Genomic DNA, 70,706 nt, shown 5'->3' with positions numbered 1-70,706 from the left:
GCCCCTCCCGTGGCTCACAGTCGAGATGGCGATGGTTGTAATGTGACGAACGTGGGCTCGCTGCCCGCTAGTCGCGCACTGTCTTCACACCGACCCGAGCCTACGGGGTGCGCGTGTGTGTGGGTGTGTGTGCGTGTGTGTGTGTGTGCGTACCGGGGGAATTACCATTTGGTACAGATATAATGGGAGGCTGATCGACGCCCGGGTGCGATCAAGGGATGGCTCCCTATTGGTCAACCACGTTATGTATGCCGATGATTTGGTAATAGCTGCTCATTCAGAAGAGGAGTTGGAGACGCTGCTGCTGAGACTGGAGTGTGCCACTAAGAGGTGGGGCCTTACCATCAGCCCCACCAAAACTAAGCACCTGCCTGGGTATTTTGTACCATCGGGCACTCCGCCCCCACAACTCCCAATCGGTGATGGGGCAGTTGTGGAGAAAGTAGAGAGTTTCCCATACCTGGGCAGTGTGCTCATGACCAGCTCCAGTTTATCAGCAGAGGTCTCACTCCGAATCAGTCGAGCGGCAATATCTTTTCATCGGTTGCGTAACGTTGTGTGGAAGCTACCTGGTCTGTCGCTCCGCACGAAGCTTCAGGTCTTCTCGGCCACGGTCATTCCCTCCCTTCTCTACGCTTGCGAAACGTGGACCCCCCTAGTGGAGCATCTTCGCCGGTTGGAAACATTTAGGCTGGCCTGCCTACGATCCATCCTGGGTTTAACCAGGCTGAATTGTGTGAGGAGCTCACAAGTCCTTGAAAGATCTGGGCAAAGTCCCATCAGTGAGCTCCTCCGGCAGGCAAGGCTGCGTTGGCTGGGTCATGTAGCCCGCATGCCCAGCCACCGCATGCCGAAACAGCTTTTGTTCGGCCGGATCGAGGGGGCTAAACGGGCGCGGCACGGGCTAGAGAAGAGATGGAGTGATGTGGTACAGGAGGACGTGGAGCTGAGTGGACTTGCCGATGACTGGTACCAGCGGTGTCAAGATCGGCCTCAGTGGAGGAGGCTCGTGAAGGACGCTACTGGGCAGTTGGAGGCAGTCGCCCTCCAACAACAACGGAGGGCGGAGGAGCGACGCTCACAACAACGAGCGGAGCGCCGGGTGGCTAAAGCACAGCAAGTTGGCACAGTAGAGGGCACAGGTGGTGCATCAGCCAGTCATCTCGGTCATCTCGGTCAGTCGACCCGTGGCACCTGGGTCTGCCCCGTGACCTCCTGCCAGCGGGCGTTCGACACTTCACGTGGCCTCAAGGTGCACATGGCCTGGCACAAGCGTCGTGGTGACGTCACCGCCACTTAGTGGCGAATGGCGGTTGTTGTTGTGTGCGTGTGTGTGTGCGTGTGGGTGTGCGCGCATGTGTGTGTGTGCGCGCATGTGTGTGTGTGCGTGTGTGTGTGGGTGTGTGTGTGGGTGTGCGTGTGTGTGTGGGTGTGCGCGCATGTGTGTGTGTTCATGCGCGCATGTGTGTGTGGGTGTGCGGGGTGGAGTGGCTGCTGGGAAAAAGTCCTGGCAAGGATTATACTGGTCAACACACTTTTTCTGGCATAAGGTATTCCAACGGTTTTAAGGTGCTGATTCCAAATCTGGCATCAGTTTTTGTCCATCACATCAGGTTTTTGAGATATAAAATATAGCATTTTCAATAAAACCTGCAGAAGAAAAATATTAAATAAATGTGGATATCTACATAAAATGACATTATAAACACACTATCCTAAAAATACAGCACCATATTTTAACACTAAAGCAGTCACTGACTCGCAACAACTTGCAATCATAAGTGACAGTTCATTTCTGGTAAAATCAATGAAAATGGGGTATGCCGATAGCATAAAAATGAGATGTGATAGAGCAAATCTGAGATCAGATTTGGAATCAGCACCCTGAAATTAGTCTAAAACAGCTGCAAAAGTCCAGGCCAGAAAAAAATGTTTTTTTTTGTTGACCAGTGGTATTCGTGATCGCTACGCACCCGGAGATTCTCGTCCACGTCACCAACACCAGTGACGATATTCAAGCTTCATTTACTCGGTGTAGCCCTGTGACCAATGCGGCTCTTGAGTCGGGTGCAACCGCAACAAACAAAAACATTAACAGAGAACGTCTTAAAGCGACGACGCGCAACGGAAACATCCTGGGGATAAACCAGCAAATAGTCCAGGAAAAAAACCCACCGTCTTAAATCCCAATGTGATGCAAGTCAAACAATTACAACCATAAGACATCTTCTTGGTTCTTTCGGTAAAGTCACGTAGAAGGGAAATATTATTTCACGTAGAAGGGAAATAATACGTGATTTTACCGAAAGAACCAAGAAGATGAATCCCTGCAGTCACGAAAGCTTTAAATCGAAATTTAACCGTAAGACGATTGAGTATTACTCATCTGAACCGCTCATGGGCCTCCCCTAGGTCCACTCGAACTCAATGAGTACGGTACCTGCTGCGGTGTGTAAACATTTCCACTGGGGAGACAAAGGCGGTCGGTGATGACGCTGGCCACACCACCCCTTGGTGAGTCGCAGAGGTCGCAAACGAATTTTGATTCCTTACCCGTACCCGTACCCGCCGCACCAGGGTCGACAACGGGTACCCGTAACCTACCCGATACCCGGCTACCCGTACCCGGCCGGGTATCGGGTAGGGTATCGGGTACCCGATTGCGACCTCTGGGATGAAGCCATGTTGCAGGCGCGGGTGGGTTGATTCTAGGAACTTGAATTGTGAGAAGAGACAAGACGTTGGGAAATGAGTGACAAACGGTGACTCACCAGTGACTCACGGCCTACCCGTACCCGGCCGCACCAGGGTCGCAAACGGGTACCCGTACCTGGCCGGGTACGGGTAGCCGGGTATCGGGTAGGGTACGGGTATCGGGTACCCGGTTGCGACCTCTGCTGTGCCGTGCCGACCTTATTAGGTGCTCGCTCGAGCAGGATGCACGGGAGGGAGGGGGGGGTGTTCGTCTGTGTGGACAGGTGGCTGCGTGTGTTTTGTATCTAAATGTCCAAATCCATGTTTTCACATATTTATGTAGTTAGCGTTATTTAATTCCTCTGGGAATGTAGGCCGCTACATGCAGCAGCGTGTACGGTGCGTCCGTGTGTGTGTGGGGGGGAGCGGTGGCGCAGTGATTAGTGCACTGCGCTACGATCCCGGCGGCCTGAGTTCGATTTCCGCTCAGACCACTGCGGCGAATATTTGAACCGATCCTGTGCCCTCTCATAGGTCGGCTCAGCCTTAAATGAGTACGCGTACTGTACCTAGGGTGGTGTGTAAACATCAGCACTGGGAAGACAAAGGCGGCCGGGCATGGTACTGGCCTCCCACCCCTTCGTGTGCCGGCTTGGCCTTCATGGGGGCCTCGCTAACAGCACTTGCCCCTACAGTCTGTCAAGGCTATACGGGGGTGGTGGGGGGGGACTTTGTCTGTTGTGTGTCAGTGTCTCTGTGTGTCACGTGTCTCTGTGTGTTGCACGTGTCTCTGTGTGTGTCCGTGTTTCTGTGTGTCCGTGTCTCTGTGTGTGTGTCACGTGTCTCTGTGTGCGTGTCCGTGTCTCTGTGTGTGTGTCACGTGTCTCTGTGTGTGTGTCCGTGTCTCTGTGTGTGTGTCACGTGTCTCTGTGTGTGTGTCCGTGTCTCTGTGTGTGTCCGTGTCTCTGTGTGTGTCCGTGTCTCCGTGTGTGTGTCCGTGTCTCTGTGTGTCCCCGTGTCTCTGTGTGTGTGTCCGTGTCTCTGTGTGTGTCCGTGTCTCTGTGTGTGTCACGTGTCTGTGTGTGTGTGTCACGTGTCTCTTCTTGGCTTATTGTGCTTCGGGCAAGGGTTCGGGTGCGTGCTCAGGCTGCCCTCTGATTGGCTAGCGAGCCGAATCCCGTTATTTAAAATCAATAATAATCACATTTATATCGCGGATTTGCATCAATGATCTCAGACGCGCTGTGCAGGACACAGCAGCAGCAGACACTCAGCGTTAAAAAAAGAACATGATAAACGCATTTTAAGAATCAATTTACGAAATGAACTGAAAGTTTAATAAGCGGAAGCGTACACGTAGCTTTTAAGGCGCATTTAAAAAAAATGTCCACAGACTCAGAGATCCATCTGATACCTCGTGGATGCGCGTTCCATAGCCAGGGGGCTACACGGGAAAAGAGAAATCTCGGTTACCCACAGACCAAAACCTCGAGCTGGGAATAGAGAGAGAAGAAGAAGCTCTGCATCATGCCCAGATCTCAGGGACCTTGAGGGGACACGTGTGTGCGGTAGGGCTGAACGATTAATCGATTTCAAATCGATATCGCGATTTGGAACAATGCGATTAGCAAATCTTGCGTTTTTTTGCGATTTGAAAAGCCCGATAACTTTCTTATTGGAATTGTTTTATTTTTGTATTATTATAACTTTATTTATTTAACTTAACAATCGTTATATGTTTGATTGTTCTATTTCAATCAAAACATTTTAATAAAGACATCTTGGAAGCAATTCATATCTTTTAAGTTCCCATCCTTGCATTATAATATATAGAGCAGTTCTTATTTTGATGGTATCATGTGGTAATGCTCCATCACATGTTTTTAATCTATTACACAGTGAATATTGAACTGGAGCTTGACTTGAATTTTTTTTATCACATATCGCATTCGCAATAATTGTCAGAAAAATCGCAATTAGATATTTTCCCCAAATCGTTCAGCGCTCGTGTGCGGCATGTCAATGATGTCGGCTGGGGAAAACTGTGGTTCACTGCTTTGTAAGTTAACAAAAGGATTTTAAATTGTATTCTGCGTGAAACTGGAAGCCAGTGCAGGGAGGTCAAAACGGGTGTAATGTGATGTGAAGAATGCGTTCGGGTTAACACCGGGGCAGCCGCATGCTGAACATGCTGCAAATTGGTCAGCAATTTCTTAGCCACGCCGAGGAGTAAGCAATTACAATAGTCTATGGCGAGATTCCGTTTGCAGTGGTGCACAAACAGCAACACGGAACATTCGTCAATTACACCTCGCTGAATACATGTCATAGGGGACGTTTCAGGTCACTTACCGTCATAGCTTATAATTTAAGACCATACATGGACTCTTACTCCTCTCCACCTTCAATGAGTTGCGTCGTTATATTACCAGCATCAGGCCACGCACACGTACAGGCAGCACACACACATACAGGCCATACAGACCACACACACACAGACCACACACACACACATACAGGCAACACACATACAGCCCATGCAGACCACACACACACGTACAGGCAGCACACACACATATAAGCCATACAGACCACACACACACATACAGGCAACACACATACAGCCCATGCAGACCACACACACACACGTACAGGCAGCACAGACGTACAGCCCATAGAGACCACACGCATACACACAGGCAGCACACACACATACAGGCCATGCAGACCACACACACACAGACCACACACACACACATACAGGCAACACACATACAGCCCATGCAGACCACACACACACACGTACAGGCAGCACAGACGTACAGCCCACACAGACCACACACACACACAAACAGGTCACACACACACACACTGCAAGCAAGGAGTGCACCTAATTAGGCTGCCGATTATGACGCACGCCACTTTGCTGCTCGCAAATGAGCAGCAATTAATTACGTACCAATTAATTAATTACGCAGAGCCATGATGCGGAGGGGGGGGGGCTCCCTCACCCCCCTCCGCATTCCACCTTCCCCTCCCCTCTCGACTGGGGTGCACCCACAGAGCCCCTAACCCTGCACACAGCAGCAGGGACCGCCTGTAACCCCAGCCCCCTTAACCAGAGGCAGACATCCGAATTGTAAGCCTGAGGTCGAACAACGATTGAGATGGAAACAGCCGGTGAGTTGGGAGGTCATTTCTCTGCGGTTTCTGGTATCAGGCCAGAGGACACTGCCCAGTGCCGGATTATCGTAGTCGAAAAAGTAGCTGATACACATGTAGTAGCTACTACATGTGTAGTAGCTACTACTTGTACGTGTGTGTGTAGTAGTAGCTACTACATATGTAGTAGTAGCTACTACATATGTAGTAGCTACTACTACATATGTACGTGTGTGTGTAGTAGCTACTACATATGTAGTAGCTACGGGACCCGCACTTTCAAGGGCCCCGCGCTAAACGCTTTCAAGCTATCAATTCCGGTTCACTGATTCTGCACTTGCTCTATTACTATAGTACTATACCGCCTTCAACTTTTATGAACGACCGGGTTAAGGTTAGCGATTTGTCGTATTATCTGGCTGTATAGCAAAGGAATAAATACAATTACTTTACTATGCAAGTAAAAAAATTATGTTTTAATATTTATGTTTTCTTAGGGCCCCTTAATAGCGTATTGTACAGGCCCCGCACTAGCTTAGTCCGGCATTGTCTCAGCCCCTGGGGGGGAGGGGGGAGAGGAGGGTCTACTCAGCCCATCATACCTCGCGGGTCGATAAGATGACTGTCGGAACTCTCTACATTGAGAATGTTTGCCCCGTCATGAGAATGTGGAATTTCCACCACCGGCTCAGGGTTTGAGATGAGCGCCGCTCCCAAGTCACGTGGCCCACGTGAACGACTCAGGGAGAGCTCCGCGCACGATTCGACCTCTTGTCGTAGAGCACTTCCATCATTCCTGCAAAAGTTTTCATTATTATTGAATCTCGCCGGGGGGGGGGGTGGAGGAGGGGATCAAGTGCGTCTTGTAATCGTGAGAATTCGGTATCCTCTCTGATGGTGCATTGTCTTTGAGTTGTGCGCCTTTTGGCGTCATCTGGTCCAACACCATGTGAGACTAGGCTCTAAGGAAAGCTGTCTCGGGTGTGGACCAATCAACTTCAAGGACAGTGCATACATTATCAGAGTTATGTTTTTTGTTTGCATTATGACTGCAGGTATTGTGGTCTATGCAAACATGACTCCTTGTAAAAAGGTGTCAGTTTTGTTGCCAGATAGAAGGGTAAAAAAACCAATTATCAATTCGGTATCCTGTTCACAAAACACGAATCCCAGAAGTCACTAGAAGGAATGTTCGTGCCAGCTCTGTGATATCCACTTCCGCGGGGAGATAATGGTCTCGGTGGCAGCGGCGGCGACGACGATGATGATGATCTTCTTGGTTCTTTCGGTAAAGTCACGTAGAAGGGAAATAATAAAATAATAAAAATAAAACATAATAAAATAATTCTCACGACGTTTCGGCCACAACGCAAGCAGCCGTCCTCAGGTGAAGAACAGGTCTGTCGGAAAGACAGCGTCTGAATGGGCACCACCAAGCTTGGCAGCGTATATTTAAGCTGGGTTGGAGGGGGGTGGAAGGGGCGCCTTGACAAAGGAATTTGCATATCAAGAGGAATTTAGCATATTTATGGGAAATGCAGAGATGGGATTAGTCATTACTTGTGGTATGCGTAGGAGGTGGGGGGGGTTCAATGTCATATTATGCCCGTGCATTATGCAGTATGCAGGATTAGCAGCATCAAAGGGAGGGAGTAGGGTTAGCAGTAATAGAGGGAAGGAATTTTAATAGTAAGGAGCTGCAGCAGCTAAACCACCACGTCAATAAACTGAAATATAAACTACATCACGATGATGATGATGATGGTGGTGGTGCAAGGGCTCAGGAGGAGGTTTGAGTACAGACCGCAGCTGTCGCTCTGGTTCACGTAAACCAAGTTTGCACAACTTTGTTCAGCCACGGTTCATCCGCCCCAGAGCGGCCCAGCGGTAGAGCGAGGGTCTCTCAGCGGGTCGTGCACGCTCGCGAGTTAGGTGGGGGTGGGGCGGGTGAGTTAGCGGTGGCTGTCCTACGGAAATGCTTGCCCCTGTCACAGTAACGTGGAATTTCCGCCGCTGGTCGGGGCTGTAAATTTGAGATGCTTATCGATGTCTCATTGCAGGTGTCAGCAGTTGGCCAAGCGTTGTATTGCTATTTTAATTGCTCTCCCCTCACCATCGTCTAATGCTCGGACAAAGCCTCGCCCACTGATTCTAGATTTGAAGCTTTCGTGACTGCAAGGATTCATACTCTTAGTTCTTTCGGTAAACGCACGTAGGTAAAAAAATGAAATTAAAATTAATAAAATAAAACAATAATTAATAATATTGTTTTCTTTTATTACAAATTAATCACATTGTTTTATTTTATTAATTTTAATTTTATTATTATTTTATTAATAATTAATAATATAGTTTCATTTTATTAATTTTAATTTTTATTTCATTTGTATTTTCTTTTATTAATAATTAATAATATTGTTTTCTTTTATTAATTTTAATTTCAATTTCTTACCTACGTGACTTTACCGAAAGAACTAAGAGTATACCTCACCACTGAGCCACGCGGGGAAAACATTCAGGAGGGGTCCTGCCAAGTTTTCGCGATGCTGCTGCTGCTGCTGCTTGCTACTGCCGTGTGTGATCCAAATCGAATACTAATTTTCGGGAAATTGTTCAGCATTGTGGATGTTTGGCCAACATGCATGATAGCAGCAGGTGCTGTACGCCACTTGCAGCTTGGGGTTGTGAGCCTTCAGTTAAACAAATATATGTTGACATTTCATGCATCCGCAAGTGCTGAGCGTTGTGCTGGAGATGCATAAATGGTCGTGATTCACCCCTTCATCCACCCCCCTCCCCACCGCCCTCCATCTCGTGGGCACAAAAGCAATGAGTGCTCATTGCACATGCGGTGACGTCGGTAGCGAAATGCCCTAATGAGTGGAGCACTCTCTGGACGCGAACGCGCATTGTGAGCGCGCGCACGGTGCGAATAATGAATTGTCTGGGTCACGTAGTCCGCGTGTCCAGCCACCGCATGCCTACGCAGCTTCTGTTTGGCCGGATAGACGGGGCGAAACGAGCGCAACGCGAACTCGAGAAAAAGATGAACCCATGCGCCACAGGAGGATCTGAGTCAGTCGAGTTGCCGATGGCTGGTACTAGCGGTGGTCAAGATCGGCCTCTGTGAGATGGAGGCTCGTGAAGGACGCTACTGGGCATTTGCCAGGCTAGGTGCACTTTGTGGCCACTGATGGACAGGTTGGAGGCAGTCGCCCTCCGGGAACGAACGGAGGGCGGAGGGGCGATGCTCACAAACAACTACCAGCGGAGTGCCGTAGAGATCAAACACAGAACATTTTATTTACGCGATGTAACCCCCCCCCCAAAAAAAACTATATTATGGATGGTATTGGTCGCGAAAGCCTACGTGTTGAACAGAAAAGTTAATCAGTACATAATTCGCTTCCTTCCTAACCCATTAAAAAGAAAATCTAACATTTTTTACACATCTCATCAATTACGCTACCGTTTTACACATCTCATCAATAACGCTACCGTATTTCTTCTTTCAAAAGCAATATTTTTAACCCAAGAAAAACATCTGAACCACTTTCGACATTCGTTGCTCAGCCGCCAACGCAGCCCAGGATGTGCTGTGTGGACACGCGTTGGCTTTGTGTGTTCGTGCACCCTGAATGTGTGTGTGTGTCTCTGTGTGTGTCTGTGTGTGTCTCTGTGTGTGTCTGTGTGTGGGGAGCGGCAGTGTAGTGGTTAGCGCGCTGCGCTATGAACCCGGCGACCCGAGTTCGATTCCCGCTCACGGTCAACACCAGTGACGTTTATCTGAACCGGTGCTGGGCCTCCCCTAGGTCGACTCAGCCACAAATGAGTACCTGGTGCGGTGTGTAAACATCGCCACTGGGGAGACAAAGGCGGTCGGGCGTGGTGCTGGCCACCTACTCCCTCGTGTACCGTTCTGGCCTTCATAGGTGCTCGCTAACAGCACTTGCCCCTACAGTTTGTTAAGGCTATACGGGGGATCTTTATCTTTGTCTTTATCTTTATCTTTGTCTGTGTGTGTGTCTGGAGCCCCGGGCGGATAAAGCACAGCGAGTTGGCACAGTAGGGGGCACAGGTGGTGCATCGGCCCAGTCATCTGAGTCAATCGACCCGTGGCACCTGCTGGGTCTGCCCCGTGACCTCCTGCCAGCGGGCGTTCAACACTTCACGTGGCCTCAACGTGCACCTAGCCTGGCACGAGCGCCGTGGTGACGTCACCGCCACTTAGTGGCGAATGGTTGTTGTTGTTGTTGTAGCGGTTCGTGCTGCGCTACGCACCCGGCCAAGAACTGGCGAATATTTTAACCGGTCCAGGACCTCCCCTGGGTCAACTCAGCCTTAATTGAGTTGACGCACTACGCCCAGTGTGTTGTGTCAACATCACCGAAGCGGCAACGGCGATATTGACCACGCAACTCCCTCGCGGGCTGTGATGGCCTTCATAAGTGATTGCTCACAGGACTTGCCACAACGGTCTGTTAAAGATTTGAAGCTTTCGTGACTGCAAGGAATCATCTTCTTAGGTTTTTTCGGTAAAGTCACGTAGAAAGTAAAATAAAATAAAAACAAAAATCACGACGTTTCGGAGGCAACACAAGTCTCCGTCATCAGGTGGGAGATTATAAAGAGTATAAGGCGGTTCTTTGTGTTAATGTGGCCATCGTGAATGTGTGCGTTGTCCCCGTGTGTGTGTGTGTTATGGGGGAAAGGTAGTGCAGTGGTTAGCGCACACCTCTGGTACGGTGCGAAAAAAGTGCAACATACTTACGAGCCCTGCGACCGGAGTTCGATTCCCGCTTACGGCCAACACCGGTGACGAGCATCTGAACCGGTCCTGGGCCTCCCCTAGGTCGACTCAGCCGAAATCCAGTACCTGTGTACAAAGGCGACCGGGCGTGGTGCTGGCCACCCATCAACTCGTGTGCCATGCCGACCTTCATAGCTGCTCGTTAATAGTACTTGCCCTAACAGTCTGTTAAGGCTACAGGGGGGATCTTTGTGTTTGGCTTCATGCAATATGTAATGTGTATATACATCGCAATGGCATGTGCTGTATAACCATTCATATTACATGTATTTGTGTTTGATTTCAATGCTATATAAAGTAATGGAGTTTTCTCTCAATGTGCAATCAAGAGTTACACGTGTTGCGCTCTGTGTGTGCCGAGTTCGAGTGGATGTTGTTTACGTACCTGCATCAAATATGCATATCATCACCGGCAGAAACCATTCCCACCACACACTTGCAATGTACGCGATGCGCATGATGTTATTTGTATGTCAACGCGTCCGCTGTCAGCGCAGATAACATCAGCACGATGTATTTACTGGTACACACACCGAGACAATGACAAATGTCCCCTGGATAGCTCCTCAGCTGTGGAGGGGCAAGTGCTGCAAGGGATGTGAAATATTTTTTTTTCAAATGGTATTCTCACCAATGCCTTCAAATATGTTTTTCATTAGTTTTGAGTGTTTTACCCGATTGTTTACACACCACACAGGCTACGCATTTAAGGCCGAGTCGACCTAAAAGAGGTCCGCCCACGTAGGCAACAGATTTGATCGCAATCAGAATCGAAACATTATTTATTTATGCTGGAGGAATCCGATGCGCTATAAATCTCATTTTCACAAATGTCCAATCAAATACCCATCAATCACCGTACAGCCTTGAACAAACTCTTAGGGAAAGTGCTGTTAGCGAGCACCTATTAAAGCTGACACGGCACACAAGGCGGTGGGTGGATCAGCATCACGCCCGGCCGCCTTTGTCTCCCCAGTGCTCCATGTGTACACACCACACTCGGTACTCGTTTGAAGCTGAGTCGACCTAGGGGAGGCCCAGGATCAATCCGATTCAGATCTTCGTCATTGATGTTAGCCGTGAGTGGGAATCGAAATAACTCGGGTCGTGGGGTTCGTAGCGCAGTGCGCTCACCGCTGCGCCACCACTCCCCACATTCTCGCACGCGCACCCACCTTTGTACGCTGCTTAATAGCAAACCGGTTACATCCGGTGGGATGTGGGGCCCTGTGCGAGTCAAAGTGCACAGCTACCCCCTATCACCTCACGTCCCCTCGCCTCGTACCCCTCACCCCCCCCAATCTCCATCCAGTTGCAAGCACCACCGCTCACCATCAATGCAGCATCCTCCGTTCCCATGGAGACCCCATAGCGACTGCCTGAGGTGCAATGCAATGCCCGCTAGAAATCTGAGGCAGCTTTCCCATTGGGTTGATTGTAAGTCGGAAACAACCGTTGCTTCTGCTCAATGGAGAACACAAAGGCAAATATCTTCCTGGTTCTTTCGGTAAAGTCACGTAGAAGGGAAATAATAAAATAATAAAAATTAAACATAATAAAATACAATTCTCACGACGTTTCGGCCACAACGCAAGCAGCCGTCTTCAGGTGAAGAACAGGTCTGTCGGAAAGACAGCGTCTGAATGGGCACCACCAGGCTTGGCAGCGTATATTTAAGCTGGGTTAAAGGAGGAAGGGTGCCTTGACAAAGGAATTTGCATATCAACAGAGGAATTCAGCATATTTATGGTTACAGCAGCAGAGGTTAGTGTAAATGCGATTGGTATTACCTTAGAGTCGCGGCATCTCTTCAGAAAGGTGAGAGACTCGATTAGCTGAGCCTTCTTATTCTTCACCTGAGGACGGCTGCTTGCGTTGTGGCCGAAACGTCGTGACAATTATTTTATTATGTTTTATTTTTATCATTTTATTATTTCCCTTCTACGTGACTTTACCGAAAGAACCAAGAAGATGAATCCCTGCAGTCACGAAAGCTTTAAAACACAGGCAAATAGTTGCATGTGTTTGTATAATTGGCAATAGTGGTGGTAGCAGTCGTGGGATCTGTATTCGAGCCGGATGTTCACCCACGGTTTGCCTTCTGACTCGATGTGTTTTCGTGTCGCACGCGACTTAAATAGCCACGGTGAGAGGTGTGCTGGATGTGGTGTGCCGGGTGTGAACATATTCTCCGGCTCGCTGACCCGGGATGAAATGAAGCCCTGTCTGAATCTGATGAATGTTGCGCTGCCTGGAGTGGGAGCTTCCGCGGATGTCTATGGTACTCGCAACCCACCTGTCTAAATTAATGGATGAGTGCCCCAAAATGAAATAAAATTTGTCGGCCCTCTCCTGTTTTTTTAGGCACTCTCTCTCTCTCTTTCGTTCGATCCATTCCTCCTCTCTCTCTCGACTCTCCCATCTCTCTCTCTCTTTTTTTACGATCAGTGGAAACGAAAAGATGTTCGGTGTAGTCGGCACTTTGCTTCGTTCATCATTTCGTATTTTTTTTTTATAACTTTGCTTAATGTAACACCCCCCCCCTCTCGCTCACTCTCTCGCTCTCTCTCGTTCTGTACGCAGCCCTTCTCGCAGTCCAACGGCCTCCGACGGGTAGCTCACAACTGCATGCCATCTCTCTCTCTTTTTTTTCCTTTTATTGTAATTTATTCAGGCAATATTACCTGGGTACAACCATGTTACAGATGTTTACAAAATAGATAATACATCCACATGAATGTGATGCAATTTGACAGGTAAAATTCCACAAACAACCTTACAAACTTCACTGCAACTCGAGATGTTTGTCAAACGGTACAGGTGCACGTGTAGCAGATACGGTTTTCGGAATCCTCTGCATAAATGTGACTCTCTCTCTCTCCTCCCTCTACTCCATCTCTATGCTCACATCTCTCCGATGTTTCTACTCACCCAGTCTCTCTCTCTCTCCAATCTGTTCCCCCCCTCTCTCTCTCTCTCTGCTCTCCCCTCGATTCCCTCTCATCCTCTCGTGTCTCTCCCCTGTTGTACTCTTCTCCCCTCTCTCTCTCTTTTTTTTTACGATCAGTGGAAACAAGAAGATGATCGGTGTATTCGGCACTTTGCTTCGTTCATCATTTCGTAAAAAACATTTTTTTTTATAAATTTACATTTTTGAACTTTGCTTTATCTCCTCCCTCTACTCCATCTCTACGCTCACATCTCTCCGATGATTCTACTCACCCCGTCTCTCTCTCCAATCTCTACCCCCTTCCTCTCTCTCTGCTCTCCACTCGATTCCCTCTCCTCCTTTCGTGTCTTTCCCCTGTTGTACTCTTCTCCCCTCTCTCTCTCTCTTTGTCCTCTACGACCTGTTCTCCATCGTTTTGTTCTCTCTGCTACCCCCCACCCCCATTCTCTCTCCCACTATCCCCGTAATCATCTCGATCCCCCCCCGCCCCGCCCCCCAGGGGAGCTGGAATAAATAAATAAATAAACGAGCGCGAAGGCGCGCGCGGTGCCGCTGATGAGGAAGGCGAGGACCTGGACGCGCGCGTGCCACGGAGGAGGTCACGGAAACGGAAGATGGAAATTTAATTAGGGAGACGGAGAGAGGGGCAGAGGGGGATAGACGAAGGGGAAGAGGGGGTGTGCACGGCAAGAGAGCGAGCGAGAAAGCGAGCGAGAGGGCGAGCGAGAGGGCGAGCGAGAGGGCGAGCGAGAGGGCGAGCGAGAGAGCGACCGAGAGAGTGAGCGAGAGGGTGAGCGAGAGAGTGAGCGAGAGAGTGAGCGAGAGGGTGAGCGAGAGAGTGAGCGAGAGAGTGACCGAGAGAGTGAGCGAGAGAGTGAGCGAGAGGTGGGGGTTTACATAAAGCAAAGTTATAAAACAAAAATTACGAAATGATGAACGAAGCAAAGTGCCGACTACACCGAGCATCTTCTTGTTTCCACTGATCGTAAAAAAAAGAGACACCGAGAGGGGGGTGGGCACACACACAGAAGAGCGAGAGACACTGAGACGCAGAGCCAGTGAGAGCGAGAGAGACAAAGACAAAGATCCCCCGTGTAGCCTTAATTAATAGACTGTTGGTGCAAGTGCTGTGAGCGAACACCTATGAAGGCCGACACGGCACACTAGTGACAATATTTAACACACTGCATCAGGTGCTTATTTGAGGCTGAGTTTACCTAGGAGAGGCCCCCAGGACCGGTTCAAATAATCGTCACTGGTGTTGGCCGTGAGCGGGAATCGAACTCGGGAGGCTTGGGTTCGTAACGCAGCGCGCTAGCCTGTGCCACCGTTCCCCACATTACCATATCGAGAGAGACACACACACAGTGACACCGAGAGACACATATACCCCTATTGCCTTGAACAGATTTTTGGGGAAAGTGCACTTAGCAAGCACATACGAAGGCCGGTACGGCACACGGCATCACCGCAGGTGGTGCTGTTAATAGCTGCTCGCTCACAGCTCTGCACCCAAAAGTCGGTTCAGGCTATACGGGAGAAGCTTTGTGGTTTTTTGTTGTTGTTGCAGTGTTTGCTGGTGGTCGAACAAATTGAGATAGATGAGAGCCCAAATTGAGATGGATGAAACCAAACACTCAACTTTCGGGTCGCGGGTCCATTCGCACGTCGAACATTTACCAAAGGCGACGCATGTGCACATCACGGATGATTCCATCATCCCCGCCGCTAGAGGGCAATAATGCCTCCAGTTCTTAGGTGTTTTTGGTAAAGTCACGTAGGTAAAAAATTAAAATTAATAAAAAGTAAAATAAAATAAAAATAAAAAATCACGACGTTTCGGAGGCAACACAAGCTTCCGTCTTCAGGTGGAACCGTTACAGCCACGGAAGCTTGTGTTGCCTCCGAAACGTCGTGATTTTTTATTTTTATTTTATTTTACTTTTTATTAATTTAAATTTAAATTTTTTACCTACGTGACTTTATCGAAAAAACCTAAGAATATGAATCCTTGCAGTCACGAAAGCTTCAAATCTAAAATTAATGCCTCCAGTGTCCGCTTGGACGTGTGTGTCAATCCACCGCTGGATGATGCCCTACGGCAGGGGTGTCCAAACTTTTTGCAAAGAGGGCCACATTTGATAAAGTGAAGATGCCCAGGGGCCAATAGATCCTTCTGACATTGTTTTAACCACAAAAGTTACGTGGAAATACACACTGCTATAAAACAATTTTCATTGTCACAATTACCTTTATTTTTCAAATGACAATGTAACCAAATATAAGCCACTCAGGCAGACGTGAACAACCCTACAAACGCAATTCTGCCTTTCATTCAGTCTGATAACATTGAACAAACTGTATAGAATACCTTAAATTCCCATGAGTGTTATGATGTATTTCAGAGATAGCGAGCCATGAATAACACGTTATAAGACCGAAGCTGCGGGCCGTATGAAATCTGCCCGCAGGCCGTGATTTCCCCGCGGGCCGGACTTTGGACATGCCTGCCCTACGGCAACGCCGTTCGGGTCGTGGTGGGGTTATTTCACCATACTTCACCATGCGTGTCAATGCGGCTCGCTGTGTTTACGCCACCCGCAATATGCGCGACATGTGCCTCCGCAACCGGTGACACGGACGCGTGCAGGTGCAGCACTGAAAGTGCGAACTCGGGAAACCCGCTGGCGGAAGGGCCTCCACTAACAGGGAGCTCTGCAAAGCCCCGTGTAGAGCGTATTTGGCCTACTCTTCCACGTTGGCCAGACGTCTTGGAAGAAGAGGTCGGAGTATCCGAATTTTACCCCGCCACGTGATACCTGCTATTAATAGACGGTTTATCTTGTTGGTTATTTCGGTAAAGTCACGTAGAATGCAAATAATAAAGTAATAAAAATTAAACATGATAAAATAATTCTCACGACGTTTCGGCCACAACACAAGCAGCCGTCCTCAGGTGAAGAACAGGTCTGTCGAGACGACAGAGTCTGAATGACACACCCCAGGCTTGGAGCGTATATTTAAGCTGGGAGGGAGGAGGAAGAGCGCCTTGACAAAAGAATTTGCATATCAAGAGGAATTGTTTTATTTTTATTATTTTATTATTTCCATTCTACGTGACTTTACCGAAAGAACCAAGAAGATGAATCCATGCAGTCACGAAAGCTTTAAATCGAAAAATAGACGATTTCTTACTCAAGGTATCTATTTGATATTTAAATATCTTAACACCCTGTTTTATTGCCAGAAAGGGGTGAACCTATTATTATTTTTAATTCTTTGATACGAGCAAAAAGGTCCAACGATATAGGCGCTCCCCTCGAGCCACAAATGCTCTGATACGTGCCTTGTCTGGATTTCAAGCTTTCGTGACTGCAGGAACCCATACTCTTTGGTTCTTTCGGTAAAGTCACGTGGGTAGAAGATAAACTAAATCACGACATTTCGATCGCAACACAAGCGGACGTCCTTAGGCGGAAAAAAAATATATAATCCAGCAGTGGAACTGCTGAACAGTTCAGCAGAACCAAAGAGTACGTGCCATTGTCGATGTGCTGTTCGCCTTTTGGCGTTCTCTGGTCAGGCACTTCTAGATTTGAAACTTTCGCGACTGCAAGGATTCATATGCTTGGGTTTTGTCGGTAAAGTCACGTAGGTAAAAATTTAAATTAATAAAAGTAAAATAAAAATAAAATAAAAATCACGACGTTTCGGAGGCAACACGAGACGGAAGCTTGTGTTGCCTCCGAAACGTCGTGATTTTTATTTTTATTTTATTAATTTTACATTTTTTTACTTACGTGACTTTACCGAAAAACCCCAAGAATATGGTCTAGCACTGGTGAGAGGCAAGGCCTTATCTCTGGTGTATGCCAATCAGCTTCAAAGACAACGCGTGCATTATCAGAGCGTGTTTGTTTGCATGTTCACTACAAGTCCTGCGTGTTGTTAATGCAGATTTTATTCCTTGCAAGAGGCACATTGATTACCATATAAATAACCCAACCGGCAATGGATACCCATAGTCATTTATATTCCCTCCCCTACTTCGCACAACAAGATCTCACGAGCGATGCCATCACATCTACCCCTCTATTTAAGGAACGAAACAGGAGGATTTCTCCACAAATCTAGCTGTCGCCTGGTGAAGCTAGTCGTGATTACTGGCGAAACGTCGTACTCAGATTGTAAATGTTGTGGCTTTGCTCTCCAACACACCGGTGTGCCGTACTAGTGACGAATTGGCACGTTACGTTCACGTGACAAACCTTACTAATTGGCTGTGTCGGGTGGTGGCGGGTTTAACGACACGTTTATATATTTACGCGATCTAATAAAAAAAAACCTGTGTTATGTATCCATTTGGTGTTTGAACATCTTGACACCCATACTCTTAGACTTTTTCGGTAAAGTCACGTAGGTAAAAAAAAAATTAATAGAAGTAATAATAGAAATAAAATAATAAATCACGACGTTTCGGAGGCAACACAAGTAATGCAGTAATCTTCTTGGTTCTTTCGGTAAAGTCACGTAGAATGGAAATAATAAAATAATAATAAAACATAATAAAATAGTGAGAATTATTGTATTGTTTTATTTTTATTATTTTATTATTTCCATTCTACGTGACTTTACCGAAATAGTGAGAATTATTTTATTATGTTTAATTTTGATTATTTTATTATTTCCATTCTACGTGACTTTACCGAAAAAACCAAGAAGATAAATCCCTGCAGTCACGAAAGCTTTAAATCGAAATTTAATGCAGTAAATTTAGCTGTGACGGTCCGACCTGATGACGGAGACTTGTGTTGCCTCCGAAACGTCGTGATTTATTATTTTATTTCTATTATTACTTCTATTAATTTTATTTTTTATTTTTCACCTACGTGACTTTACCGAAAAAGCCTAAGAGTGTGAATCCTTGCAGTCACGAAAGCTTCAAATCTAGAAATCTTGACACCCGCTGTTATCAGGGGCGGCCCTAGGCTAGCTGCCAGCAACTCTTCGTCCTCGGCCCACCATTCCCTCGGCGTCGCCCACTCATACACCCCAAGGGCAAATCTCTTTTTTTCCCGTTTCATGTTTTTCAATTCGTCTTTTTTTTTTTAACAGAGGCACAATTATTCGGGTTGTCCGTCCGTCCGTCCGTCTGTCCAAACAATACATTCCCAGAAATGCTGAGAAATTAATGGGAATTCATTATTCCCTCGGCACGCGCACGGGAATTGAAATCATGACATCATTGTTATTGTATTAGTATTTCCATAATAGAGCGTTTTTTTGGGGGGAGGGGGTTAGATCGCGTAAATATATACAAGTGTCGTTAAAACCCACCACCACCCAACACAGCCAACTAGTAAGGATTGTCACGTAAACAGAACGTGGACAATTCGTCACTGGTACAGCACTAGTGTATAGTGTAGTGTATAGTGTAGTGTATAGTGTAGTGTACTAGTACAGCACTAACCGGTGTGTTGGAGAGCCAAGCCACAACATTTACAATCTGAGTACGACGTTTCGCTCATGAGTCAACGTACATGATGCGAGCCCTTTGATCTTGTCACCCACCCAACTTGGCGCCCAAGACGACCACCCTAGGTCGCCCTGTATGGACGGGCCGCCCTTGGCTGTTTTATTACCAGAAAGGATTAAAGCCTAAATTTCGATTGAAAGCTTTCGTGACTGCAGGGATTCATCTTCTTGGTTCTTTCGGTAAAGTCACGTAGAAGGGAAATAATAAAATAATAATAAAAAGTGTTTTATTATGTTTTCTTTTTATTATTTTATTATTTCCCTTCTACGTGACTTTACCGAAAGAACCAAGAAGATTAAAGCCTAATCTTATATTTCATACTTTTATCCTGGTAAAAACAACAACAAAAGGTCCCATGACCTAGACCAACTTCGGTGGCTATGCGGAATTGTCATAAACTCGTCCCCCATTATTCAACCGCTACACCAGGAGATGGAATCAAACTGGCTGGTTTGGAGTTGCAGGTTCCGTGCGCCGCTCACCGCTGCCCCATCACTGTGGCATCAGCAAGCGGCTCTCTCCTGCAAAGCGGATTGGATTGATATTCTTGGTTCTTTCGGTAAAGTCACGTAGAAGGGAAACAATAAAATAAAAAATATATAAAACAATACAATTCTCACGACGTTTCGATTGCAACACAAGCAATCATCATCAGGTGTGTAAATAAAGCAGGGAACTAATAAGGGGTTGATAGGTATGCACGATACATTACACACTACTTTACACTCAAATACCCATCTATACACTGCACTATACACTACACTATCCATACACTATACACTACACTATACACTACAAACTATACACTCAAATACCCATCTATACACTACACTATACACTACACTACCCATACACTACACTATACACTACACACTACTCTATACTCAAATACTCATCTATACACTACACTACCCATACACTAAACTATCATACCTGTCAACCCATATGCTCTACCCCGTATTCTTGTACAGGGAAATTGAGTTGTCAGGTTCATACGGCGTGCAGCCGTTTCAAGACGGACAACAACCAAAATGTCTTTGTTTGTGTCTCTCTCCTTGTGATGGGACTTTGTAGGATGAACGTTGAGATTTATAGGGGCACGGGGTGACCACTAAGGTCTGAATTGGTCTGTGATAAGGTAGGGCACTGGTCAGGGGTGACAGGTATGTAGTAGTGAAGTAGTATAGTGAGTGTTTAGTGTAGTGGATAGTCTAGTGCAGGGGTCCTCAAACTACGGCCCGCGGGCCACATGCGGCCCACCGAGGGCATTTATCCGGCCCATGGTCACTAATTGGGCTGCGCTTGTGAGCACTAATTGGGCTGCGCTTGTGAGCACTAATTGGGCTGCGCTGGTGAGCACTAATTGGGCTGCGCTGGTGAGCACTCATTGGGCTGCGATCTGTGAACAAAACTGCAGGTGTAATTAACTTTTTAATGGCACCCGCACCAGTGTGAGCCTGGGGTAAAAGCGGAGTTCCCCCAATCAGACTGCATTGATGGGCAGTGCAGTCTGTATGTCTCTGTGTGGGCAAAGTTATTGCTGGTATATTGTTTTTTGTAGCGCTGTATATATATTGGTATTTTACTAATATCAATTTTGACTCCCTAGGAAACAATGATGTCAAGAAAGAGAAAAATTTACTCGGAGTGTAGGATATTCAAAAAACAGTGGACTTATGATTACTTTTTCATGCAGTACAAGGAAAGAGCTGTGTGTCTGATATGCCAGAATATAGTGTCTGTGTTCAAAGAATACAATGTACGTCGACACTATGAAACTCAACATAAAGATAAATATGATTGTTTGGTCGGAGAAGTGAGAAAAGATAAAATATAAAAACTGAAAAATACATTAACAACTCAGCAAAATACTTTTGTGAAGCAGAAGCAGCTAAATATTTCATCACTGCGAGCAAGTTTGCAAGTTGCCAAGCTAATAGCGTGCACTGGCAGACCATTCGTTGAGGGAGAATTTGTTAAAGAATGCCTTCTTTCTGTTGCCAAAGAGATGTGTCCAGAGAAGGCCGATTTATTTAGTACAGTGAGTCTTTCAGGACCTACAATTACACGGAGGATTGAAGAAATGGGAGACAATTTCCATCAGCATTTGCAAAACTCCACAAAAAAACTTTCCTATTTTTCCTTGGCACTCGACGAAAGCAATGATGTTCGTGATTCTGCACAACTTCTAATTTTTATTCGTGGGACGAATGACTATTTCAAAGTCACAGAAGAGCTTGCTGCACTGCAAAGCATCAAAGGAACAACTACAGGAGAGGATATCTATGAAAAGGTTTGCCAAACTGTGAATGGTTTGGAGCTGAACTGGGCTAAACTAGCCAGTGTGACAACTGATGGTGCTCCTAGCATGGTGGGGTCTAAGAAAGGAGTAATTGCTCGCATTAACCAAGAGATGGACAAACATAACCATTCTCATCCAATAGCCATACACTGCCTCATCCACCAACAAGCGCTGTGTAGTAAATCACTGAAGTGGGACTCTGTTAACTTCATTAGAGCTCATGCACTAAACCACAGACAATTTCAGGAATTTCTGTCTGACCTAAATGTTGACTATGGAGATGTTCTGTACCACACAGAAGTCCGTTGCCTGAGTCGAGGGAGAGTTTTGAAACGTTTCTATGACTTACTTCCACAGATTACAGCTTTTCTGTTTTCAAAAAACAAAGAAGTACCAGAGCTCAATGATGCAGAATGGAAATGGCACCTTGCCTTTCTGACAAATGTAACAGAGCTACTCAACAATTTCAATGTGCAACTTCAAGGAAAGGGGAAGCTCATCTGTGATATGCAATCACATGTCAAAGCATTTGAAGTAAAATTAGGCCTCCTCATCAAACAAGTGAAGGAGGAAAACTTCTGCCATCTCCCCACAACTCAAAATCTGTTAGCGGAAAAACCATTGGTTGCATTCCCAAACAAAACATGTGTGGATTCACTGGAAAAATTGCAAAAGGAGTTCCAATTTAGATTTAAAGAGCTTCATCTCCATGAACAGGACATACAGCTTTTCCGTAACCCATTTTCTATTGACATTGAAAATGTGGATACAATTTACCAAATGGAAGTGGCTGAACTGCAGAATTGTGACTCTCTAAAAGACGCATTCAAGTCAAGCAGCCTTCATAATTTCTATGCATTTCTCTCCTCTAAGACATATCCTCATCTCAGGAACCATGCACTCAAAATGGCAACCATCTTTGGCAGCGCTTATGTCTGTGAACAAACTTTTTCCAGAATGAAACATTTGAAATCTCCAACCAGATCTAGACTAACGGATGCACACTTGCATCACTTGTTACGACTAGCAGTGACAAATATGGAACCGGACATTGACCATCTCATAAGCCAAAAGCAGGCCCATAGTTCCCATTGAAATACTGGCAAGTTTGTTGATTTAACTTTACTTGTTCTTCATTTTAAATATTGTATTTGTTCCCGTTTTGTTTCTTCACTTCAAAATAAGATATATGCAGTGTGCATAGGAATTTGTTCATAGTTTTTTTAACTATAGTCCGGCCCTCCAACGGTCTGAGGGACAGTGAACTGGCCCCCTGTTTAAAAAGTTTGAGGACCCCTGGTCTAGAGTATAGTAGTGTATAGTGTAGTGTATAGTAGTGTATAGTGTAGTGTATAGTAGCGTATAGTGTAGTGTATAGTAGTGTATAGTGTAGTGTATAGTGTAGTGTATAGTAGTGTATAGTGTAGTGTGTAGTGTAGTGTATAGTGTAGTGTATAGTGTAGTGTATAGTGGTGTATTGTAGTGTATGGTGCAGTGTATAGTAGTGTATAGTGCAGTGTATAGTAGTGTATAGTGTAGTGTATAGTGTAGAGTAGTGTATAGTGTAGTGTGTAGTGGTGTATAGTGTAGTGTATAGTGTAGTGTATAGTGTAGTGTATAGTAGTGTACAGTGTAGTATATAGTGTAGTATATAGTAGTGTATAGTGTAGTGTATAGTGGTGTATAGTAGTGTATAGTGTAGTGTATAGTCGTGTATAGTAGTGTATAGTAGTGTATAATGTAGCGTATAGTGTAATGTATAGTGTAGTATATAGTAGAGTATAATGTAGTGTATAGTAGTGTATAGTGTAGTGTATAGTAGTGTGTAGTGTAGTGTATAGTCGCGAATAGTAGTGTATAGTGTATTATATAGTAGTGTATCGTGTAGTGTATAGTGAAGTATATAGTAGTGTATAGTGCAGTGTATAGTAGTGTATAGTGTAGTATATAGTAGTGTATAGTGTAGTGTATAGTGGTGTATAGTAGTGTATAGTGTAGTGTATAGTAGTGTATAGTAGTGTATAGTGTAGTGTATAGTGTAGTGTATAGTAGTGTATAGTGTAGTGTATAGTAGTGTATAGTGTAGTGTATAGTAGTGTGTGGTGTATAGTCGCATATAGTAGTGTATAGTGTAGTGTATAGTCGTGTATAGTGTAGTGTATAGTCGTGTATAGTGTAGTGTATAGTCGTGTATAGTGTAGTGTATAGTAGTGTATAGTGTAGTGTATAGTCGTGTATAGTGTAGTGTATAGTAGTGTATAGAGTAGTGTATAGTGTAGTGTATAGTGTAGTGTATAGTAGTGTATAGTGTAGTGTATAGTAGTGTATAGTGTAGTGTATAGTAGTGTGTGGTGTATAATCGCATATAGTAGTGTATAGTGTAGTGTATAGTGTAGTGTATAGTCGTGTATAGTGTAGTGTATAGTAGTGTATAGAGTAGTGTATAGTGTAGTGTATAGTGTAGTGTATAGTGTAGTGTATAGTGTAGTGTATAGTGTAGTGTGTAGTGGTGTATAGAGTAGTGTATAGTGTAGTATATAGTGTAGTGTATAGTGTAGTGTATAGTGTAGTGTATAGAGTAGTGTATAGAGTAGTGTATAGAGTAGTGTATAGTGTAGTGTATAGTGTAGTGTATAGTGTAGCGTATAGGATGAACGTTGAGACTTATAAGGGGCACGGGATAATCAATAAGGTCTGAAATGGCCTGTAGCAAGGTAGGGCACTAATCAGCTTGTGTGCACCCTCGGTTATTTTAAAATTGTGTGCGTAGTTCAAGTTCATGTATTAGGTATAGCCCTGTGAGCCATTCGGCTCTTGAATCGGGTGCAACCGCAACAAACAAAAAACAAAAACATGAACAAGAAAACATCTTAAAGTGACTATGTGCAAACAGAAAATTCAAGAAAAGACAGCAAAATATTGCAGAAAAAGCACCGTACACCAACGCTGTGTGCAAAAATCCCAGTGGGATGCAAGTCAAACAACAACAACAACCACAAGACAACTTAGATTAAATCAATCAGTCTAACTCTGTACTACAACAAACAAACATGGCCAAACCAAAAAACTTTTCGAAAATCACCAAAAAGTTAAGATCGTACCTCGCCAAACGCTACCGTTTCGGTCTTTATGGGCTAATTGTTTTCGCCGAACGCGTTTTAAACTTAAAGGGGGCATTTATTTGGAACGCATCTACATCGTTCAACGAGGACTTGCTGCGCTGCAGCAATAATGACAACATAACGAGTTAATTATATCAGTATAGAAGTTTTCCCGTAGGGGTCACTAAAAACAAACGCAAGCGATTATCTCCTCCCTTAACTTGCTGAATCATAAATATCGTCGAGATGGCGGCGACTTGGGGAGGCCTTCATCCAGCAGTGGAACGACCGTGGCTCATTCACATTAAGTTAGTTCATCATCATCATCACCATTATCATTTATTCAACAACATAAGTGCGTTGTAAGGAACGCGTTACCGGTGAGCAAATTGCCGCGGTCCCTTGGTGTGTTGATTGGGGGGGAGGGGTGGGGGGGACTTCAAGGGACCGCGGTGAACTCGCCAAGGTCTCCCGCGTTCGCGTCCACTCGACACTTCACGCGCTGTTGTTGTTGTTGTTCTGGTGGTTGTTGTTCTGGTGGTTGTTGTTGTTGTTTTGGGGGTTTACGTTGACACGTGAAGACTCGTCTCCCTGTTGGGTTCATTTTGTTTTCTCTGACGGTCCCATGGAGGCGGGGGAGCGGAGAGCTGCTCGAGATGCCGCGAGCCCCCCACTCCTCTAATCCGCGAGCCCCCCCCCACTCCCGTAATCTGTGACCCCCCCCCCCCACTCCCCTAATCAGCGAGCCCCCCTCCCCCCACTCCCCTAATCCGCGAGCCCCCCCCACTCGTAATTCACGAGCCCCCCCCACTCCCGTAATCTGTGACCCCCCATTCCTGTAATCCGTGATCCCATTAACAACGACCTCCCGTAATCCGCGATCCCATTAACCGCAATCCCATTAACCGCAATCCCATTAACAGCGACCCCACTCCCCTAATCCGCGATCCCATTAACCGCGATCCCTTTGAAGATAACTAAATTCGTATTGTGGCCACGCGCATCCACGATGCCGACGTCTCTTTTCTTCCCACGATGAGTCCATCGTGACACTGGACTCCTCCATCAGGACGAACCATGACCCCCCATCACCAGCATTCCACGCATCTCGATTCCCTGCCACTCAGTCTCGATCCCGTTATCTGCACACCCATCATCTTCGCCGATTGGTGACCACCCCGTGTATCCGCTCTCCGTATCCGCACTCACCGCGTCTGCCCATGGAGCCTCTGTCTGTGCAACAGGAGATGCAGGAGAAGGGCGAGGCACCTGGTGCCGTGGAATTCGAGTCCCGGGGGTCTGCAGTGGTGGCTTCAGGCCCTTTGCCGTGCGATTTCGCGGTGGCGCGGTCCGAGCTGATGGCATGCGGCGAGTGCCGCAAGGAGTTTGCGAACAAGCGCTCGCTCCGTGCCCACGCCAAGCGAATGCACGCGACCCAGCGGCCCTACCCGTGCCAGGTGTGCGGCAAGGGCTTCATGAAGCCCTCCACGCTCAGGGTACGTCTGCACGCACTTGATCACGCACTCGTTCACACACACAAAGTGGTAGTAGGTTTTTAGCCTTTAAACCGGTACGAAAAAATGCCTTGTATGAAGGTGTCCGTTTTTGTACCAGTTTAAAGGGTCAAAACCTACTACTATGTTTTGCCACTGGTAAAGGAGATGTCTCATAGTGTAAATGCTTACCCCGAGCTCTCAATACTCTAATAGTACGCTGTTTTTGAGTTGTACGCCTTTTGGCGTCATCTGGTCCAACACCAATGGAGACTAGGCTCTAAGGAAAGCTGTCTCGGGTGTGGACCAATCAACTTCAAGGACAGTGCATATCATTATCATCATCAGAGTTGTTTCTTTTTGTTTGCATTTTTACTGCTTGTGTTGTGGTTATTGCAAACATGATGCCTTGTATAAAGGTGTCAGTTTTTGTACCAGTTTAAAGGGTAAAAACCTACTACTATATTTTGCCACTGGTAAAGGAGATGTCTCATAGTGTACACACACAGAGTGATTGCCACCAATGAACCACAGTGCCTTGACGATGGCGGCGAAGGAGCAGAAACCATCATCGCGCAAAAACTCGCAGCGACTTCTGGCTGGCCATCGAACAAAGACGGTCAACGCGTTCGCGCGCTTTCGGATGCGGTTCTACGGCCGTCTGGAACGCTCTTCCAATATTGGGCAGCCACTGGAGCAATGCACTTGTTTAAATCATCGTCTAGATTGAAAACTAATTAAATTAGAACAGCTTTTATTGAATTTTGATTTAAAGCTTTTGTGACTGCAGGGATTCATATTCTTGGTTCTTTCGGTAAAGTCACGTAGAAGGGAGATAATAAAATAAAAAATATATAAAACAATACAAATTCTCACGACGTTTCGACTACAACACAAGCAATCATCATCAGGTGATTTGATTGAGTTTGCTGTCCTTTCCCCGCACCTCCGCTTACCACGGTCGCTACGTACGGTGCGAATGAAGTTCGTCACTCACGTACACATTGGTGGAGACGAGTACACTGCAGTAATATTTACGGAACGTCATCTCGTCACCCCGGTTTGTGACCCCTTCCTCTCGTCCCGCCCAGGAGCACGAGCAGACGCACTCGGGCGTGCGCCCCTTCGCCTGCGAGCGCTGCGGCCTCCGCTTCCTGCTCAAGCACCACCTCGGGGCGCACGCGGCCACGCACGCCGCCGCCCGCCCGCACGTCTGCGCCGCCTGCGGCCTGGCCTTCGCGCTGGCCGCCGGCCTGCGCAAGCACCGGCGCGTGCACACGGGCGAGCGCCCGCACGCCTGCGAGCTGTGCGACCGGCGCTTCGCCCTCGCCGGCACCCTGCGCGCGCACCGGCGGACGCACGCCGACGGCGCCTCCGCCTCCGTTTCAGCGGAAAAACTCCACATGTGCGAGGAGTGCGGCAAGCTGTTCGCCGACGCGGGGCGCCTGCGGCAGCACCGGCGCGTGCACACCGGGGAGAAGCCGTTCGAGTGCGCCGAGTGCGGGCGCCGGTTTTCCCGACAGGCCTACCTCCGCAGGCACCGGCCTACGCACGCCGTCGCCGCCGCCCCCCCCACGCCGCCGCCGCCGCCGTGCGGGGCCTGCGCCGCTTTGCCTGACCCGCGCCCTCCCTGCCGGCACGGCCGCGCGAGCGAGCGCCGGCACGCCTGCGAGCGGTGCGGAGAGCGCTTCTTCCTGCCGCATCACCTGCGGGCGCACCGGCGCGTGCACACCGGGGAGAAGCCGCACGAGTGCGAACGCTGCGGGCGCCGCTTCTCCGGCCGCCACCACCTGGACGCTCACCGGCGCACGCACACCGGCGAGCGGCCCCACGTCTGCGCCGAGTGCGGTCGGGCGTTCGCGCAGCCCGCCGGTCTCGCCAAGCACCGGCGCGCGCACGCCGGGGAGAAGCCGTTCGAGTGCGCCGAGTGCCGGCGCCGGTTCGCCAGCCGGCACCACTTGGCGGAGCACGCGCTCACGCACGCCGGCGGGAAGCCGTTCGGGTGCGTCGACTGCGGCAACGTCTACGCACAGAGCAGCGGCCTCCGCAAACACCGGCGCCAGCACTTGGCCGGCGGTGTCGGCACGCGGCCGTTTCTGTGCGACGAGTGCGGCTTGGCGTTCGGCAGGCGCGCCGCCCTCCTGCGCCACCAACAGGGACACCGCCACGGAGACGCGGGGAAGGCACCGGCGGGCACGGTGGCGTTGGAGGCCGTGGGAGATGTTCTCGACGGCGGTCCCGGCGATACGCGGCCGTGAATCGGCGGACGTCGGGGTCGTGGAGAGAGTCGGGTTCTGGTGGGGTTGGTGAAGTTTGCAGAGATTGGGTTGTGTGGTGTGCGACTCTGAAGGTGCGTGGCTGTGCAGTAGCCCTTCGACGGCAAGTACCACGATGGGCTCACTGCTGTCATCGATCAAAACTTCGATTTAAAGCTTTCGTGACTGCGGGGATTCATATTCTTGGTTCTTTCGGTAAAGTCACGTAGAAGGGAAATAATAAAATAATGGAAATATAAAAACAATAAAAATTCTCACGACGTTTCGACTGCAACACAAGCAATCATCATCAGGTGTGAAATCCACAGCCACTTTTTTCAAATTTTCTTGCTGTGGATTTCACACCTGATGATGATTGCTTGTGTTGCAGTCGAAACGTGAGAATTTTAGTTGTGTTTATTTTATTTTATTATTTCCCTTCTACGTGACTTTACTGAAATAACCAATCAAAACTAGTTTTCCATATTCTTAGGTTTTTTCGGTAAAGTCACGTAGGTAAAAAATTTAAATTAATAAAAGTAAAATAAGAATAAAAGAAAAATCACGACGTTTCAGAGGCAACACAAGCTTCCGTCTTCAGGTGGAAGTCACCTACGTGACTTTACCGAAAAAACCTAAGAATATGAATCCTTGCAGTCACGAAAGCTTCAAATCTAGAATTGTTTTCCATACCCATCATTAACACTGCCTTGTATCATGAATGTGGGTGGAGGGGTCTGTGCCACAGTCGTTAGCGCAATGTTTTGTAAACACGGCGATCTGCATTAGATTCCCGGACACGGCTAACATCAAAGTACTGGGCAAACTCCTGCTTGTTTATACTGCAGCTGCTAGAGTTCTTACGCCACATACACCATTCCATGGGCACATTGCACCAGCCCTCTTATATCCATTGGCTACAAGTCAAAATCTGAGTGGATTTAAAGGTATTGCTATTAACCGACGAGGCTTTAAAAGGGCTCACCCCACATCACTTGCAGGAACTATTACATTTATATATTCTATTAAGGTCCTTAATCTCTTCTGATCTCCAGCTGATCAGCGTTCCCATGTCTACAGGTTGAGCTCTTTTGGCGATCGGTACTTTTGTTAGCGTGGCAGCCAAGCCATGGAACGCCTCGCCACTTGAAATCAGGGCTATCAGAGTCGGTAGATATATTTAAGTCTGCGTGAAAACCCCATCTCTTTCAAGTGGCCCTTCCCTCTTTAGTTTGGTCGGTTGCTCTGGATATCTTTTTTGTTTCCTGCCTTTCATACATTGCACGTTGAGATCCTAGGATGGAATGCGCATGAAACATTTTAATTCTTATTATCAGTGGCAAGTGATATCTGTACCGGTCCTGGCCGCCCCTTCACAACCCGCAATCGACTAGCGTGGCGAAATATATTTTTTAAATTGTATTCTCACCAATGCATTCAAAGATGTTTTTCATTACTTTTGAGTGTTCGAGCCACGGGCACGTTCCCTTCCTTGGCTGCCCTTTCCATGGGTCGTCTCGACCACCGGACATCGTCGGAGCCAGTGTGCAGCAGCTGGACGCTGGCAAGGCCATGAGAGATGACGCGGCTTTGGGGACGCCTTGATCCTACGGTGGATAAGATCATGGCTGATGATGGTGATAAACACATTCCTGCTGCGGAGGGAGCTGGTAGGAACGTTGGGTTGCACGGTCAATGGCCTGCAGGGTCAACGGCGGCGTGGTGTATTCCGCAAATATGGCCGACTGTGAGGGCGTGCACAAGCCGGCGTGAGTAGGTTAAACGTTGAGTTTTATAAGGGCACGACGGGGTGACCAGCCCCTCCCCACCCAGCCCCACCCTCCCCACCCAGCCCCTCCCCACCCTCCCCACCCAGCCCCACCCTCCCTACCCAGCCCTTCCCTCCCCACCCAGCCCCTCCCTGCAGGACGGACGGACACAAAAATCCCCTGTGGGCTAGTGGAACCAGTGGGTTCCTACCAGTATGAATCCCTTTGTAATAAAGATCAGTGTTGTTGTGTACATTCACACGCTGTGGTGGTAATGTATCGGTATAAGGTGGCACGCCATGCCGACGTTTCTCACAACACTAAATACCTGCGAATCATCTCAACCCATGGCACCGCCTGGGCTCTGTCCCTTGACCTGCCAGCGAGCCTTCGGCACTACACGTGGCCTCAAAGTGCACCTAACCTGGCACAAACGCCGCGGTGACGTCACAGCCACTGGGTGTCGATGGCGGCTCTTGAGTGAGTGTGTGTGGGTCTCTGTGTGAGTATATGGGTCTCCGTGTGAGTTTATGGGTCTCTGTGAGGCTATGGGTCTCTGTGTGTGAGTCTGGGTCTCTGAGTCTATGGGTCTCTGTGTGAGTCTATGGGTCTCTGTGTGAGTCTATGGGTATTTGTGTGAGTCTATTGGTCTCTGTGTGAGTCTATGGGTCTCTATGTGAGTCTATTGGTCTCTGTGTGTGAGTCTGGGTCTCTATGTGAGTCTATGGGTCTCTGTGTGAGTCTACGGGTCTCTGTGTGAGTCTATTGGCTCTGTGTGTGAGTCTATGGGTCGCTATGTGAGGCTATGGGTCTCTGTGTGTGAGTCTGGGTTTCTATGTGAGTCTATGGGTTTCTGTGTGAGTCTATGGGTCTCTGTGTGAGTCTGGGTCTCCGTGTGAGTCTATGGGTCTTTGTGTGAGTCTATGGGTCTCTGTGTGAGGCTATCGATCTCTGTGAGTCTATGGGTCTGTGTGTGTGAGTCTCTGAGTCAATGGGTTTGCGTGAGTATGGGTCTGTGTGTGAGTCTATGGGTCTCTGTGTGAGTCTATGGGTCTGTGTGAGTATTGGTCTCTGTGTGTGAGTCTGGGTCTCTATGTGAGTCTATGGGTCTGTGTGAGTCTATGGGTCTCCGTGTAAGTCTATGGGTCGTTGTGTGAGCCTATGGGTGTCTGTGTGAGTCTGGGTCTGTGCGAGTCTGGGTCTATGTGAGTCTATGGGTCTCTGTGTGAGTCTCTGGGTCTCTGTGTGTGTCTATTGGTCTCTCTGGCTACCCGGTTTAATCACAGCCGGGGTCGGCGGTGTCTCACTCGCCCTGCCATGGAAGAGTAACGCTCGTCGCAGGTTTCGCGCCCGTTTCGAATCGATGTCCACGGGCGAAGCAGATAACAATCCTCACTCCCACACTCGTCTGATGTGCTCGTTAAGGGAAGTGGTTTAATGATCGGTACCGAGGCGTGGTCACCGGGATCAATGTTGCTCTGCTCGGGGCTGCCCCACGTGTGGGTACAGGCGCAGCCCTGCAATGTCTCACACAACTGCTGACAAAAGGGCCTTCCTCCCCAGGGAGCTCGTCCCCCTCTCTTGAAGGTTTTTTGAGCGTTTCTTCCACGCTGACGTCTCGGAAGAGGTGTGAGTACCCACAATTCACCCCACCACACGTGACCTGCCAATCTTAGAGTGTGGTGAACCCACCTGGGTGGACAGAGGCAGTGGAGGGATTTGTGAAAACTTGCTCAAGACGATACGTCGTGTGATAATCACTGCGGGTAATACACCCGCAGTGATAACCAGGGCGGCCACTGTAATCGAACCGTGCACCGCTGCGTCCCGCTGCGCTCGTTTGTAAATATCGGGCAGTTCACCAGCATTGATTCAAGTAAGCCAGAGTCTGCTGATGAGACATTGAATATCGAAACCGGTCCAGATTGTTGCTTGCGTTGGACCAATTCTGCAAAATGTGTGCACTCCCACTTGGCCGCGTGGCTGATGAGATGTGTAATCCATGCTGTCAGGTACTTCTCATTAGTTGAGTGATTTGGCATCGGAATGTTTTACATCAGCCTGACATTTACATCTCGATAAGGCGACGGCGCAGTGCAAACACTGGTTGTTCAATTGCTCTGAGCTGCCATGTGTCTGGATGACCAATTACAATTAGCTCAGGGTAAACGATCTTTCTATTCGTTTCGATTTGAACAGACAACCTCCCCGCGCCGTGTCAATCACGGCGGTTTGTTTGACCATACTTCACCACGCTGGTCAGTGGAGGTTGATGGAAAGTGGTGGGGGGGGGGGGCTCAGAATCTGCTCGGGAGCGACGCGCCATTGACGTGAGCCGTGGCCGGGAATCGAACTCGGGCCGCCAGGTTCAGAGTGCGGTGCGCTAACCGCTGCGCCACCGCTCCCTGCACCCACAAGCAAAGCAAGTATGGCGCACCATCTGTTCACATCATGCTCTTCGGTTTTTTCGGTAAAGTCACGTTGGTAAAAATAAATAATAAAACATAAATAATAGAAATAAAAATTTGAAATCACGACGTTTCGGAGGCAACACAAGTCTCCGTCATCAGGTGGGACCGTCACAGCCAGATTTACTGTAACCAGGTTACATTGCGACTTCGTTGTGATTTAGAATTTTATTTCTACTATTATTTCTATTATTTTAAATTTAGCTGTGACGGTCCCACCTGATGACGGAGACTTGTGTTGCCTCCGAAACGTCGTGATTTATCAATTTTATTTCTATTATTATTTATATTATTTTTATTATTTATTTTTACCTACGTGACTTTACCGAAAAAACCTAACAGTATGAATCCTTGCAGTCACGAAAGCTTCAAATCTAGAATGTTCTTTGCACAGCCTCAACTATTCTCGCATGATTGTATCACTGTGCAATCGTCGTCCTCGTCAGCCATGGTCAATCCACCGCTGGATGAAGGCCTCCGCAAGCCACCGCCACCTCTCACGACCTGAGCCAAACGTTAAATAGCCCAAAGAAAGGTTGCAGGTCTCTGGGGTGAGCCTCCTGAATAATGGAACGGAATTTATTTAACAAAAAAAAGACGCGTGCTGGATTAATCGAGCCCCCGCAAGGTGTTCCACTTTGCCACCCAAATACAAACCTCACACAGACTCGCATGAAGAGTCATAGATTCACGTGGAGACCGATAAGTCGAGAGACCAATTTACGAGACTCACACCCAATAGCCTCACATGGAGTGGTGTGGCATGGTTTACGCGGGGCCTGGTACGCCTTGTCCATTTCTCCTCCACGTACCTCCTGCCATAGGAATGTGGAATTTCCACCACTGGCTCTGGACTGTAAAGCAATACATGAGCAGGACATATTTTTGACTTCCCTTCATATTTCCGAACTAGTGGTTGTAATTGAACCCGTTTTGGCTTTGCTGCTGTGCAGAGCGGGGGGGGGGGGCTTTGTGGAGGTCTAAGCCCTTTGGGCTCTCCGCTCGCCAATCTCGTTTACCAAATGTCTGAAAAACCTCAGTGAGTGATGTATTTGAGGCCAGTGCCCCGTTCCGAATTGGGGATAACGCCTCTAAGGGAGACAGTGAGCGAGTGGGCACCGATCAGGACAAACACCAAAACGCTCCTGTACCCGCTCACGGCGGCGGTGGGGTGGGGGGTGGGGGGGAGACAGAATTGGAATTGCAAATTAAAATCGACTTGAAAACAGAGAGAGAGAAATGAACACGCGTCCCGGTTCGCAGATGTGAAATCACTCTTTCCTCCTGAAATGTTAACGCGTTCCCATTGAATGAGATCTGGCACTGGGCCAGGTTATTTGCCACGAAGAAAGGCCGATGCCTGCAACGTCGCCTATTGTATATGTAGTGGTGATACGCGCTGGTAGTAAGGATCGTGGCGTAGCGCGTGGTGATTGGCTGTGTGTTGGTGACGCGCGCTGACGGTGAGGGATCGTAGGTCAGCGCGGGGTCATGGGTTATGTGATGGTGATTGGCTGTGTGTTGGTGACGCGCGCTGACAGTGATGGATCGTGTGGCAGCGCGTGATGATTGGTCGGTTAGGGTGGGTGCTCGCATCGCGGTCCGCATAGGCTCCGTCTCCTTGGAGCGGAGGGCTATATAAGGCGGTGCGCGCGGGCGCTGGAAGAGAAGTTGGTGACCAGTGAAGACGGAAGACGGAGGAGGAAGAGATAGGGCCCTGAGACACCTAGTCCCGCTGTCCTTGTAGGGACTGGGGCCCTGTGTGGCTCAGAGGCGGGACCTTGGGACCCGGGGGCCGGACGTCCGTGTGAGGACCGGGCCACGGGACCCAGTGGTCGTGATCCGTACCCAAGCTGGGGTGGGTCTAGAGGTGTCCCTGGATGCTACGGGGCTGGAATGCCCGTGTGTGTGTGGAACGTGTAGCGTGAGCAGTAGTTACCACCCGTGTCAGGTGGAACGTGTAGTGTGAGCAGTAGTTACCACCCGTGTCAGGTGGAACGTGTAGCGTGAGCTGTAGTGACGTGTTATTGTGACAACCCAAGTGTGAATAAAGTGTGCTACCCATCAAGTGGTTTCCCGCCGTAGTTTACTATACTTCATATATACGTTTCACTTGGTAAAGGCACGCTGATGTCATTGACGAATGTGTGGCATTGTTTTAGTTGTGGTTGCGCAACCGCTCTTTCAAAGGTCTGGTCAGCATGGAAGAGTAGGCCAAATGCCCTCTCGAGGGGCTCTCTAAAGCTCCCTCTAATTAAGCTCGCACTTGCAGGGTTTGCGCCTGTATCCTTTTAATCCACTGCTGGATGAGGGCCTCCTCACGCCGTTCGGGTCGTTGGGGAATGTTTCACCATACTTCACCATCCCTGGCTGATGCGGGTTGGTGAAGGCGGCGAGGGAGCATAGTCGTAGAGTCCAATAATTGATTGGGCTGCACCGCCCTCTGCTGACAGCTGTTACGTCACGCGTCTTGATTGGGCGATCCTCGGCGGTAAATTTGGCGTGAGCACGTGACCGGGCAGAGCCAGTCCGACAATGTCGGTGAACTCATTCAGACTGCAGAAGGAAATCCGATGAGCTATGAAGCTCTTTTCCACCCCCCTCCCCAGACTTTCTGACGATGGGACACGGGGTTAGAAGGTCAGAACGATACAAATAAAATATTTTAAAAACACTTAAAAAAAAAACACATTTTAATGAAATGTACTGCACGAGCTGCCCTTCCCCCTGCCCCCTTCCCCCATCGCCCCTCCTCTCCTTCCACATCCCCCGCCCCTCGGCGTGGTTTCCCGAGGCTTGCCGTGACGTCAGGGACCCCGTGGTTTATTTACAGGCAACGTGAGTTGAGCGTGGACAATTAGAGCCGTAATAAATTGTAAACAAATATTTATTTTAAATTTTCAATGATACAATATAGTATTGTCATCAGTGTGACATAGCTATACCAAGTTTGCAGTCGATAGGACATTGGGAATACGGTTGAAATTGAGTTACAAGATTTTGGGATACAACACATACAGTAAGTTAAATAAAAGCGTGTAAAAAGTTTTTAAATATATGATTTGGATTTTTTTTTATGATAGAATATCGTGTTGTCATCAGTATGACATACCTATACGAAGTTTGCAGTCGATAGCACATTGGGAAGTGTGTAAAAATTGAGTTACAAGATTTCTTTTTTTAGGATACAACAGACGAAGTGAGTTATACAATAATAATAACAAGTATAACCAGTAAAAACAAAGTTTTTCACTATAAATCCTTTATATGCGTAGCGGCTCGAGTCCTCTCGTCTTCTGGCTTGAGATGGCTGCCACCTATGGGTCAGACGATTGCATTGCACCATTAAGAAATTGGTAATTAAATATAATATTTTTGTCCTAAAAAGTGTAAAATTTTGGAAAAACATTTTCACGAACATTAATTGTCACGCACAACGAGTCTGTGTGGAAAATGTCAGCTCGATTGGATCACGGGAAGTGGGTTAAAAAACGACCGAAAGATTTGCACGGTCCTAAGCAAACAAGCGAACTTAATATAAAGGATTTAAAAAAGCGTTAAATCATAACAATAATAAAAACACTTCGGTCAAATGATCGGGGCATGACCATGGCTGTCAACCCATCCGGTTTACCCCGCGTTCTTGTGCAGAGGAATTGAGCATTCAGGGCCATGCGTCTTACAGCCGCCGTTACAATCCGGGAAAACATTAATCATATTTATTGTCGTATTTGTTTGTGTTTCTCCCTTGTGATGGGACTTTGTAGGATTAACGTTGAGATTTATAGGGGCACGGGGTGACCAATACGATCTGAATTGGTCTGTGATAAGCTAGGCAATGATAAGGGGTTGACAGGTTTGTAGTAGTGTAGTGTATAGTGTAGTGTATATTAGTGTATAACGTAGTGTATAGTGTAGTGTATAGTGTAGTGTATATAGTAGTGTATAGTGTAGTGTATATAGTAGTGTGTAGTGTATATAGTAGTGTATAGTGTAGTGTATAGTGTACTGTGTAGTGTATAGTAGTGTATAGTGTAGTGTATAGTGTAGTGTATAGGATGAACGTTGAGATTTATAGGGGCACGGGGTGACCAATAAGGTCTGAATTGATCAGTAATACGCTAGGCACTGATAAGAGGTTGTGACAGGTTTGGGTTCCTGAGCAGTGGCACGCACCAGCACGACGTTTCGGTCAACTGCCCTTCTGCATATAGCACGTGGGTAGAGTGGATTACATTTAAGGTTTAGATGTTGCGCCTGTTCACAGCACGTCGGCCTGTGAAATGTTTCCTAACGATTTAAAGCTTTCGTGACTGCAAGGATTCATCATCAAACATAATAAAATAAAATGTTTTATTTTTATTATTTTATTATTTCCCTTCTACTTGACTTTACCGAAAGAACCAAGATGTGTTTCCTAATGAGTCGTTTTAAAAAAAGAAATGGAAATATGAATGCAGAAGTTCGCCTAACTATTCATATGCAAATGAGTACCTGAAGTCGCCTATTCGATTGGTCAGTGGCTTCCGAATCGATTCGTCATTAAGTGTCAGCAATGATATCGATTTTAAAAGCACAACCATTTGGCCGCCGAATCATTTATAATCGATCTCGAGTTCGCTCGTCAAAATGCTCGATATCCTTTACGTTCATTTTGAAAAACAATGCGTTGCTTCTATTAATTATCGTGACGCGTGTTACTTAACGTTGTGGCTATTTAGACGCGTCACTTTCAATTTCCGGACAGTCATACAAATCAATGAATTACGTACATCGATTCCACATATATCGATTTCCACGTCTTTAGTTTCCACCTTGATAGATTCAATCTTCATCTATTCCACGTCTTTAGATTCAACCTTTATGGACAGATTCTATCTTCATCGATGCCATATTTTTCTAATTCCATCGTTATCGATTTCACCTCTTAGCGATTCCACCGCCCTCGTTACCCCCCCCCACCCCCCGCGCGGCCGCGCCTCACTCCGATTGGCCACTCTTCTCCGCCAATAGAACGCCGTCTTAGTCCGAGGCGCGCCGCCGTCTCCACCAATCGTGCGTCGTCTTGCTTGGCGGGGGTGAGGGGAGGGGTTTGGCGGGGATGGGGGGAGGGGTTTGGCGGGGATGGGGGGAGGGGTTTGGCGGGGATGGGGGGAGGGGTTTGGCGGGGATGGGGGGAGGGGTTTGGCGGGGTGGGGGGAGGGGTTTGGCGGGGTGGGGGGGAGGGGTTTGGCGGGGATGGGGGGAGGGGTTTGGCGGGGTGGGGGGAGGGGTTTGGCGGGGATGGGGGGAGGGGTTTGGCGGGGTGGGGTTTGGCGGGGATGGGGGGAGGGGTTTGGCGGGGTGGGGGGAGGGGTTTGGCGGGGTGGGGGGAGGGGTTTGGCGGGGATGGGGGGAGGGGTTTGGCGGGGTGGGGGGAGGGGTTTGGCGGGGTGGGGGGAGGGGTTTGGCGGGGATGGGGGGAGGGGTTTGGCGGGGTGGGGGGAGGGGTTTGGCAGGGATGGGGGGAGGGGTTTGGCGGGGATGGGGGAGGGGTTTGGCGGGGTGGGGGGAGGGGTTTGGCGGAGTGGGGGGAGGGGTTTGGCGGGGTGGGGGGAGGGGTTTGGCAGGGATGGGGGGAGGGGTTTGGCGGGGATGGGGGAGGGGTTTGGCGGGGTGGGGGGAGGGGTTTGGCAGGGATGGGGGGAGGGGTTTGGCAGGGTGGGGGGAGGGGTTTGGCGGGGTGGGGGGAGGGGTTTGGCAGGGATGGGGGGAGGGGTTTGGCGGGGATGGGGGAGGGGTTTGGCGGGGTGGGGGGAGGGGTTTGGCGGAGTGGGGGGAGGGGTTTGGCGGGGTGGGGGGAGGGGTTTGGCAGGGATGGGGGGAGGGGGTTTGGCGGGGATGGGGGAGGGGTTTGGCGGGGTGGGGGGAGGGGTTTGGCAGGGATGGGGGGAGGGGTTTGGCAGGGTGGGGGGAGGGGTTTGGCAGGGATGGGGGGAGGGGTTTGGCGGGGTGGGGGGAGGGGTTTGGCAGGGATGGGGGGAGGGGTTTGGCGGGGTGGGGTTTGGCGGGGATGGGGGGAGGGGTTTGGCGGGGTGGGGGGAGGGGTTTGGCGGGGTGGGGGGAGGGGTTTGGCGGGGATGGGGGGAGGGGTTTGGCGGGGTGGGGGGAGGGGTTTGGCGGGGTGGGGGGAGGGGTTTGGCGGGGATGGGGGGAGGGGTTTGGCGGGGTGGGGGGAGGGGTTTGGCAGGGATGGGGGGAGGGGTTTGGCGGGGTGGGGGGGTTTGGCAGGGATGGGGGGAGGGGTTTGGCGGGGATGGGGGGAGGGGTTTGGCGGGGTGGGGGGAAGGGTTTGGCGGGGTAGGGGGAGAGGTTTGGCGGGGTGGGGGGAGGGGTTTGGCGGGAGTGGGGGGAGGGGTTTGGCGGGGTGGGGGGAGGGGTTTGGCGGGAGTGGGGGGAGGGGTTTGGCGGGAGTGGGGGGAGGGGTTTGGCGGGGTGGGGGGAGGGGTTTGGCGGGGTGGGGGGAGGGGTTTGGCGGGGTGGGGGGAGGGGTTTGGCGGGAGTGGGGGGCGGGGCTACCCTGATGACGCGAAGACGCGTGTCACGTGAGCGGGTGAGCGCGGAGGTTACCCGCCGGATTCTTCCTCACCAACCCTCGGCCCCCTCAACCCCCTTCCCCCTTCGTCCACCATACAACTCCGACACTCGGGACCGGCGTCTGGCGGCGAGTGGCGGCGACGTCGTCGAGGGAGAGAAACTCTCTCGCACGCGGGGGGAGACGGCCACCCTCGCACCAACCGGGGAAACACGTGGCGTCGATTGGCGTACGCCGCTCTTGTGAGGCCTAGTCCAGGCTTCAGCGGCCCAGGCCGAGCCTGGGACTCCCCTCTCGACCCGTGCCCCGGGGCCGCCTCTCTCCACCCCCCTCCTCATCCTCCTCCCCACCCACTCGGGAGTTGGCGCCGTGGCTCGCGCAGTTCGTCGTCGTTCCGCCATCATTTGGAGCTTTGCTGCTGTGCTCCTCAGCGGGTTCTCTGTTCGCCGTGACCCCCACCGCCACCGCCTCCTCCTCCTCACCCGATAGGAGCCGTCCACCACCGGGTGGCTGGGCGCGTGGCTCCCCCCTCCCCCGTGTTTGCCTGCCAATTGGCGTCCGTGGTGTTCGGTTAGTAGCAGGAATTTATATTTTATTTTTTGGCCGAGATTTTTGTGCCGCTTTTGTGTTGAGCTATCGCCCTTTACTGCACAGTTTTCTTGGTTAAATAATAGACCTGGGCCGACTCGGAAATATGTCCGATTTTTGATCCTTTCTCCACTGGTTCTGTCCTCCTGATCCTCTTGCTCCACTGGTTCTGTCCTGGTCCCTTTGCTCCACTGGTTCTGCCCTGGTTCGCTCCACTGGTTCTGCCCTGGTTCCCTTCACTGGTTCTGTCCTGGTTCCCTTCCTCCACTGGTTCTCTCCTGGTTCCCTTCCTCCACTGGTTCTCTCCTGGTTCCCTTCCTCCACTGGTTCTGTCCTGGTCCCCTTGCTCCACTGGTTCTCTCCTGGTACTCTTCCTCCACTGGTTCTGTCTGGTCCTCTTGCTCCACTGGTTCTTTCCTGGTCCCCTTGCTCCACTGGTTCTCTCCTGGTACTCTTCCTCCACTGGTTCTCTCCTGGTACTCTTCCTCCACTGGTTCTCTCCTGGTACTCTTCCTCCACTGGTTCTGTCTGGTCCTCTTGCTCCACTGGTTCTTTCCTGGTCCCCTTGCTCCACTGGTTCTGTCCTGGTCCCCTTGCTCCACTGGTTCTCTCCTGGTCCTCTTCCTCCACTGGTTCTGTCTGGTCCTCTTGCTCCACTGGTTCTGTCTGGTCCTCTTGCTCCACTGGTTCTCTCCTGCTTATCTTCCTCCACTGGTTCTGTCTGGTCCTCTTGCTCCACTGGTTCTGTCTGGTCCTCTTGCTCCACTGGTTCTCTCCTGGTTCTCTTCCTCCACTGGTTCTGTCTGGTCCTCTTGCTCCACTGGTTCTGTCCTGGTCCCCTTGCTCCACTGGTTCTCTCCTGGTTATCTTCCTCCACTGGTTCTGTCTGGTCCTCTTGCTCCACTGGTTCTCTCCTGGTTCTCTTCCTCCACTGGTTCTGTCCTGGTCCCTTTGCTCCACTGGTTCTGCCCTGGTTCCCTTCCTCCACTGGTTCTGTCTGGTCCTCTTGCTCCACTGGTTCTCTTCTGGTTCTCTTCCTCCACTGGTTCTGTCCTCCTGATCCTCTTCCTCCACTGGTTCTCTCCTGGTTCCTTTGCTCCACTGGTTCTGCCCTGGTTCCCTTCCTCCACTGGTTCTGTCCTGGTCCTCTTGCTCCACTGGTTCTCTCCTGGTTCCCTTCCTCCACTGGTTCTGTCCTGGTCCTCTTGCTCCACTGGTTCTGTCCTGGTCCTCTTGCTCCACTGGTTCTCTCCTGGTTCCCTTCCTCCACTGGTTCTGTCCTGGTCCTCTTGCTCCACTGGTTCTGTCCTGGTCCTCTTCCTCCACTGGTTCTGTCCTGGTCCTCTTGCTCCACTGGTTCTCTCCTGGTTCCCTTCCTCCACTGGTTCTGTCCTGGTCCTCTTGCTCCACTGGTTCTGTCCTGGTCCTCTTGCTCCACTGGTTCTCTCCTGGTTCCCTTCCTCCACTGGTTCTGTCCTGGTCCTCTTGCTCCACTGGTTCTGTCCTGGTCCTCTTGCTCCACTGGTTCTCTCCTGGTACTCTTCCTCCACTGGTTCTGTCCTGGTCCTCTTCCTCCACTGGTTCTCTCCTGGTCCCCTTGCTCCACTGGTTCTGTCCTGGTCCTCTTGCTCCACTGGTTCTGTCTGGTCCCCTTCCTCCACTGGTTCTGCCCTGGTCCCCTTGCTCCACTGGTTCTGCCCTGGTTCCCTTGCTCCGCTGGTTCTGCGCTGGTTCCCTTGCTCCACTGGTTCTGTCCTGGTGCTCTTGCTCCACTGGTTCTGTCCTGGTCCCCTTGCTCCTGGTTCTCAATTTGGCAAAGTCGATATTCGCCCACATTACACAGCTCGGAACGATACAATGCAACCATCGCACACGACGGTGGGGTTTCTCTTGGAACTGTCGTCTCCTAGCAAGTTGGGCAGATCTCATTTACATCTGCCATATCGTCGATATTTTTAGAACTTGGGTTTCAGACCAATTATAAGACCACATTTAAGTTGATGGGTTTGTCTGTGCAGTGTCTGGTGACAAATCTGAGACTCGTCAAAACTAACCACACCTCAGAACAACTCGTTCAGTCAGTTTGTTGGTCTCCATATAAGTCTTAAATGTCACGTGAGTTAATTGTCACTGGGCTCAGAGCATCACCTGGTTTTGTTAGAGGTGGCTTAAACATGGATTTAATTCCAGGTTCTCGGCGGTGCTGTCTCTCTGATTATATACCCCTGAGCCAAGCAGACATCTCAACATTTCTGTATCAGATCCAGAAAATTCTGCCTGAATACATTATCTCAGGGCAGGATGTAACCTCGACCCCTGCAGCACGTGGTGCTGGTGAATTAGAAATGCTAATGTTAGTCTGTCTCACCACCTCCACCAACACTAGAAAATAAAATAAATCACATTTTTGGTCGATTTCCAGTATCATTTCGGTCACAATTGATTTTTGGGTTGGGCCACTTAATTATCTGTTCAACCTTTTGTTGTGTTAACCCTCCACCACCCGACAGCATCACCGCTGTGAAATGGGGTTCTCAAATGTGAGTGTAAAGGCATTTAATCTGCCAGTTATTGTTTCGGCTCGCCGATAAGTTAAACAATTGTCACAGCCGAATTTGGTAGTTGGATACGATGGATTGCTGGACACTGCGTGAAACATCGTAAGGTATTCTATAAAACTAATATAAAAGTATTGAAAGTGATTGTATCTTTATGTCACCACCTCCCATCCTACCATACCCCAGCAGTGCTGATTAGCGAGCGATGGCGGCGTGCGCGGTGGAGGTTAACCCGCGCGGGGACTTCCCGGCGTGGCTGGCGGCGCGCGGCATGAAGCCCACGTTCGCCGACGCCATGCAGCGCGAGCTGGGCATCAGCGACTACGAGGAGCTGCTGGCGTGCGCCGAGGACGCGCAGGTGACGGCCGAGCTGCTGGGCACCGCCCGCGACCGCCTGCCCTTCGCCTTGTACGCCGTGCTGCGCCGACTCGTGCTCGCCCTGGCGCCGACGCGGCGGCGAGGGCGGCGCCGGCGGGGGACAACCCCGGGCGCCGGCGGCGACAGCGACGACGAGGGAGAGGAGCGGCGAGGGTCCGTGGACGAAGATGACGAGGAGGCGGGGGCGTGCGGTCCCCGCTGCGAGGGGGCACTGGCGAGCCGCGCCGTTCTCGGCAGCCTCCTGGACGCCATCGTGGCCACGCTGAGCTCGCTGAGCCGCGAGCTGCTGCAGTCGGCACAGCGGTTCCGCTGCCTGGAGCCGGCGCTGGAGCCCGGATACTGTGGCTCCATTGGTGTGGCCGGGTCCAACTCTCCTGGAGAGAAGCTAATCGACACAGGTGACGCCGTCACGCCACCACTGCCGTTATAGGTTTCTGGTCTCGCAGACACGCGCTAAAACAACACGCACGCACGCCTACCGGATTACGTGACGCACCCCCGTTGCAAAGTTCACATGGGTTCACCAAGAGAGTTACATATATAATCAAAGACTCGCACAGACACCCAGAGCATCTTGCAGAGACCCATAGACTCGTACAAAGTGAATTCTACAAACTCAGATGGATGCGTGGAGTTCACTTTGTGTTGCTGAGTAAAGGTCTCTGTCTGAGTGGTGTGTTCTCTCTGGCTTTCCCTAGACATGGTGGACGATGATAACGTGGAGAGCCTGGCGGACTTGCAGCACGACGAGATAGGAATGAACGGACATGCCATTTCGAGTCAAAAACCCTGTGCAGGTGAGAGGAGGTTGGTGGGTGGGTGGCCACACTTTGGAGGCAAAGGTTGGTGGTTTACGTAGGACAGGGGTCCGGTAACTTAAGGCCTGTGGGTCAGATAAGGCCTACCGCTTGGAAATGATACACCGGCAATATATTTTTTCTCCGTCCGCAGCTTGTGTGACGAGCAGCACCCGAGCTGACAAAGTTCCGTGCTTGTTTTTGTGTTTTTAGACCGCCCCCAACGTGCCCAATGTGACCTCCACACCACCAGCACAGAGACGCCGTTTCTGAGCATCAAGGTCGAGCAAGAGGACGAGACGGAAGGTGAGATGCGTCTGTGTGTGGAGTGCTTGTGGGGCAGCCCGCCCTCCAGCAACAGTGGAGGGCAGAGGAGCGAGGCTCGCAACGAGCTGAGTGCAAGCAGCTAAAACGCATCAAGTTGGCATATTGGCGAGCACGGGTGGTGTATCTACCAGTCAACCCCATGGCCCCTGGGTCTGTACCGTGACCGCCTGCTGGCGAGCCTTCCACACTTTGCGCGATAGCCTGAAAGTGCATTTAACTTGGCACAAGCACTGATGGCATCATCATCGTGGGAGGTGAACGGCGGGTGTTGTTGCGAATACAAATAAAACACTCGGCCTCCTAGACCGAGTGTGTTGTTTCGTTCACACTCCGTTCAACGATGACACTGCAGATCACCTCACTTCTCTCTCTGCCTCTTCCATCGCACTGCTCCACTCTGGAATTTCCTCCCGTCGATTCTTTTCCCATTTCAATATTTGTGTAATTTTTTTTTAATCTATTCCAACTTTGGCAGTGCTGTTTGTTTGCTAGCCGATTGACATTTTAGACCTTTGGGCCTGTGCCCAGCAACCGTGTAAAAAAAAGACAGTACAACGAGACGCAGCAAAGTGAAGAATCTGTCCATGAATCAAAATGACGACAATTCATCCAGTCGCGTGGGAGGGGTCGGGGCAGATAGGGGGGGTGGGGGCGGTGGCAGTTGGGAGGGGACGAGGTGAATCGTTACACCGTGGCCCAGCACGGGGGACCAGCGCTGCCTCCTAGCATCTTCGTCTTTCTTCAGGAAGGTTTTGGCAAGTTGCTGGAGCTCAAAACATCTTTGCCTTCGCCCTGCAGGAGACACAGCAGCCGAAGCAGCAGGGTGCCGTTTGCACGCCGGCTATTCAAAGCCACCAGCCGCAGAGCCGCAGGCCGCTGACGCCAGTAGCTCGCAGCACAGCAGTTCCGACTCAAACTTCCGCGTCACACTTTTGCCGGAGAGAGACAAAAGCGGCAGCTCGCCTCTCGACTGCGACTACGATGAGGACAAGGAGGAGGAGGACGACCCGTGCGGTCGCTCTGCATCGGCAGACGAGGGACCGTGCCGGCCAGAATTCCTGGGCTACCTCGACGGCACCGCGCTGGCACTGGTAGACGGCGGCCTGGAAGGGCCGGGGCTCGGGGCGTTGTGCCGGGCCGGCGTCGCGCGGAGCGGCTCCACCAGCGGGGAGAAGAGCCGCTGCTGCGAGCAGTGCGGACGCTACTTCTCGTGCCGCAGCAAGCTTCTGGTGCACGTGCGGCGACACACGGGCGAGCGGCCCTACCGCTGCTCCTGCTGTGGCAAGACGTTCGCGCAGGCATGGAACCTGGTGCGGCACCGACGGATTCACGCGGGGCAAAAGCCGTACGAGTGCCAGAACTGCGGGCAGGCCTTCATTCAGCAGAGCGAGCTGCAGAAGCACAAGTGCCAATCGCCGTCACCGCCACCGGCAGCAGTGAAGGAGGAGAAGGGTGGGGGGTGTGCCAGATAGTGCTTGTGACGATCGGTCTGCCGAACAACGAGCTCGTCCCCCTCGCCGTCTCCGCCCCGTCGATGTTTCGTGCCATCGCGGTGGCCACCGCCTGCTGCTGTGCGCAAGTACAGCCGAATGTGATCCATACTTATTAGTAGGTGAGCAGTAGCTGGTTAGTAGGCCGAGCAGTCGTTGATTGATAAGTTGCCGTGTAACGATTCACTGCTAACCCCCCACCCCAAAGGTGTGCTTTGAGGGTGGGGAAAATACCAAATAATTATTTTAACTTTCTTTAGCGTCATCCATGCACATTCTATCTCAAAACACTGAAGATTGTGAACCACGAATAACGTCCAGAAAGGGATGAGGAATGCTATCAAGACAACACAAATACGGTCAAGGGTGTGTGGTAACCAAACGCAAACCAGGTGGGGTGACGGTAAACACTTGAGCCCCTCTCATTGCAGAACGTCTAGAGAATGACCACAGCACACCAACCATGGAGTCCCCTACATGGAGACAGCAATAAGACGAGGTTCCAACCGGCACCACAATGCTGGCAGATCGACACCAGAATGATTCATCAAAGCTGCGGACAGTGACCGCCACCCCTCACACACAATGTAATTTCTTAAGTTTCCACCGCCCTCGCCGTCTCTCCCAGGAGAGTCGATGCATCGTGAAGTTGTCAGGGTTGCAACCTGATTCATGAATCTGTTGCGTGCATCGTGCATCTCGTTTGGGTGCTCTCGTGTGCTCTGCCCGTTTCTGTGGTGTTTTCCGTCTCGCTTGTGTTTTCTGTCACTCTTTGTGTTGTCCTTCTCGTTTGGTACATTAGGCTACTTGAGCGTCGCACAGTAATTCCTCGTTCCCAAGAAGTGGCACGTTAACATGAAAGTCATGAAGCAAAAAAAAAATTCCCCACGAGATGAGGTTAGGAAAAAGTTTGGCCAGCTACGATGTACGCACACACCATAAGGTGGCGGGGCAGAGAATTGAAATTCGGGTACGTTACGCACTGTCATTCTGCGCGTAAGCATTCCCGTACCGCTCAGCCGTGCAGCTCAAGGAGAAGAGTAGTTCGTCGTCGGATGCTCAGAAATCGTGTTATGATGTGCAAAAAAAGTATTCCCTAATAGAAGAACCGTGTTATAGTGAAATTGCGTTAAGCAAAGACTTGCCGTACAGTTTACGCATGTTTTTTTTGCGAGTCATTGATTTTTGGGTTAAGCTGCAATGATCTGGCCAAAATCTTTTTTTTCCCTAAGATCCACCACTGTCAAACACGGTCACACCAATTCAGATTGTCACAAGGCATTTCGGGATCATTAAGGGCGGGCTCAGCAAGTCACAATGGCAAATAATTTCAAAACAACTATAGGAGTGCACAATAGGTAAGAAAGTCAGGCGATATAAACAACAATTATGTTTTGATTTAAAGCTTTTGTGACTGCAGGGATTCATATTCTTGGTTCTTTCGGTAAAGTCACGTAGAAGGGAAATAATAAAATAATAAAAATATAAAAACAATTTTCACGACGTTTCGACTGCAACACAAGCTGTGGATTTTACACCTGATGATGATTGCTTGTGTTGCAGTCGAAACGTGATAATTTTTATTCTTTTTATATTTTTATTATTTCTCTTCTACGTGACTTTACCGAAAGAACCAAGAAAACATATAATTCAACTATTTCAAGGCTTGGACAAGGTAGCAAAAACAACAACAACACTCCCAGACCAAACTTAGGGTAACACATTTAACGTACCAACTATTTTTGTTTCGGCTCACTCGCCACGTGGGTTCAGAAAATCTCTCAACCAAATATAAGCGTCCCTCGCATAGCGTGCGACATGCATTCCTGAGGGGGGTTACCGAATAAACAATTATCATTTCATTATTTTAGCCCTGGATTTGTAAAATACATCCAAATGATCGTACCTAATTATGATATTAACATTGCAAAAATTACTTTAATAACCACTTATTAACATAAAATAATTGCTCCTTGCAAAAATTTATATTTGATAAGGGTAACTTTGAGGGCTTCTTGAACCCTTTCCGTGCACGATGCAAACAAAGACGGCAAATCTACAACGGCTACGCCCAGCCTCGGTGACGCCATCAGAAATATTCGGGTTTTTTTATTATCGGAATTGTTATCGTTAAAGATTATTTTTTACTTGGAAAATGTTTTATACTCTTAGGTTTGTTTTCTGCTTTCTGAGCACGCAACTGTGAAACGCATAGTCTAAGTGTGACGTATGCCCCTTAAAGATGAACCTCTTGACCCCGAATTTGTGCTTCGGCAGTGGGGGGAGGGTTGGGGGGGGTGCGTTATGCGAGGGACGCCTGTTAGAAAATTTTGTTCAAATATTTCACCTGGAAAATCGCTTGGGACGGATTACCATCCCATTCGCAGGGGAGTCCAGGTTATCAATTGACACTTGCGTAGCGAACGCGTGATGGTGCCGCTTATGCGCGCACACACACACATTTGAAATCTATAACTTCCATCGTATTAATTTATAGACGTGCGCACCCTGTCAAATAAAAATTGCACGAGTCATCGAGCGGTGTACACCGCCTGGAGCCAGCGAGGAAACACAATTGTAAAGCAACGCTAACAGGTCGTTAAACGTGAGACTAAAAAGTAAATGGTGGGCTTCGGAGATCTCGTGGCGTCATTTAGAAAGATTAGTCAGTCATCGGTGGGTTTGCAGAGCCACATCACCCTCCACTGTGAAACTACTGCAGACCGTGAAAGCGTCGTGCTATACCAGTGTTCTTCACTCGCTTTCAAAGGCGGGGGGGGACAATTTCGCCGATAATTACACTGGTCAACAAAAAAAAATCTGGCCTGGACTTTTGCAGCTGTTTTAGACTAATTTCAGGGTGCTGATTCCAAATCTGATCTCAGATTTGCTCTATCACATCTCATTTTATGCTATCGGCATACCCCATTTTCATTGATTTTTACCCGAAATGAACTCTGTCACTTATGATTGCAAGTTGTTACGAGTCAGTGACTGCTTTAGTGTTAAAATATGGTGCTGTATTTTTAGGATAGTGTGTTGATAATATCATTTTATGTAGATATCCACATTTATTTAATATTTTTCTTCTGCAGTTTTTATTGAAAATGCAATATTTAATATCTCAAAAACCTGATGTGATAGGATTTGGAATCAGCTCCCCAAAATTACCTTAAAACCGTTGGAATACCTTATGCCAGAAAAAGTGTGTTGACCAGTGTAATACATCATCAGTGTGAGGGTTGCCACCGCCTGCAAGTTGTGTTTTCACTTTTGTGTCTTGTTGGGAGACCGCATCAGTGGCCCGTTGACCTTGCAATGAAGAACACTGCGCGATGAGAATGGCGCAAATACCAGATTTTTGTATGTTGAACTTATTTCGTTCTAAATTTGAAGCTTTCGTGACTGCAAGGATTCATATTCTTAGGTTTTTTCGGTAAAGTCACGTAGGTAAAAAATGTAAATTAATAAAAATAAAATAAAAAATCACGACGTTTCGGAGGCAACACAAGCTTCCGTCTTCAGGTGGAACCGTCACAGCACGATAGCTGTATCTTACTTGATATCACTTAAAACAGCTATCGTGATGTGACGGTTCCACCTGAAGACGGAAGCTTGTGTTGTCTCCGAAACGTCGTGATTTTTATTGTATTTTACTTTTATTAATTTTAATTTTTTACCTACGTGACTTTACCGAAAAAACCTGAGGATATGAACTTATTTCGCTCCATACGTAGCCAATTTCGATAAACTAAATTGTCAATTATTACTCGTTTGCTATCTGTGTGCCTATCGACACTGGACACATTTGCAATTTGAGATGTTAATCCATCCCGAGGGATGTTGCAGGTGAAATATTTTGTTTTTTTTTAGATGCATTACTGTACAGTAGATATTTAAATAGCACATGTACTGTTTACAAGTATAATCCATTTCTATGTTTTTTATGTTAACACAAAGTATGTAATATTTACATTAATTAATTGACGTAGATTAATTAACTTCGGAGAACTAACACATTAATCAGCATACATTAACTTTGTTATTATAGACCCCTGTATCAATTTATACTTATGTTGAGGCCAGGTGGCTCGGCAATCGGAACGAGCGGCTTCGCTATCAAAACCTTGTGGGAGACTCGAATGTTGGTTGGTTTTAGGGTCGGGGTGTCGCGACCCCATCATCCCTACACAGGCTGTTAAAATGAGTACCACTTTTTTCGACGGTGGTTGCCCAATGGGTGGATTTTCCCCTCCTGTAAAAATGTGGAATTCTTCACCTGGCTCAGGACTTGATGCGCATTTGCGCGGGGAAATCAATCTCGTTGACTTTTTAAAAATTGTATTTCAATGTTTTTTTACTAATGTTAGTTTGAGGTTGTTAATTGCATGTTGGTGAACGAAAAACAGAAACGTGAACAACTTCCATTGTATTTTAAGAATTCACCAACAGCTAAACGCCATTTCCCATTGGTCACACCGTGCTGATGAGACTCAGGGAAGTCAAAACGAGTCCAGGCCTTGCATGCTGCAAGTTATTTTGTGAAGCCAGTCCGCTGTGCCCCCCCTTTCTGTATGTAAGCTCGCTTTTGTAACGCCTTCTCGCTTGTTTGTAGGTGGTTTTTCTCCCCGTTGGTTTTATAACTGCTTCTCTTGTAAAGTGTTTTATAATTTTGAAACGAGCGTAATAAACGATGATGCTGTTGATTAACCGAGACGTTACCATGCGTTGTTTTCAGCGGGTGGCGAGACAGACCCGGCGCGCGTTTCATTCCGTCGTCGTGATGTCGACGGCGATCGTGACCATTTCAGATTCCCCAGCACCGCGCGCCGCAAGGGTTTGGGATACTTTCTGAGTTTTCCTCCTGGTCCTCCTGTTTCCCTCCCATAGCTCAAGCAAAACATCTGTACGATGTAACTGGTATTGTCCTAAACATCCAAATGCTGAAGAATTGCCCAGCAAATTTCTCAGTTGGGATCGTTTGAAGCAGCAGCAACAATGTCCCCGATCTCGCGAGAGCTTGGCGCAGGACCCTCTTTGAAATATTCGGTAATCTTTTGAATTTGGCAAACTACGACCATGAGGCCGTCGCGCAATGGCCTCTACTCGTTTAGAATGACATCTCGCGGAATCTTTGCGTCCACTAAGCGAAGCGTTTTTCACGACAGTAAAGCGCCCCACAAGAATAACAGCAACCAGGGGGCGTCCCACCGGTTTACAAACTGGGGGTTTCTGCAACAAGTGGCAAACGCGCCATCGCTGAGCCACGTCCACAGGTCACGGGTTTCGGGCGCCCATGCATTTCTCGCTTGTGCCGCAGACACGCTGGTGGTGCAGGAGAAGGAGGAGGGCGCGTGGGAGCACGGCGAGCGGAGCGGCGAGGGCATGTGGGACGGTAAACAACACCACGCAGTTATACGTCTCTCGTCATCTCTTGTTACCATCTGAACGGTCACACACGGTGCGCACAATGTTACGACACGCCTGTCTCCACTTCTAGACGTGATTGGGTAGAATTGGCTGCGCTGCAGAGGTCGCAACCGGGTACCCGATACCCGTACCCTACCCGATACCCGGCTACCCGTACCCGGCCGGGTACGGGTAACCGTTTGCGACCCTGGCGCGGCCGGGTACGGGTCCGGGTAGGCCGTGAGTCACTGGTGAGTCAACGTTTGTCACTCATTTCCCAACGTCTTGTCTCTTCTCACAATTCAAGTTCCTAGAATCAACCCACCCGCGCCTGCAACATGGCTTCATCCCAGAGGTCGCAATCGGGTACCCGTACCCTACCCGATACCCGGCCGGGTACGGGTAGCCGGGTATCGGGTACGGGTACCTGTTTGCAACCCTGGTGCGACCGGGTACGGGTAAGGAATCAAAACCCGTTTGCGACCTCTGCTGCGCTGGGTGGGACGTGCACGTTGGGGGAGGAGGGTCAATGGCCGAGACAGGCACTGACACGGTCTCCACAAAGGAAATGGCCTAAGAGCGAGCAGATGGTGGGAGACTATCAAGGAAGATCTATGGGTTTCTGTGAGCCTACAGCTTCCTGTATGATGCTGCGGTCTCTGTGCATCTTTGTGCGAGTCTTAAGAGCAGATGGTGGGAGACCGTGAGGGCAGATCTGGGAGAAAGCGTTTGTAGCGATGACTGGTGGTGGCATCATCAGCTTTGGCCACGGGCGACGCCTTGATCCGTTTGTCCGTCTTTCCGCTTCCCTGGCACCAGATTTGACAGTCGACGCTGAGCAAAAGCACGTGGCAAAACCGCCTCCGCGGAACTCGGCCAAGCAGCGCGACCGGAACTGGGCACCGGCAACGGATGCGGCGCGTTACCGTCGCGTCGCGGTGGCGGCACCGCCAATTTCCTACCGTGCAACTGGCTGCGGCAATAGCGGCGCCGCCGCCGCCACCACCACCAACGACGATGACGACAACGACGACGACAACGACGACAACAACCACAACGAAAACCTGGACGACGAGCAGGGCTTTGCCGACGACTACGGGGAGGACGAGGACGACGAGGCGATGGGTGGGGGATTGGCGGCGGGGCAGTTCGCTTGCGCCGAATTGGCCGTGCCCGGCGAAGGCGGCGGCGGCGGCGAGTGGGGCGGTGTCGGCGGCGGCGGCGGGAGGGAGAGGCGGTACCGCTGCCACGTGTGCGGGAAGCGCTTCCTGAAGGGCCGCGACGTGACGCGTCACATGCGCACGCACACGGGCGAGAAACCTTACGCGTGCGAGGCGTGCGGCGTTCGCTTCACGCAGTCCTACAGCCTGACGCGGCACTTGCGTCGCCTCCACACCGCACGGCCCCTGCCTCCGCTGCCTCCGCCGCCGCCGCCGCCGCACGACCCGCGCCGCCCTCTCTCCCTGCCCCGAGCGGCCGATGTCTCCTGAGCCGTGCCACCTGCGGAACCCTGCCACTTTCCTCTTGCTCCCTGGGACCTCCCTTGCCAGTATCAAAATATAAGAATAGCTTTTACCCCAAACTGAAACCTTTCGCAAGGAATCATGTCGGCATTTGACCACGTATACTTGCGGTGAACATGCAAACAAAAAAACAACATGCTCTGACAGTATCTGCATTGTCTTTCAAACTGATTGGTCCACACCAGAGACAGCTTTCTTCAGAACCTCGTCTCAAGCAGTGTTAGATCAGAGGATGACGCCAAAAGGCGAACAGCACAACGACAATGCCACTATCAGGACATTGAGAGCTCGGGGTCAGCAGTTTGCATGTTCACCACAAGTATATGTGGTCAATGCTGACATGATTCTTTGCAAGATGTTTCAGTTTGGTGTTTTAACATCTTAACACAGCTGTTTTATTGCCAGACAGGGTAAAACCTATTCTTATATTGCCCCTTGCTACCGCCTGTCATCCCGGATGCCAGTGTTGCCAACTCAAACCACAGGAATACAGGTAGTCCCCGAGTTACGATGGTCCGACTAACGATATTTCGATCTGGCGATAGCAATATAATAAAATTGTCATATTTTACATTTCGCGCGGCAGGCAAACGCAGCAGCGTACGAGGTACGATACTGAAACTTTATCATTGCCATCCTCTTCCGACAACTAAGTTAATGTAGCCATCAACAACCTAACATCTTTCAAGTGTGCAGACGACGGACAATATTGGTGAGTACAGTACAATATGATACGTTACGATACGTTCAATGCATGTATGATACGTAGCTTTAGCGATTTCATTTTAAGGTTACCACGATACGATACATACGTTCAATGCATGTTAAACGTTTTTATAGCAGATAGGATTGTTTCCTGAAAAAACTTTCTATTAAATTGCAGTTCATATAGGTAGGCTAAGAATTTACCTTGTTTATTATTTTAAATTGTACTGTGCAATACAGTATTGTAATTAATAAATACATACAGTATATCGTTTATCCAGTACGGTACTGTAAATTGCTCTGTTTTGCTAAATTATCACCATTCTTTAAGACTCCTGGGTAGGCTAGGCCATCTTCGACTTAAGATATTTTCGACTTACGATGGGGTCGTCGTAACGCATCTCCATCGTAAGTAGAGGAGTACCTGTATACCGGATGTTGATCGATGCGATGTTTAAATTCGCCGAAACTATCGCGTTGATTTAGCGAGCATTGAATGTAGCGAGCTGATACGGGGTCCCCTGAATGCACCCACATCCATAAATTGCATATACATTTGAATTATGTTCTCATCTGGAATGTGACCAGATTGTTTGCCAGTCACTTTAGCAAAATATGTTACTAGGCATGTGGCCATGTATTGCGCAGAAGTTAAACATTATTTCCTGCTCAAATGAACAATTGAGGCAGTGCTCTTCTGTTTATCGCCTCGCAGAACCAATGATGGAAATTCCACATCCCATGGTGGGTGGCGAATCAATCTAAAGGACAGCCAATGTTGACTTCCTCAGAAGGTGGTACTTGTTTCATCAACCTGGTCTGAGTCGACACCAGTGATCAAGATCTGAACTCACAACTTTGCAATCGTGGACTGCTTGCTCAGCCGCTGAGCCACCTGGCTGCATCACAAAATAAACTCGTAGAGAAGCCTGAATACGTGCCTGAAATCGGCATAACACAAATAAGCATTGTCGTTGTGGAGATAATATAAGCAGCAAAATCAACAAGTACACCATGCGCTCCTTTCCCACATATCTCAGATCAGATATGGGGGGCATTGTCCTGCGCAGCCCACGGTCGCGTTCATCCTCTGCTCAGCTCACGCAAGGTCCCCCACCCTGGAGGTGACGGTTCAACCCGCTGCAGCCACGAGGAAACCCGACTCCCCGCCGGAGAGGGACTCTAAGCTGATCCTGAGGGTCTCCACGCTCAGGAGGCAGCGATCAGTGTTGAGGAAAACCACGTCCCTGGAGACCATGCAGTCAATGCAGGAGCTTCCAGCCCACGAAAACATGATCGCTCTCCATCCTCCGCATTGGCTGGCGTCGGAGGTCCAAGTCCAGCGATGCAGGCCAGGAAGCCGTCGGAAATCGTGAACCAGCAATTCTCAGCCACTCGGACGTTGCAAAGTTAAAGAGCGAGGATTCGTTGCGAAACTTCGTAAGCCATGTGGACCAATACACACTTCTAATCCGAATGTTGAACTTCTTTTGCACCGTCCGTAGCCAACCTTGCTAATCGGAGGTGCGGGGAAAAGACAACAATGAACCTCAGGCCACTTTCACCTTTAGTCTGCCCAATTCCCTTGATAGGAGAGGTAAGGTATCATATTCTACCAGAGTTGGGACGTTCCAGGAACAGAATCTTATGATTTTACGAAGGTTCACACCAGCCTGGCACCTTTGGGGTAACGACCCCTCAACTCTCCCTCGACGTAAAATAAAATATTTTTTTACACATCCCATCGGCCACACACCCTTTTTGGATGTGCAAATTTCGGCAACATTGATTTAAACACAAGCGAACTCGGGACCATTTTTGAAATTCATTGTCTCATCAGCAGAGACGGGTTTGCTTGAAGCAAGGACCCTCTTCGATATACCAAAATACAACGTCGCTCAAATCTAGCGACAAAATGGTTGAGTTGGCAGCACCGAGTACACTCAGCCAGGCGTTTGCTCGATGCTGTCTGCCATTGAATTTGATTAAAATTGGCGAACCAATATGTGACTGGTACCACGGGAGTTTCAGTAGCTCGGTCTCCACTTTGAGCGAGATAAATTTGCAGTCTGTGCCATCATCGTTAGCCATCTATCCACTGCTCGATGAAGGCCTCTGCAAACCACCGCTATCTCGTGGGTGTCGAATTGCAACTATTTGTCTATATGGGCCATAATCACATGCTGAATAGAGTCTACAGAATGTAGGGTTTTGTTTGTCGGTGCTTACGATATTTGGGCTCTGGGCTCAGTCTAACGTACTATATTATTGGTTCTATCGGCCATGATCCGTCTGCTGCTGGATGAAGGATTCTACACAACCGTCGCCACCTGTCATGGGTCTTGCGACGGAATGATCCATCTCCTGCGCAAGAGCCAAGTTGATCACTCCGTCTCTGAGATGTACGTCCTCTCAGACACGTCGTTCCCTGCTGTGGTTGGCACTGTAATGATCGACCACTGACCGGCAGTCATCCCGACTTCGCAACTTGACCATCCCAAACCCCATTAATAGCTTGGGAGTTAGAATTTTGAACATGGCTAGCATTGGTTGCAAGTGATAGCTGTGAACCAGCCGTTGAAACCCACCCGAACTGATCAGCGTGGTAAAGTATGATGAAGTGATCCCGATGACTGAATGCATGGAGAGGCTTTCATCCAGCAGTGGATATTCGGAGGAACGCGGAACCGCGGCAGATGCCGAGATGATTTCCCCTGGTCTCTGGCCGGACACGGTTATTCTTCAGTTTCTTTGTAATTCCCGCAACTGCTGTCGGAATCGTGTTGTGAGATGAAGAAATCTTTCAGCTGGCAGTGCAACCATCATGTATAAGAGCGGACCCTGTAAGATAACTTCACGGAACTACTTCTGAAGTCGCGTCAATCGGCCTCTTCATCCACACCAGTGGCACATGTTGTAGTGTCCCGCAAACTTTTTGTATTTCAAATATTTTTTTTTGTGCAGTCTGTGGTGACCGTGCTGCTGAAAATGTCGAACCCAGGATCTCATTGGTGACAGCTCAGCACCTCTGACCTCTTGGCCACACGACCGCCGCATGTATTTTTACAGGACCATGTTTTTTTTCAAATAAATTTTTGTTGCTGTAAATATTCTACCCTGTTCCATAAGAGCTGTACATTTTTGGATGGTTAATGAAAATGGTTGGAATCTTTGTTGTAAGTTTTTTTTTACCATTATAGCCATTTCGTAAATGCTTTATAATGGCAACCTTTAGTGATCTTGCTAATTTCAAGCGCGACCTTGTATAAATGCCCACACATGTTCGTCGGCGTTAAACCGCATGCCGTATTTTAAACAAATTATCATATGTCCTGCAGCTTTTGTATGTATGTTGGACTTCTTTCTCACCGTACGTAGCCACAACCGTGCTAAACGGAGGTGCAGTCGGAAGAATCGCGTTCGCTAAATAATTTTTCGACCAGTCGGTTTTCCTGTGTAAAAGCGCTTTACACTAACTTGAAATAAAAAAGCTTTTGTCTGTATGCAGGACCAACAGGGTTGATTTGGTGCGCGAGTGCTATTGTTGTTGCTTGTGAACCCATTGTTATTGTCGTAACTTTGAGCTTAAATTTTGATTTGAAGCTTTCGTGACTGCAGGGATTCATCTTCTTGGTTCTTTCGGTAAAGTCACGTAGAATGGAAATAATAAAAATAAAACATAATAAAATATTTCTCACCACGTTTCGGCCACAACGAGGACGGCTGCTTGCGTTGTGGCCGAAACGTGAGAATTATTTTATAATGTTTTATTTTTATTATTTTATTATTTCCATTCTACGTGACTTTACCGAAAGAACCAAGAAGATGAACTTTGAGCTTATATGTATTTCCTTCCCCGGATGCTGCCATGGTGGTCAGCGCACTGAACTTGCAATCCAGAGGTCACCGGTTCGATTCCATCTCACGGCGCTGGGAGTTGAAACAATGGGGCAACGTTTCATAACCCCACCCCCCCACGCTCTGCCTCTGTCCATCCAGCAGTGTCGATGGTTTCACCACAGTTCGTGGATGGACAGGTCACGTGTGGTGGGGTTAAGTGTGTGTACTCCCACTTCTCTCAAAACGTCTGACCAGTGTGAAAAAAATATGCCAATGCTCTTTTAGAGCCGACTAAACTATCTACATTATTAAGCATTAGATATTACATTCTATAAACTAAACGTTTTGATTTTAGCAGGTAAGGCCCACTGAGCGCTATATCTCTTTTGCACCAGCAACCTGGCCGCAAATGATAGCCAAACGAAGTGACTTTATCGTGTGTAAATGTATAGCTGCCAAATACAGTAAGCGCATGTTGATTCTAAATGTGGAGGGAAAAACTAGAGGACCCGGAGAAAAATCCACCCAAACTCCCAAATATACAGCAGGCATCAGGGTCGGGGTCAAACCCACGGACCTCCTGTAAACCAGGCGAGGTAGTTAACATCTCGCCACAGCGGCGTCCGTAATCTGTCGCATGACATGACGCCTATAAATAAACACATTCCTGCGGAGGGAGCTGGTAGGAACGTTGGGTTGCTCGGTCAATGGCCAGGGTCAACGGCGGCGTGGTGTATTCCGCAAATATGCCCGACTGAGGGCGGGCACAAGCCGGCGTGAGTAGGTTAAACGTTGAGTTTTATAAGGACACCACGGGGTGACCAGCCCCTCCCCACCCAGCCCATTTTTGGAATCACGACGGACGGACACAATAATCCCCTGTGGGCTGGTGTAACCAGGAGGTTCCTACCAGTACTAATATTACGCCTATGAAATATACAGGCGTTGGGGTCGGGATCGAACCCACAACCTCCTGCACATACCTGTCAACCCATACGGTTTAGCCGTATTCACATACAGGCGGAGGGGCGAGGGAGACCGGCGGTCAACCTTTGACCCGGTGACGTCACGGCTGCCCGTCCGCCCTCTTGTCTCGCCGTGGCGTGCGCGCCTCGGTCTCCACCCACCACCTCTCCTCCTCTCTCTCTCTCCTCTCTCTCCTCTCGCTGCCGTCAGAGGGCGAGTCGCTAGCGACTCAACCGAGGAGGAGAAGGAGGGTAGCCACTCTTTGAGTTGCCTCGGGTGCCTGCAAGTGGTCGTGGGAGTTTCGGCCGAGAGGGGGGTAAGAAGCCTTCGGCCTACGCCATTCTGCCACCGCGGGCTACCCCTCACACACACACAGCCACACAGCTGTTAGTTAGTTTGCCGCGTGTGTTGCTTTTAAATCTGTTGCGAATTGATTTGTTTGTTACAAAATAACGCGTTGTGTGTACTTGAGTGACACGCGCGCGTTACGAGCGCTCGTGTTTTGCGTGCGACTGCCTATGGAGGGTTTAGTTCGCCGTGCGAACACGAAGTGGATTGTTGGCTCAAGTTGCATGCAATTTTAACGCCGCCTGGGTGGTCTTCTCGTGCCACAATGATGCTGCTGCTGCACGGCACAACGCGGAGCTCTCGACGCTTTCGTTTGTTAACAATGTGGCCATCGGAGGGGCAACGGGCGACGTTTCGGGCAATGGCCCTTGGCCGCTGAGGGGTTGATGCCTTTGCTGTGAATGAGGGCCGCGTTGTTGGTGGTGGTTGTTGTTGCAACAGTCGCGGTGTGATTCTATGTTTGTGTTGTCGAGAAAGCTCTGCAAGCAATTATAACCGCAAGTCCACTCTCTCCCCAAATGTGCAATATGTTTTTTGTCCACCAATTGTTCAAAGACGGCGTAGCCTCCCTGTAGGAAACACTTGCGTTTACTTAACACATTAAACTCGTTTTTAAATTGCTTTCTGCAGATTCCTCTACCCTGCGTGCAAGGTTCAGGAATATATAACGGAGTATATAACGATTTGAAAGTCCCTTTGAGCCCAACGTTTTTTGATGTCCTTCCAAGGCCTATTTCAATAATAATTAGGATATTTCCGCTAATTGGATTATGCTGATGACTTACTCATGAAGCAATGTGCCAGCAACGTGTATTTTTTAAAATATAAATTGCCTTGTGTAGTGACCCATGTTTTATTATTGTGGCTTTTATCTGTTATTCAATAGCTACTAATAAGTAACTTCATATGCCAATTTAATAACTTGTCATCAGAAAAGTAAAAAAAATGTAAGTCTTCTATGGCCCCATGGTGTAAAGTGCATTCACCAACTCTCTGGCCACAGTGATATTGATTAATGTGTTGCGTTTTCTGTTTTTAGTCAACTAAGTTGACTATTTTCCCCAAAACGGAACTGTTTATTTAGCAGAGATTACTGGCTTAGTGTGCTGTGATCTACACATTTTTATAGTAGCGTCCTCACTGTAAATGTAACGTTGTTGTGGACAATTTAAGTAACAAAATAAGTAATTGGGCCGATCCCCAACCAGACCTGGACCCAGATTTGTAAATCCACCCTCTCAAAGTGCCAGAGAATGGTCTCATTTCAAATTCCTACACGGAGCACTACATGACCAACCTGTGGAGGGCCAAGCTTGGTGCAGCCTCATCTCCGTCTGGCTGAGCTCTGTGAACATATATCGGGGGTTTGCCATAAGATGAACAATACATCTGTGAATACCAGTGTGGAAACTACCCTAAGAGAAGTGGAGCTGACCCAAGAACGGAGGAGCGCTTTGTGAAGGACTTTTAATATAGCGGCCAGGAAAACTATATTGAGTACGTGGAAAAATCACGAACCCACCTCCCACCCACCTATACTCAATGGCTGAATTCATTAGGCCCGATCTCGGACCTGTAGCATCTGAGCTATAAGCTCTAGAGACAAGGAAGAATAATACACATGAACGTGATGTCCATTTCTAAACCTTAGACCAGTCTTAAACACCTCAACCCAGAACAACAACGAGCGGTCAACCCCAAATCCCCCGAAGAAAAACCCATTACTCCCCTCCCCCCATGTGGGGACTGATGCCTGATATTGCTAATGGCCTAGAACGACCGCCTAGAACGTCAAAATGTTGACCTATATCAGTCAAATGTATGATGTGAGGGAGGATGTGGAATACAAATATTTCATAAAAACTTGCAATTCTTGGAATAAGCGCCACCATTCCTCTCCACACTGTTGGCAGCGCTATCTGGGCGAGCGATGGCGGCGTGCGCGGTGGAGGCAAACCCGCGCGGGGACTTCCCGGCGTGGCTGGCGGCGCGCGGCATGAAGCCCACGTTCGCCGACGCCATGCAGCGCGAGCTGGGCATCAGCGACTACGAGGAGCTGCTGGCGTGCGCCGAGGACGCGCAGGTGACGGCCGAGCTGCTGGGCGCCGCCCGCGACCGCCTGCCCTTCGCCTTCTACGCCGTGCTGCGCCGACTCGTGCTCGCCCTGGCGCCGACGCGGCGGCGAGGGCGGCGCCGGCGGGGGACGACCCCGGGCGCCGGCGGCGACAGCGACGACGAGGGAGAGGAGCGGCGAGGGTCCGTGGACGAAGACAACGAGGAGGCGGGGGCGTGCGGTCCCCGCTGCGAGGGGGCGCTGGCGAGCCGCGCGGTTCTCGGCAGCCTCCTGGACGCCATCGTGGCCACGCTGAGCTCGTTGAGCCGCGAGCTGCTGCAGTCGGCGCAGCGGTTCCGCTGCCTGGAGCCGGCGCTCGGAGCGATCGGCGTCGAGGCTGTCGAGGGGCCGACGGCTCCCTCGGTGGTGGAAGGGGGAGAGCAGGACAGCGAGCCGGTGGAGACTTACCAATCGGTGGAGGAGCAGGGAGGATGGGCCGAGATGAGCACCGATAACATCAAGCAGGAGTCGGGTACGAGGTCCCGTGGCGCTTGCGGTTTAGTGGGTAATGCGGAGCCCATGGGGTAATCGATAGAGCTGGGCTCGCCGGTTGTGTAAGTAATTGGTCGTCTGCCGATTATTTACACAAAAATTATCGGGCGAATAAGGTTTCCCTTCTGTTCTATCGCGTGCCGCTACATAAGAGGTGATGGGTGGGGCTTGGTTACGTCATCATCAACCGCAGGGAGGCAGCAGGATGTGTGGGTGGCCACCATTTCTCAAAGAGACCCCGTGGATCGAGCACGAAAGATGTGTTGATTGCAATGTTTTGTTTACGAATAGTTTGCGCGTTCGCGGCTTTACGATCATAGAGCTGCCCTCCTTTATAGGCGTCTCCCGAGTGCTTTACACTCGATAAGCAACTTGTATGGCATCTCATCTCAACACGTTTAAAAGGGCATCCCTAGTGGCAGATGCGCCTGTGGGCACAATGTGGCTCGGCACCTTCGTCTGTGACCGGCGCCATGTTATCACGAGTAATTTGCCGGTAATGATTTTTTTTCTTGAAAAATTCGGACCCTGACACCGGCAAAACAACAGCCTAGACATTTTGTATGACGTCACGGGATCTTTAACGTTGACCGCGAGCGAAGCAGGCGGCGCGTATCATTTTATTGTAGCTACACTCCGCGGTAATAACCAGGGCAGCCTGCCGGTTTCGAAACCACGAAGCTCCGTAAAACAAGCGGGTAAAAATCAAACGGGCTGCGTCGCCGCCGCCGCGTGCAACGGCACCAGCAACACGAAGCAGGGCGCGCTAACGAATCGCTCGTTCGCTTTGATCGGGCAGAGGGAGGAGCAGACGCCAAGTGCGATCTCAAGGGCTCGCAAGCCGGGGAGCAGGTCGGCGAGTGGGACCCAGCCGACTGCTACGAGGAGGAGACGGCGCACGGATGGGCCAGCCTCAAAGCCGAGCAGGACACGGCCTGCGGTGGTGAGGAGTGCGGCCCCTTGTGAATAGAGGACATCATCGTCACCATTATAAGCGTTGTGGAAAATATGAGTAGCAGAGTAATTAAGCAGACGGTGTGCCTCTTTCAGCGTGCCTACTGGCTGTTCACCAGCAATGGTTGAAGCGAGCTTGACGCTGCCGATGACACCCTGTATTTCGAATCCGCTCCTGCGTTGAATCAACACAAGCTGTTGATAAGTATGCATAGAGGGATCAGTAGGTCCAGGCTGTCTCGTTATGTGTAGTTGGCCAAACATACCAACGTAGGGCCACAGAGCTTGGGAAACGGTTGCCGCCAGTTCTAGCTGCCTTCCCACCACTTGTCTGTAAATGTGGTTGCTGTGGTGGTTGTCGTCGTGATTATTGTTGTTGCGGCTGTTGTGTTGCGGTGCAGGCGAGATGACCGACATGGAGTCTGGTGTTGAGCCGGCCATACTCATGGACTCGGTGGCTACTGGTACAGCGCACGAGCATGACCACTGCGGTTGAGCGGCTTCGTCGTCGTCGTCGTTGTTGTGAAGTTATTCAAACAGATCAAGCACGGACGCGCCCGATATTGTCACAGATCAGAAGCTGGTGGGGCTGATCCTGGGTTGTGCTTGAATGCGTGGCTGCTTGGGAACGCCGACTGTTGTCGGCTTAGGCTGCCAAGTGGCCAGGAGAGGGCAGTTCGGCAGCGGATTTTTGATTCTATGTCTATGAAGCTGTGAGTCTTACCTCCTCGAGCATGGCTTTTATTTATGTTTGATTCATGTTTATTTCGTGCGATCATTAATAGTTGATACTGTTAGGTTTTTTCTGTAAAGTCACGTAGGTAAAAAAATGAAATTAAAAGTTAATAAAAGTAATAATGTAAATAAAATAATAAATCACGACGTTTCGGAGGCAACACAAGTCTCCGTCATCAGTGAGGAAAAATTCCAAAAGACCAGCCCTTAAATACTTGATGCAGTAATTTTTGCTGTGACGGTCCCACCTGATGACTGAGACTTGTGTTGCCTCCGAAACGTCGTGATTTATTATTTTATTTCCATTATTACTTTTATTAACTTTTAATTTTATTTTTTTACCTACGTGACTTTACCGAAAAAACCTAACAGTATGAATCCTTGCAGTCACGAAAGCTTCAAATCTAGAATCTAGTTGACTTGCTGGTTTATTGGTTGTGATTGCCAGGGTGGATCAGTTTTAAGTAGGTGAATCTAGGACTTGGTACGCAATTTGTTTCTTTTCCGGAGAGATGGTGGTGTAGATATGGTGTCAACTGTCGCCCTCCACCACATGGCAGTCAATCAAATTAAGTTGCTGCGTGGGCAAAATACGCCAACCGATGTGGCTTTTATTCAGAAAACCGGAGGAAAGTTGAAAAGCGAGCAGAATGTTTACATTTCGATTTAAAGCTTTCGTGACTGCAGGGATTCATCTTCTTGGTTCTTTCGGTAAAGTCACGTAGAATGGAAACAATAAAAATAATAAAATAAATTATAATAAAATAATTCTCACGACGTTTCGGCCACAACGCAAGCAGCCGTCGTCAGGTGAAGACCAGGTTTGTCGGGGAGCGTATATTTAACCCAGCTTAAATATACGCTCTGCCTCGGCTGACGAGACGCAAAATGTTCAAACTGGTCCATAGTTTGCCTCTTGTTAAAGCAACGTTCTGAAAATCATGCACGACCAAAAGTCCTCGTCGCTGATGGGATGTGTAAAAAATATATACTTTTATGTTTTTACGTGGAGGAATCGACGTGTGAAGGCGTCGCGTTGACTGATGCTTTGTGGCTCTATGGATCATTGCACACACAGTGATTGGTAATGAGATGCAATGTCCACGTGTGATTGACAAGGTGAGAACTGCTACGAGTACCAGGAGGGGCAGCTCCACACCGAAAACCCCGACTTCGACCGTAACCACTTCGCCGCCGTCGACGCCGCCTCCGTTGGCCATCACCAGCAGACCGGCACGGCGGCGGCGGTGGGACCCGGTCGTCCTATCCGGCCCCACCAGCACCAACATTACGGCACCCCGGCGGGACCGGCAAGAGAACCCAAAACCCGCGATGGCTCCTCGTGGAACGGCGCCACGATCATCACCCGGCTGCAGAAGCACGAGCAAGCGGCGACGGGCGCCTCGCAGGAATCGCCGTTTCCACCGACGGGATCCGGCTACCGGATCACCGTGGCGCAGCCGGCGCGGTTCAGGAGCGCCGGTCGACGCGGCAGCGACGGCAACGGCGGCATCGGTCCGTCCGCCTCACCGGCCGGGCCGGCCCCGCCCCGGCCGTTCTGCTGCGAGGTTTGCGGCAAGAGCTTCCTGCAGCAGGGCTCGCTGCAGATCCACCGGCGCCGGCACACGGGCGAGCGTCCGTATGCCTGTGCCGACTGCGGCCGCCGCTTCTCGGTGTTTTGCAACCTGACACGGCACCGCAAGACGCACACGGGCGAGAAACCGTACGCCTGCCACGCTTGCGGCAAGGGCTTCATCCAGCTCATACACCTCAACAAGCACCGCTGCAGCTGCGTGCTCATCTCCTGACGCAACGTCGCCGCCGCCTCGTCCACACCATTGCACGCCCCGCGGGTGTTGCGTAGTTTTCATAGGAGTAGTTGAAGTAGCAATGGTTCACGTGTGATTTTTTGGGTTAGGCCCCACCGAATTAGCTGACCGCGGCGGTATCGCGACGAACCTTCCACCACTGGACGCATTAAGTTGTCGCGCGTGCCGGCTTTCGACAACGCGCCGATGGCTGTTGTTTCACCTCGCCGGTGAGTTCCCAGAGCAATCCTCACAGCCAAATTTAGCAATTAGAAACGCGAGGTTTTGCTTGAAACTGCGTCAAACATCATCAGGACAGGGTCCAGGAAATCTTGAGTCACAATCCAGGAAGTCGGGATCACTGTCGCATGCTTCCTTAAACGTGTGTCGCATCAAAACTACGTGTTTAAGCGAGTAGGGATGATGATGATCGTGATGATTGATGTTGCTGTTGTGCTGGGCGTGTTGGGTCGCAACAGCGACAAAAAAAATCAGTTGTATGAATAATGATATTGTGATGATGATGAGGATTGTCACGTGATACTGCCGAGCGTGGCGGGAGATCACATTACGGTCATTACGACAGCAAACGCTCGTGGTTTTCGTACAGTGACCACGTGGGTTCTTGTTGTTGTAGTTGCGGTCGTGGTGACAATGCCGATGAACCAGTGTATACCTCTCGTCACCGTGGCTGTGACTTCTGCTAGCCCACCCACTACGGTCTTGCCAGCGACTTGGAAAGTATTTCCGCACTCGGCACACCACATCCAGTATACCTCTGGTTGCTACGGTTGTGACTAGCAGTCACGCGCTACATACTCATCCGGTCTTGCGAGTGACCGAGACAATATTGAGTGAGATGCTAAGCCCCGGGTGATTGGCGGTAGTGAGTCCGGGCTGTAGCGTAACTGTCGTACCTGCGATTCGTTATTTTGAGTCTTGGGTGTGAGGCCATGTAATGATGTGGCCAGACCGGACGGAGAAAGACCTCTTCATAATTCTGCCACAACCGCTTGAAGATGGTTGTAGTAGCCTGCGAAACATCATACTGAAATTGTAAATGTTGTGGGTTTGTTCTCCCATCACACCGATGTGCTGAAGGAGGCAAGTTTTAGTCACGTGACAAACCTTACTGATTGTCAGGTGCTGGTGGGTTAACGACACATTTACGCGATCTAACCCAAACACCTTTATTACCTTCGATAAGCTCCCAGAAATGTCTGTCCGCCCCGCCCGTGACCTCACTGCAAAAGAGCCCCCCCCCCCCCAACCTCAATGTTCATGCCCACGTGGAAATTTACACTAACGCACAAGATTGTGCACTCCACATGCCGCACCATCCCCCCCCCCCCCCATTAATAATCATGAGCTGAACCATTTTTCTATTGAATATTTCAGATTTACTGCAATATACACCCGTCCTTGGGCAAAAAAGTTAGTTATTCATATCCAGAAAGTCGGAATAAAATACAGGTGACGGTTGAATTTGCTTGGCCAGGTCAGTGGTGGAGGGTCTTGTGAAAGCTATTTGGCCAAATCATTTAATTGACCCAACCCAAGAATCAATTAGGAATCGCATTGACTGCAATATCCTACGTGTTAAGTTATGTACAGTAAGTACGTGTGTTATGTAATTTTTTTTTATTCGGAATAAAAGCAATTTTATAACGCGCACAATATTTCACGGACATAAATGGCCGTGACTCCCGGTAGGCTCGGAGCCGACGGGCGCGTCGCTCGAAGGGAGAAGCAGTTTGGGGCCTTCTCGGAGTCGCTGCGGAGTTGACGCCGCCGCCGTTGCTGCTATCACCGCAGAGGTCGCAAACGGGTTTTGATTCCTTACCCGTACCCCGCCGCACCAGGGTCACAAACGGGTACCCGTACCCGGCCGTACCCGTACCCTACCCGGACGGGTATCGGATACCTGATTGCGACCTCTGGGATGAAGCCATGTTGCAGGCCCGGGTGGGTTGATTCTAGGAACTTGAATTGTGAGAAGAGACAAGACGTTGGGAAATGAATGACAAACGGTTACTCACCAGTGACTCACGGTCTACCCGTACCCGGCCGCACCAGGGTCGCAAACGGCTACCCGTACCCGGCCGGGTACGGGTAGCCGGGTATCGGGTAGGGTACGGGTATCGGGTACCCGGTTGCGACCTCTCTGCTACCGTGAACGTGCGGCAGCAGCAGCGCCGGCGGCGGTGGTACGATGGCCGCGTTCCACACGGCGGGGGGCTGCCACGGAGGGGAACGATCGTCCTGGTCCTCGGGTGTGAAGAGGAGGCGGAGGTTGCGAGTCGGACGGCAGGGGACTTCGTAGCCGCCGGCCCTGCTGGCGATGTCGGAAAGCCAGTGGACGCATCGGTGACGAGTGGACTCGCGGGGTGGTAGATGGGCGGCATCTGACGGTGCCGTTGGCGTAGCTGTCAGAGGACAAGGTGGAGCCGATAAGTAACGCCGACGGACTTGATGTGGTCGGAGGAACGGAGAGCGGAGCCAGCAATTGTTAGTGCGCTAGAAGGGAGCGTGGACGTGTAGGTCGTGAACAGCGCGGGTGCCGAGGATTGAACCACGAGAGGGGACGACTGGCGCGTGAGAGCTTTGCCTCTGCAGATTAAGGCTCCACACACCGAGAGAGACACCCCCCCCCTCCTCTCAGAGTGCTCGGACATCGGGGGAGTTGTGGGCCTCGGCGTGAGAGGGGTCAGGGTGAAGCTTGCGGGGTTGCCTCTGGTTTTCGGCGATGTGGCAAAGTTTGTTGGTGACGTCCGTGCCCAAGGAGGTTGCGAGCTTCAGCGGTGCGCGTGTGTGGGGTGGGGGGGTGGGAGTCATCGTTGCTGATTCACGGTAATCGGAGTAGTTCGCTGTCGTCGTCGAAGCGACAGACTATAAATACAGCTGTGTCCTACCAAATCTACTTGCAGGTTCGTGCTGGAACGTCCGGAAAGGATTTTTTCGCAGCCTTTCCTCACCTCGCGCCCACGCCGTGAACGCGCCACTGTCGCGGTTCGGCTCCGCGAGGTTTGCGACTCCGACCGTCGTGAGCGTACGAAGCGGACACGACACGCGAGTCAGCCGGGAGGGGCGCTTGTACAAGCAACGCTTCGTTCACAATAAAGTTCTGCGAACGGTGTGTGTCGTCGTCCCCACCCCCCCACCCCGCTAGGCTGTCGAGCGCTTTCTGTCGTGGGATCGATTTTCGTGGCCCTGTCGAGAGACGCCGCCCAGATCATGAGTTACACGAGTCGAGGCGGCTCGCTGCCTCTCTGCATTAGCCGGGTTCTCTTCATGGAGGTGTCACGTGGTCTCGGCCCGGTCGTCGATGATGACATACGAATGTGTGAAACGTTCGTTTCGTTTCGATTTAAAGCTTTCGTGACTGCAGGGATTCATCTTCTTGGTACTTTCGGTAAAGTCACGTAGAAGGGAAATAATAAAATAATAAAAATAAAACATAAAATAATTCTCACGAGAAGACTCGACAGACCTGTTCTCCACCTGAGGACGGCTGCTTGCGTTGTGGCCGAAACGTCGTGAGAATTATTTTATATTTTATTATTTTCATTCGTTTCGTGTTTCGGGAGCGGCTGTTCTCTGAGAACACAGATAAGTTCGGCATCGCCCGAGCTGTCGCCTATTGTGTATACTGTACGTGCAGTATATTGATATCCCACGCGATGTTTTGCGGGAGTGCACCATAGAAGCATTCTCTTAGGGTTTTTTTCGGTAAAGTCACGTAGGTAAAAGTAAATAATAGAAATAAAATAATCACGACGTGTCGGAGGCAACACAAGTCTCCGTCATCAGGTGGGACCGTCACAGCTAGATTTGCTGTATCAAGTGAAGCAAAATTCCAAGAGACGAGCTCTTAAATACAAGTTAAGAGGGGGAGGACGGGGGGAGGGGCTTATCTGAATGTGGTAGCCAATGAATGGAACGTATAGTGCGTTGTCTTTGAACTGTGCGTCATCTGGTCGAACACCATATGAGACTAGGCTCTAAAGAAAGCTGTCTCTGGTGTGGACCAATCAGTTTCAAGGACAATGCATAAATTATCAGAGCATTGTTTTTTTTGTTTGCATTTGACTGCAAGTATTGTGGTTAATGTAAACGTGATTCCTTGCAAAAGGTGTCAGTTTTGTTGCCAGAAAAAAAGGGAAAAACCCTATTAGTATGAATGGAACGTGTTGGGGGGGGGGTGGGCGGGGCTTAAAGAGAACAATAGGTGCACATGTTGATGCAAGCAAACTGTGCATCGGCTTCGATATTTTGTCGTCTGACCAGCGAATCGTCGAGGCTGGCGAGAAGCAATCCCGGCAGACCCGCCCGATGATCCTGGAGTGGCGTGGACCCTCGCGGAGATGGGCTCCAGCGATCCGCACGACGAGATAATCGACCGCGTGCCATTGTCATGCGCTCCAATGTTTATTATTTTGTCTTCTTAATTTCTCCGCAGCGGCGCGCACAGAAGAGGGGGGGCAACGTTTCGAGCGATGGCCCTTTTGCCGAGGCGGGGAACGCGGGGGGGGGGGGTCCCTACATTTCACTTTTCCCCCACGCAGGTCACAACTGATAACATCTTTTCTGCCTGGGTGGGGGGAGGGGGATTCAATTATTGCGCGGTGGTGGTGGTGGCTTCCGCGTGTTGAGATTAGCCATGGCGTGTAGCGATGCCCTAGGCACCTTCACGAAGCTTCATCTGCCCGCATGAATGATTTATGTGCAGGGCCGAGTGTCGTTTTAATTTCACATTCATAGAACTCCCCGCCGCGTGGAATGGGGTGACCTGGGGTTGTTTGTAGAAGGAAGAGAGAGTGGGGGTGGTGGGGTGCACGTGCTTTAGAGACCAGACTACAAAGGCCATGGCTCGGATATCAACATTTCAAAACCCACCACCCCGTTGTTCACGTCGGTTTGCGTTTCCACCCCCCCTCGGCTCACGTGACGGCACTTGCCCCAACAGTCTGTTGAGGCTATACGGGGGATCTTTGTCTTTGCGTCGAATCTGTGTGAGGCTCACGAACGGCACTTTCCCCCAACAGCCTGTGTGTTTTGCGTGTGGGGGGTGGGCAGAACGTAGTGGATAGCACGCTGCTCAACGAACCCGGCGAGCCGAGTTCGATTCCCGCTCACAGCTGACACCAGTGGTCCCCCTTTAGGTCAATTCGGTCTCAAATGAGTACGTGGTGCAATGTGTAAAGATCGCAACTGGGGAGACGATGGCGGCCAGGCGTGGTGCTGGCCACCCACCCCCTCCCGAGTGTGTGTCGTGGCAATCTTCATCGATGCTCGCTAACTGCACTTGCCCCAACTGGCTGTTGAAGGCTATACGGGGATCTTTGTTGCGAGCGTGTGTGTAGTTTTTTTGAGTGGTGTCTTTGTATTTCGGTGTTTGTGTCCGTCTGTATATGTGAATGTCTCTGTGTGTTCTTTGTCTTCTGTGCATGTGGGTATATTTTTTAAAAGAATTTAAATAAGGATCCCATCCTGGCCATTTTTTTTAGACATAAAGAACTGCATTCTCCACGCGAGCCGTGTTTTAATCAGCGGCACTCGATGCGGAATGCAAATGTCGCCGCACACTGCGTGTGCATGCAAACCACGCTCCCCGTACCCTGGGTTCTCCATACAGAGCACGAGTCATTCAATTCCTACACCCTGCAGCCCTACACCCTCCCCCCCTACAGCCTCCCCCCCTACACCCCCCTCCCTACACCCTCCCCCCCTACACCCCCCCCCTACACCCCCCCTACACCCTCCCCCCCTACACCCCCCCTCCCTACACCCTCCCCCCCCCTACAGCCCCCCTCCCTACACCCTCCCCCCCCTACACCCCCCCTCCCTACACCCTCCCCCCTACACCCTCCCCCCCTACACCCTCCCCCCCTACACCCTGCACCCCTACACCCCCCCCTCCCTACACCCTCCCCCCCTACACCCTGCACCCCTACACCCCCCCTCCCTCCACCCTCCCCCCCCTACACCCTGCACCCCTACACCCTCCCCCCCTACACCCTGCACCCCTACACCCCCCCCTCCCTACACCCCCCCTCCCTACACCCTCCCCCCCTACACCCTCCCCCCCTACACCCCCCCCTACACCCTCCCCCCTACACCCTGCACCCCTACACCCTCCCTACACCCCCCCTCCCTACACCCTCCCTCCCTACACACCCCCTCCCTACACCCTCCCCCCCCTACAACCCTCCCCCCCCTACACCCTCCCCCCCTACACCCTGCACCCCTACACCCTCCCCCCCCTAACACCCTCCCTACACCCTCCCCCCCCTACACCCCCCCCCCTACACCCCCCTCCCTACACCCTCCCCCCCTACACCCTGCACCCCTACACCCTCCCCTACACCCTCCCCCCCCCTACACCCTCCCCCCCTACACCCTGCATCCCTACACCCTCTCCCCCTACACCCCTCTCCCCCTACACCCTCCCTACACCCTCTCCCCCTACACCCTCAACCCACCGTGGCCACATTTCCGGTCTTGAGAATGAAAATATCGGTTTGACCGTCACGTGACGAACCTTGCCCTCAATCAGAGCGA

At 50.0% G+C, this 70,706-nt stretch overlaps 3 protein-coding genes across 7 annotated transcripts; all 3 read left to right on the top strand.

Moving 5' to 3' along the window:
- Nucleotides 1-24,990: 24,990 nt before the first annotated feature.
- Nucleotides 24,991-30,141, top strand: LOC144739642 (uncharacterized). Its single transcript, XM_078622572.1, has 3 exons — nt 24,991-25,021; nt 25,800-26,051; nt 27,140-30,141. Exons 2-3 carry the CDS (start codon nt 25,803-25,805, stop codon nt 28,304-28,306), a joined length of 1,416 nt encoding a protein of 471 aa, XP_078478698.1. The 5' UTR covers nt 24,991-25,021; nt 25,800-25,802; the 3' UTR covers nt 28,307-30,141.
- An 8,971-nt stretch (nt 30,142-39,112) lies between these two features.
- On the top strand, nt 39,113-56,392 carry LOC144739637 (uncharacterized). 3 transcript variants are annotated; one of them, XR_013589482.1, is made up of 7 exons: nt 39,113-39,356; nt 42,447-43,036; nt 43,337-43,435; nt 43,649-43,741; nt 50,573-50,647; nt 51,481-52,896; nt 53,605-56,392. XR_013589482.1 is itself a non-coding variant. In XM_078622564.1 (6 exons), exons 2-6 carry the CDS (start codon nt 42,466-42,468, stop codon nt 52,149-52,151), a joined length of 1,509 nt encoding a protein of 502 aa, XP_078478690.1. In that variant the 5' UTR covers nt 39,113-39,684; nt 42,447-42,465; the 3' UTR covers nt 52,152-56,392. The 3 variants fall into 3 exon arrangements, 1 of the variants encoding a protein (XP_078478690.1); XR_013589481.1 differs by having other exon boundaries at nt 39,113-39,684; XM_078622564.1 differs by having other exon boundaries at nt 39,113-39,684; nt 51,481-56,392.
- A 1,381-nt stretch (nt 56,393-57,773) lies between these two features.
- Nucleotides 57,774-65,819, top strand: LOC144739640 (uncharacterized). 3 transcript variants are annotated; one of them, XM_078622567.1, is made up of 5 exons: nt 57,776-58,011; nt 59,957-60,628; nt 61,448-61,591; nt 62,004-62,066; nt 63,457-65,819. In XM_078622567.1, exons 2-5 carry the CDS (start codon nt 59,974-59,976, stop codon nt 64,143-64,145), a joined length of 1,551 nt encoding a protein of 516 aa, XP_078478693.1. In that variant the 5' UTR covers nt 57,776-58,011; nt 59,957-59,973; the 3' UTR covers nt 64,146-65,819. The 3 variants fall into 3 exon arrangements, with proteins under 3 accessions (XP_078478695.1, XP_078478693.1, XP_078478694.1); XM_078622569.1 differs by lacking the exon at nt 61,448-61,591 and having other exon boundaries at nt 57,774-58,011; XM_078622568.1 differs by lacking the exon at nt 62,004-62,066.
- Nucleotides 65,820-70,706: the final 4,887 nt, after the last annotated feature.

The sequence above is a fragment of the Lampetra planeri genome, unplaced genomic scaffold (assembly GCF_965212315.1).
Source record: "Lampetra planeri unplaced genomic scaffold, kcLamPlan1.2.h2 scaffold_162, whole genome shotgun sequence".
In the NCBI taxonomy this organism is placed as follows: Eukaryota; Metazoa; Chordata; class Hyperoartia; order Petromyzontiformes; family Petromyzontidae; genus Lampetra; species Lampetra planeri.
This window is presented reverse-complemented; position numbering and strand designations above follow the sequence as displayed.

What these genes read in the sequence shown, in the direction of transcription:
- LOC144739642 (XM_078622572.1), top strand. Translation starts at nt 25,803, where the DNA reads ATGCAGGAGAAGGGCGAGGCACCTGGTGCCGTGGAATTCGAGTCCCGG. An exon ending in TGAAGCCCTCCACGCTCAGG is followed by an intron (nt 26,052 to 27,139) that starts GTACGTCTGCAC and finishes CGTCCCGCCCAG; the next exon opens with GAGCACGAGCAGACGCACTC.
- LOC144739637 (XM_078622564.1), top strand. Translation starts at nt 42,466, where the DNA reads ATGGCGGCGTGCGCGGTGGAGGTTAACCCGCGCGGGGACTTCCCGGCG. An exon ending in AGAGAAGCTAATCGACACAG is followed by an intron (nt 43,037 to 43,336) that starts GTGACGCCGTCA and finishes GGCTTTCCCTAG; the next exon opens with ACATGGTGGACGATGATAAC. An exon ending in CGGCGAGGGCATGTGGGACG is followed by an intron (nt 50,648 to 51,480) that starts GTAAACAACACC and finishes CCCTGGCACCAG; the next exon opens with ATTTGACAGTCGACGCTGAG.
- LOC144739640 (XM_078622567.1), top strand. Translation starts at nt 59,974, where the DNA reads ATGGCGGCGTGCGCGGTGGAGGCAAACCCGCGCGGGGACTTCCCGGCG. An exon ending in TAACATCAAGCAGGAGTCGG is followed by an intron (nt 60,629 to 61,447) that starts GTACGAGGTCCC and finishes TTGATCGGGCAG; the next exon opens with AGGGAGGAGCAGACGCCAAG. An exon ending in CATGGACTCGGTGGCTACTG is followed by an intron (nt 62,067 to 63,456) that starts GTACAGCGCACG and finishes GTGATTGACAAG; the next exon opens with GTGAGAACTGCTACGAGTAC.